The 61,197-nt window shown below is 38.5% G+C and overlaps 1 protein-coding gene and 1 pseudogene across 2 annotated transcripts; both read right to left on the minus strand.

Annotated features, from left to right (window-relative positions):
* LOC123816511 overlaps positions 1-243 on the minus strand; it is a 9,324-nt pseudogene extending 9,081 nt beyond the window's left edge.
* A 17,006-nt stretch (positions 244-17,249) lies between these two features.
* Positions 17,250-60,314, minus strand: LOC123816510 (calcium-activated chloride channel regulator 4-like). Of its 2 annotated transcripts, none has more exons than XM_045835513.1 (14): positions 60,129-60,314; positions 39,427-39,567; positions 39,137-39,284; positions 35,727-35,835; positions 34,133-34,310; positions 33,578-33,796; positions 31,380-31,604; positions 26,954-27,131; positions 25,392-25,498; positions 22,746-22,961; positions 21,879-22,146; positions 19,819-19,989; positions 18,438-18,671; positions 17,250-18,070 (listed from the first exon to the last, which is right to left on the minus strand). In XM_045835513.1, the coding sequence occupies exons 1-14, from the start codon at positions 60,285-60,287 to the stop codon at positions 17,679-17,681; spliced, it is 2,745 nt and encodes a 914-aa protein (XP_045691469.1). In that variant the 5' UTR covers positions 60,288-60,314; the 3' UTR covers positions 17,250-17,678. The 2 variants fall into 2 exon arrangements, with proteins under 2 accessions (XP_045691469.1, XP_045691470.1); XM_045835514.1 differs by lacking the exon at positions 60,129-60,314 and adding an exon at positions 49,901-50,068.
* Positions 60,315-61,197: the final 883 nt, after the last annotated feature.

Below are 61,197 nucleotides of genomic sequence, written 5' to 3' on the forward strand. Positions count from 1 at the left end.
GTTACATGACAAATGACATTTAGAAAAACATTTTTAAAATTTTACCTGGTTGAGTCCTTTGCAAATTGAAGTTCCACCATCAGCTACTTGAGGCAAATTTGCAGTGATATTTTGGTAAGCATTCTTATCAGCTATTTTTATAAGATTATTTTGGATTGTAGCCAAACTATCAAATGTGACCATCCCAACCAATGATCCCATTTCAATGATTTGAATCAGGTATAGTTCTCCTGCTTGATTCATTAGTAAGAGACAGTCTCTCTGTAAGAAAAAGATGTTTGAACAATTCCTGAGTCTTCTCAAACCTTGACATATTGGTGAAAGAATATTGTTTATGGGCCAGAGATCATGATAATAATTGATTACTGTATTTTAGAATTTAATGTCTTCATTTTACTAGAAATAAGTAACAGTAAAAAAAAATTTAGAAGTCAGGCATGTTCTACTTGGAAAAGCCTTAAAAATATACACCTTTTTTAAAAACATATTTTACTGATTATGCTATTACAGTTGTATCATTTTCCCCCTTCACTCCCCTCCACTCTGCCCACCCCCTCCCACCCACATTCCCCCCCTTTAGTTCATGTCCATGTGTCATAAGTTCTTTAGCTTCTACATTTCCCATACTATTCTTGCCCTCCCCCTGTCTATTTTCTACCTACCGTCTATGCTACTTATTCTCCATACCTTTTTTCCTTCTCTCCTCCTCCTACTCCCCTGTTGCTAGCCCTCCATGTGATCTCCATTTCTGTGGTTCTGTTCCTGTTCTAGTTGTTTGCTTAGTTTGCTTTTGTTTTATCTGTGGTTGTTAATAACTGTGAGTGTGATGTCTTTTTTTACTGTCCATATTTTTTATCTTCTTTTTCTTAGATAAGTCCCTTTAACATTTCATATAATAAGGGCTTGGTGATGATGAACTCCTTTAACTTGGCCTTATCTGAAAAGCACTTGATCTGCCCTTCCATTCCAAATGAAAGCTTAGCTGGATAGAGCAATCTTAAATGTAGTTCCTTGCCTTTCATGACTTGGAATACTTCTTTCCAGCCCCTTTTTGCCTGCAAGGTCTCTGTTGAGAAATCAGCTGACAGTCTGATGGGAACTCCTTTGTAGGTGACTGTCTCCTTATCTCTTGCTGCTTCTAGAATTCTCTTCTTCATTTTTACCTTGGCTAATGTAATTATGATGTGCCTTGGAGTGTTTCTCCTTGGGTCCAACTTCTTTGGGATTCTTTGAGCTTCCTGGACTTCCTGGAAGTCTATTTCCTTTGCCAGATTGGGGAAGTTCTCCTTCATTATTTGTTCAAATAAGTTTTCCACTTGTTGCTCTTCCTCTTCTCCTTCTGGTACCCCTATAATTTGGATGTTGGAATGTTTCAAGATGTCCTGGAGGTTCCTAAGCCTCTCCTCATTTTTTTTAAATTCTTATTTCTTCATTCTTTTCTGTTTGGTTCTTTCTTTCTTCCTTCTGGTCCATTCCATTGATTTGGAACCCAGTTTTCTTTCCATCACTATTGGTTCCCTCTGCATTTTTCTTCATTTCACTTATTGTAGCCTTCATTTGTTCATCTAATTTGCAGCCAAGTTCAACCAATTCTGTGAGCACCCTGATCACCAGTGCTTTGAACTGTGCATCTGATATGTTGGCTATTTCTTGGTCGCTTAAAAGTATTGGCTATGGGGCTTTGATTTGTACTGTTTGAGTTATTTTTTTGTCTGGTCGTGCCTGTTACATATTGAGGGGCGGAGCCTTAGGTGTTCACCAGGGCAGGGCAACCCAGTCACTGGGTTGTGATGGTGTATGTGGGGGTGGGGTCAGAGAGGGAACAATGGCTCCTGCTCTGCTCTCTCTAGGACTTCAGTCCCCTCTGCCACTCCCCACAAGCAGATTGGGCCCTTCTGATGCTTGCTTCTGGGCGAGTGGGCTTGTGGACATTCTAGGACCCTGTCCGTCTCCCCAAGGAGCTCTCCTGTGAGGCTGGGAGATTGTCCTGGCACCTCAACCCCCACAGGTGTTTTCAATTGGTGCTTTTAGGCTTTATTTCCTGGTGCTGTGTCCCTGGGTTGTGCAGTCCATGTCACTGCCTGGTTTTGCCTAGTTTATCTGCGTGCAAATGTGTGACTGTGGACAGCCAGCCCCCTCACTTGGTCTGCTCGTTGCCTCCCATGCCCAGGGTCTGCCACTGGTCCATCAGCTGCCCCTGTGTGTTTGGGGTCCGCCAACTGCCGCCTGCGCCCTATACACCCGCGCCTGCCAGCCACTGCTTTTTCCCTGCTGGGACCCCTTGGCCTCTCTTTGTAGGCCTCCGACTCCGCCCCTCTTACCGGTCTGAATGAATGGTTGTCAGACTCCCGTACAGTTCATTTCTCTCTGTTCTGGTTGCTTTTTTTTGTTTCTAAATTTTTGTTGTCCTTAGTTTTGGTTGTGTGAGGAGGCACAGTGTGTCTACCAAGCCTCCATCTTGGCCAGAAGTCAAAATCTATACCTTTTTATGTGACAGTTTTATATTCAGGAATTTCTGCTAAGGAAATATTTAAAAAATATACAAAAATGTTCACTGCAACATAATATTCAGTAATAATTTGAAAATTTCCAAAATGTTCCATAACAAGGAATTATTTGACTAAATTATGGTATGTGCATATGATATAATCATTAAAAATTATGTCATGGAATATTTTTTCCCATAGAAAGTGTTTAAGGTATAGTAAGTAAAAATTTCACATTATAAAACAGTATATTAAATGAAATCATATATTTTTTAAAATTTTATTTAAATTGTTGTTGCAGTAAAATTTTCTATCTTTTACTCCCATCCCAACCCATCCACCCAACCCTCCTCTCCTCCCTCCCATTGCCACCCACCCCTAGTTTTTACCCATGTGTTCTTATACTCATTCCTGTAAACCCTTCCCCTTTTCCCCTAAAATTCCCCCCAAATTCCCTCTCCTCTCCCCTCTGAACTCTGTCAGTCTGTTCTTTATTTCAGTGTCTTTGGTTATATTTTGCTTGTTTCTTTGTTTTGTTGTTTAGGTTCCTGTCAGAGGTGAGATCATATGGTATTTGTCTTTCACTGCCTGACTTATTTCGCTTAGCATAATACTTTCCAGTTGCATCCATGCTGTTGCAAAGGGTAAGAGCTCCTTCTTTCTCTCTGCTGCATAGAATTCCATTGTGTCAATGTACCATAGTTTTTTGATCCATTCATTTACTGATGGGCATCTAGGTTGCTTCCAACACTTGGCAATTGTAAATTGTGCTGCTATGAACATTGGGGTGCCTAGGTTCTTTTGAATTGGTGTCTCAGGATTCTTGGGGTATAGTCCCAGCAGTGGAATTGCTGGGTCAAAAGGCAGTTCTTTTTAGTTTTCTGAGTAAATTCCATACTGTTTTCCACAGTGGTTGTACCAGTCTGCAATCCCACCAACAGTGTACAAGGGTCCCCTTTTCACCACAACCTCTCCAACACTTGTTGGTTGCTTTGTTTATGATGGCCATTCTGACTGGTGTAAAGTGGTATCTCATTGTGGTTTTAATTTGCATCTCTCTGATAGGTAGTGATATTGAGCATCATTTCATGTGTTTCTGGATCCTCTGTATGTCCTCCTTGGAGAAGTGTCTGTTTAAGTCCTTTGCCCATTTTTTAATTGGGTTGCTTGTCTTCTTAGAGTGGAGTCATGTAAGATCTTTATATATTTTGGAGATTAAACCCTTGTCTGAAGTATCATTGGCAAATATGTTTTTCCATACAGTTGGTTCTCTTTTTATTTTGATACTGTTTTCTTTAGCTGTGCAGAAGCTTTTTATTTTGATGAGATCCCATTTGTTTATTTTTTCCTTTATGTTCCTTGTTCTGGGGGGTGTATCAGTAAAAATGTTGCTGCGTGAAATATCTGAGATTTTCCTGCCTATGTTTTCCTCTAGGACTTTAATGGTGGCATGGCTTATATTTAAGTCTTTTATCCACCTTGAATTTATTTTTCTGTATGGTGTAAGTTGGTGCTTGAGTTTCATTTTTTTTTTTTTTTGCATGTAGCTGTCCAGTTTTCCCAACACCATTTGTTGAAGAGACTGTTTTCACTCCATTTTATGTTGCTGCCCCCTTTGTCAAATATCAATTAACTGTAGAGACTTGGGCTTATTTCTGGGCTCTCTGTTCCGTTCCATTGGTCCATGTGCCTGTTTTTATGCCAGTACCAGGCTGTTTTGATTACAGTGGCCTTGTAATACAGTTTGGTATCAGGTATTGTGATCCCTCCTACTTTGCTTTTCTTTCTCAAAATTGCAGCAGCTATTCAGGGTCATTTATGATTCCATATAAATTTTTGAAGTGTTTGTTCTATGTCTGTGAAAGATGCTATTGGTACTTTAATAGGTATTGCATTGAATCTGTAAATTGCTTTGGGTAGTATGGACATTTTGATGATGTTAATTCTTCCAATCCATGAACATGGTATATGTTTCCATTTGTTTGTGTCTTCCTTAATTTCTTTCTTCAATGTTGTGTAGTTTTCTTTATACAGGTTTTTTACTTCCTTGGTTAGATTTATTCCTAGATAGTTTATTTTTCTTTTTGCTATGTCAAATGGGATTTTTTCCCCTGATTTCTGTTTCTGCTGTTTCATTGTTGGTATACAAAAATGCCTTTGATTTCTGGATATGGACTTTGTATCCCACAGTTTTCCAAATTCGTTTATTAGGTGAAGCAGTTTTTTAGCAGAGTCTATAGGATTTTCTATGTACACTATCATGTCATCTGCAAACAGTGACAGTTTTGCTTTCTCCTTTCCAATTTGGATGTCTTTTATTTCCTTTTCTTGTCTGATCACTGTGGCTAAAACTTCCAATACTATATTGAATAGAAGTGGTGAAAGTGGACAACCTTGTCCTGTTCCTGATCTTCGTGGAAAAGATTTTAGTTTTTGCCTGTTGAGTATGATGTTGGCTGTAGGTCTCTCACATATGGCCTATATTATGTTGAGGAATGCTCCCTCTATTCCCACTTTACTGAGTGTTTTTATCAAAAATGGGTGCTGTACCTTATCAAATGCTTTTTCTGCATCTATTGATATGATCATGTGATTTTTGTCTTTGCTTTTGTTTATGTGATGTATTACATTTATTGATTTGTGAATATTAAACCATCCTTGCATCCCTGGGATGAATCCCACTTGGTCATCGTGTATGATCTTTTTAATGTATTGTTGGATGCGGTTTGCCAATATTTTGTTGAGGATTTTAGCATCAATGTTGATAAGCGATATTGGCCTAAAGTTTTCTTTCTTTGTTGTGTCTTTATCTGGTTTTGGGATTAGGATGATGCTGGTTTCATAAAGAGTTTGGGAGTCTTCCATCATTCTGGATTTTTTGGAATAGTCTGTGAAGGATAGGAATTAGTTCTTTCTTAAATGCTTTGTAGAATTCACCGGTGAAACCATCTGGACCTGGACTTTTGTGTGTCAGGAGTTTTTTGATTACTGCTTCAATTTTATCTGCTGTTATTGGTTTGTTCAGGTTTTCTGCTTTTTTATTGAGTTTTGGGAAATTATATTTTTCTAGAAATTTGTCCATTTCACCTAGGTGTTCAAATTTCTTGGCATACACTTCTTCATAGTAATTTCTTACAATCCTTTGTATTTCTGTGGTGTCAGTTGTAAGCTCTCCTCTTTCATTTCTGATTGTGTTTATTTGGATCCTTTCTCTTTTTTTCTTGATGAGCCTGCTTAAAGGCTTGTGGATTTTGTTTATCTTTTTAAAGAACCAGTTCCTGGATTCATTGAACCTTAGAATTGTGCTTTTGGTCTCTATGTAATTTAATTCTGCTTTGATCTTGGTTATTTCCTTCGTTCTCCTTGCTCTGGGCTGTCTTTGCTGTTTTTTTTTTTTTTTTTGAGTTCTTGTAGATGTAGGGTTAGGTTGTTTGACTGAAATATTTCTATCTTTTTTAGGTAGGCCTGTATTGCTATGAACTTCCCTGTCAGGACTGCCTTTGCTGTGTCCCATAAGTTTTGGGTTGTTGTGAGTTCATTTTTGTTTGTTTCCAGAAACTTTTTGATTTCTTTCCTTATTTTATTCCTGACCCATTCATGGTTTAATAGCATGCTATTCAATCTCCATGATTTTGAGTGTTTTGGGTTTCTCCCCTTGGGGTTGTTTTCTAGTTTCAGTCACTTGTGGTCAGAGAAAATGCTTGGTATAATTTCAATTTTCTTAAATTTGTTGAGGCTTGCTTTGTGTCCTATCATGTGGTCTATCTTTGAAAATGTTTCATGTGCATTTGAAAAGAATGTGTATTTTGCTTCTTTGGGATGAAGGGCTCTATATAAATCAGTTAAGTCCATTTCCTCTAGGGCATTGTTCAATACCACAATATCTTTGTTGATGTTTTATTTGGAAGATCTGTCCATTTTTGACAGTGGGGTGTTGAAATCCCCTACTATAATTGTGTTGCTGTCAATATTCTTCTTAAATTCCTCTAAGATTTTCTTTATGTATTTGGGTGCTCCTATGTTGGGTGCATATATATTTACAATGTTTAAGTCTTCTTGGTGGATTCTTCCCTTCAGTATTATGAAGTGACCTTCTGGGTCTCTTTTTATGGCCCTTTTTTTGAAGTCTGTTTTGTCTGATATGAGTATTGCTACCCCAGCTTCTTTTTTCCTGTCCATTTGCTTGGAAAATTTGTTTTCAGCTCTTCACTTATAGTCTGTGTAGATCTTTTGTCCTGAGGTGGGTCTCTTGTAGGCAATATATGTGTGGGTCATGCTTTCTTATCCATTCAGCTATTCTATGTCTTTTGATCGGAGCCTTTAATCCATTTACATTTAAGGTTATTACTGATAGGTACTTATTCATAGCCTTTTATGTACGTGTGTTCCTCTCTCACTCTCTCTTTTCCTTTCTTTCCTTAAAGCCGTCCCTTTAGCATCTCTTGCAGAGCTGGTTTAGTGGAGGTATATTCTTTTAGACTTCTTTTGTGTGGGAAGCTTCTTATTTGGCCTTCTATCTTGATTGAGAGCCTTGCTGGGTAAAGTAGCCTTGGTTGCAGACCTCTGGTTCTCATTACTTGGAATATTTTCTTGCCAATCTCTTCTGGCTTGGAGTATTCCCATTGAGAAGTCAGCTGGTAACCTTATTGGGGCTCCCTTGTATGTTACTTCCTGGTCCTCCCTTGCTGCTTTTAAGATTCTCTCTTTGTCTTGGTATTTTGCCATTTTAATTATGATATGTCTTGACATGACCCTCTTTTGGTTCCTCTTGATTGGAACTCTCTGTGTTTCCTGGATTTGTGTGACTTTTTCTCTCAAATTAGGGAAGTTTTCCATCATTACTTTCTCAAATAGGTGTTCTATCACTTGCTCCTCTTCTTCTCCTTCTGGTATCTCTATTTTATGGATATTATTACATTTCATATTGTCTTGCATTTCTCTTAATCTCTCTTCATTGTTTCTGAGCCTCTTTTCCTTTTCTTGCTCTTTCTGGGTGTTTTCTTCTACTTTGTCCTCTAGCTCGCTAATCCGATCTTCTGCTTCATCGATCCTGCTTTTCATTCCTTCTACTTTGTTCTTCAGTTCAGAAATTGTATTCTTCATTTCCTTTTGGCCCTTGTTGAGAGTTTCTATTTCCTTTTTCATATTGATGTAGTTTTCAGTGAGTTCATTGTAGCTTCCCTGTAGTTTCTGGTAGCTCATTGTGAGCTCCTTGAGCTTCCTGACGATCATTGCTTTGAACTCAATATCTGATAGTTGAATTGCCTCTATTTCATTTAGCATTCTTTCTGAGGTTTCCTCCTTTCCTTTCATTTGGGGATTGTTTCTTTGTCTTCCCATTGTTTGTGAGACTCTTCTTGTTAGCCTCAGCTTCTTAAATTGATCAGTTCTGGTTCCCTGGGTTTGTGGTGTGACCTTCTGTAGTAGAATAGCAGTGAGTTTCAGTGGTGCAGTTTCCTTGATCTCCCGAGCTCACTGGTCTTGGGCTGTTATTTAAGTTGGCTTTGTGTTTGCCTTTGGGCTTTGATTGTTGTTGGGTCTTTCTTTGGTGGTTCCTTCCCACCAGCTGGTTAAATGAGGGTCACTCTGTCCACCACCTCTTGTATTTTGTTGTGCTGGTGAGGGCAGGTTGTGTTGAAGCTGGTTCTTCCTTGTGTATAAGGTTTTAAGAATTCTCTCTTGTTCTTGTTCAGTTGTTTGTACTGGATACTATCTCTACTGTTTAGTTGTATTTCCAGATAGGTCCTGGATTGAGGTTTGTGTGGTTACCACTCCCTCCTTCACCTTCTTCTGTTGTTATCTGTTAGTGGTTCCTTTGTTGTTGGGTTTCCTCTTCCAGTGGGTATCCTGGTGTTCACCACCTCCACCTACTCTTTTTTGTGATTGGTTGGAGGGGGAAGTCAAAATGGTTTAAGACAGCAAGAGAGTATTCTATGATATTTACAGTAGCAGCCAGTAGAGAAGAGATAGGAGATCCTTTGACTATGTATAGTGTTAACTGTGATCTTCCACCTAGCTAGCTGATTTTTAGAAAGGATGAAAAGAAGATAAGACTCTTGTTGGGGAAGGAAGGATTGTGAGTTGGATCTATAAAGCAGTGAGGTTGTGGGAGGTCAGATTCTGAGGTAAGGTGAGAGTAAAGGATAGTAAATAGGTGTAGCATGTGAGAGAATAGAGTTAACCACTACAGTAATAGAGTTCAGGAAACTTTGAAACGGGCTAAGATCTGGGAGGGGTGTTGTGAAGTAATTATAATTGCATGGAACAGCAATTATTTACAATAATATTAGGGCAACAATCATATGACAGAATCTATGAGATCTAGGTAACAAGAATAGGGAGTACAGAACCTCGAGTAGTGTGCTAATGGGACATAGGTGAGTTAAAGGACAGTAAATTAGCAATACACTATGAAAGAGATACCAGGGGAAAGCTGTCAGGTCATACAATATAACCAGCCTAGCAAAGCAGACTATACAAAAAGAAGAGGGATACAAAAATACTATTAAAAAAGATGTAAGAATACTGGAAAAATAATAATAATACAAATATGCAATAACTTGCAGGTTCTCTGTAATAGCAGAGTAAAATTTGTCTTACTGTCCCAGCTGTTGTGATGCCCTTTCTTTGGGTTCAACATTGGTCTTTTCACAGATCCAGGATTTTGTCTCACTTGTAGGTATTTAGAAAAAATTTTAAAAAATAAAAAAGGCAGATGAAGGAAGGAAGAAGAGATAAAATTGGAGGAAAGGATGGAGGAAGGAATAAAACAAGAAAGCAGGAATGAGAAGAAAAAGAAATTAAAAGAGAATAAAAACAATAAAAATTTAAAAAGTAAGAATTGTTAAAAAATAGAATAAAATTTAAAAGTCTCTTGGATTCAAAGTGGCCAAACCAGTTTTTCTGCTCTCCCTGGCTGTGCCAGGATGAGGGGTTATTGGTATGGCTTTTCTTCCTGGGTCAGCAGTGTGTGCACTGGCTCCTGCACTGTCTGGGAAGCTAATGTGGCTCTTCAGCCTTGTGCCCTGGGTGTGGGAATCAGGCCTTTCCCCAGGGTTACTGCTGTGGACTGGGGTGCGGAGATGCTCTCCCCTACCCCTCTGTGCGTGCCCTCAGCTGGGTGGCAGGGAGGCTGGAGCGATTGATCACTTTAGGAGAATTTCCCAAACAGTGTCTGTCTTTTCCCTCCTTCCTCTTGAGAAATTCCTCCAGTTCAAGCCTGCACACAATGGCTGCACACAATGGCTTCACACAATGGCCTGGCTTCTCCCACAGCCAAACTCTCCAGCCAGACCAGTGACTGTGGGGATCAGGGCCCGCTGCGCGACCCAGCCTCTCTGGTGTCCACAGCTTCCGAAGGTGCTCACAGCCCTTGTGTGTTTGCTAGCACCTGGATTCCTCCCAGTGCTGCTCAGACCTTGTTTGGCTGGGTAGGGAGCAGTTGTCCCGGCTCTCTCCCAAGGACTCTGTGGCAAACCCAGCATCGAGCACTGGGCCTGGGGCTGCAGCCCCCGGACCCCATGCTGGTCCCTGGGACCCTACCATGTTGCAGCACTCTTCTTAGGGTCCCGTTTTTTGGTTCCGCCACAATCCTTGGTCCCCTATTTTCACATATGCTGAAATATGTTGGTTGTTTGCTTCTCTATTCCATAGATTGGCCAGGATTTTCTCCCCTGAGCAGAGGGAAGCTGGATCTGCTCCTTCCTACTCCGAGGCCATCTTAGTCCCTATTCAGTGAATTTTTTTAAAGACTTGCAATATATTTTTGCCCAATTCATGATGGGTGATTCACATTGTGCTGAGTGTTCAGCAGTTTTTGACATGAAACAGCATGACTCCTCTGTCCCATCCTTCCTATTCACCTTTTGTTGCCCTGAGTCTTTCACCCCCTACACTCGATGAAAAAAATTCTCAAAAGGAAGTGTTTTGCCAGTGTGGAAGAGGTGAAAAAAATGGCAGAAACACCAAAAGATATCAAAATTGGTGAGTTCAAAGACTGTTTTCAGCAGTAGAAAAAAAAGTCTCTGTAGTTGTATTGCATCAAAGAGAGTACTGGAAGCTGACTAAAGTGTAAACATGTAAGTAGGAATACAGAAATTTTTGTAAGTAAATTTTTTTGGTTCCCAATCCTATATATGCACCACCACTTCTTTATCCACTTGTTTATTGATATGCACCTTGGTTGATTCCATATATTGACTTATAAATAACACTGCAGTGAACATAGGGGTACATATATTCTTTTGAATTAGTGTTTTGGGTTTCTTTGCATATATACACAGAAGTAGAATTGCTGGGTCATGAGGCAGTTCCATTTAAAAATATATATATTTTATTGATTATGCTATTACAATTGCCCTGATTTTCCCCTCTTCGCCCAACTCCACCATTCTCCCACTTCCTCAGGCAGTCCCCCACCATTGTTCATGTCCATGGGTCATGCATGTAAGTTCTTTGGCTACTCCATTTACTATACTGTACTTTACATCTCCATGGCTATTCTGTAACTACCTGTTTGTACTTCTTAACCCCTTCACCTCTTCACCCATTCTCCCCCTGACACCTTCCATCTGGCAACCATCTGGTAACTAACTTCTTTTCTCTTGATGCTTTTAAGAATCTCTATCTTTAACCATTGGCATTTTAATTATGATGTGTCTTGGAGTGGGTCTCTTTGCATCCATCTTGTCTGGGACTCTCTGTGCCTCCTGGACTTGCATGTCTATTTCCTTCACCACATTAGGGAAATTTTCTTTCATTATTCTTTCAGATAGATTTCCAATATCTTGCTCTTTCTTTTCTTCTTGTGGCACCCCATGAGGTGAATGTTGGACAACTTAAAGTTGTCACAGAGGCTGTTTAGACTATCCTCATTTTTTTTTTTTGATTCTTGTTTCTTCTTGTTGTTCTGCATGGTTGTTTTTTTCTTCCTCATGTTCCAAACCATTGATTTGATTCTTGGCTTCAACCAGACTACTGTTGTTTCCCTGTAAATTGTTCTTTATTTCATCTAGTGTGTCTTTTGTTTCTGACTGGGTTTTTTTTTATGCTACTGAGGTCCTCACTATGTTCCTTGAGCATCCTTATAACCAGTGGTTTGAACTCTGCATCTGATAGATTGCTTATCTCCACATCATTTAGCTCTTTTTCTGGAGTTTTGATCTGTTCTTTCATTTGGGCCATGTTTCTTTGTTTCCTTGTTTTGGCAGCCTCCCTGTGTTTGTTTCTATGTATTGGGCACAGCTACTTAGACTCTGTGTCCTGGTAGTGTGGGCTAATGTAGTAGGTGTCTTGTAGGGTCCAGTGGCATGCTTCCCCTATCACCCAAGCTGGGTACTTGAGGTGTGTCCTTCTTGTGAGCTGAATGTAGCCTCCTTTTGTATTGAGCCTTGGTTCCTGTTGGCAGATCAATGGGAGGGATTTACTCAGGCCAGTCAGCTGCAAGGACTGACTGTGACCACTCATCACAAACCTCTGCCATCTGTGGAGGATCAGCTGTGCAGGGACATTGTGGTGGTGCTCTGACATGGTCTGCAGCTGTCCACTGGGTGTACTGGTCCTGGGGTTTCCAGGATGGTACAGGTCAAGTTCAGTCCCCACCTGTGTTTTGCCTGGGGCACACTGCCTGAGCTATAAAGCAATCTGGAATGGCTGCTACTTGTTCTGTGCTTAGAGATTCCCAGGTGAAGCCAAGCTGTGACTCTAATTTGGCTGCCACTAGGGCTTAGTGAAGCCAGGTGTTGCTTGCTTGATAGGATTTAGGAGCCAAGACAAGCCATTCTTATGGAAAAGCAGCTTGGGTTGGGCCTGTAAATTGGGTGGGGTGGAGTCTCCTTGGATGTCCAAGGTGGGTCACACAATGTTAGCCAGGTTGATGGAGTCTCAGATATGGCACCAGCCTACTAGCTCTCTGGTATGTAAGGGTCAGCAAAGGGACAATGGCCTCTGATCACCTTGATGCCAGACACTTTAGTCCTTCCCTGTATACCACTGGTGCCCTTCAAACTACCGTCCTGGTGCTGGAGCTCAGTGGTAGCCAGTCTGAGTAGGTAAGTCTGTGTGTGTGTGTTTCCCTAGAGACTGCTTAGGACTTTAGCAGCTTCCTCTGCCCACTAAATCCCTGCTTATTTTTGCAGCCAGAAGTTGTGGGGACTTATGTTCCTGGCACTAGAATCCTGGTCTGTGGGGCCTGGTGTTGGTCTGGGACTCCTTGCTTCTGGGATATCCCTCCTAAATTTTTATCCACGTGATGTGGGGTCAGCCCATTTTGTGTCAGCACCCCTCTTACCAGTCTGGGTGGATGTGGTTTCTTCAATTCCAAAGTTGTCAGACTTTCATTCTACTGGATTTTGTAGTTGTCAGACTTCCATTCAAGTAGATTTCTGATGTTCCTGAGTAATGTTGGTTCTATATTTTAGTTGAATTTTGATGTCATTGTGTGAAAAGGTGAGCCATGTCTGCTTACATTACTGTATTGACCAGAAGCTCTGAGAATTTATTTTTAGAGTAACCAGTTAGTTAAAAATATAAATTAAGACTTAGCTATAAGAATGTCCATCTCAGAGAACATTTTTTAAAAGGGTGCAAAATTGGAAAGATTCTACATTTCTTTATATAAATTTTGTTACATTCATATATGATGCATGTATATATTCATTCACATTTCAATGTTAATGATAGAATGTTGAATTCAAATAGCTTGTATGTCATGGAATCAACAAAATACAACTACCCCCAATATGGATGCATCTCACATACATATCTGAGTAAATGAAGTCAGTTACAAAAATATGTTGTATATGATTGTATTCATATAGAGTACCTAAATAGCTAAAACAATCTATTCTATGAGAAGTCAATATAATGTTTATCTTTTGGGGAGATAGTGACTGAAAGAGAGCAGAAAGGGGATATCTGGGAGGCTGGTAATGTGTTTGCCCTGATAATGGTTCTGATTACATGAATATATTGGTGAAAACATCTAGCAAATGACAGAAGCCAAGGTTTGCATGTGCTATGCTCTAGGGAGGGGCAGGAAAAGATATAAATGAGGTGTTACATAATATAAATACTTTAAATAACTCTCCTTGGCCTGATTTTATGTTCTCATAGTAGAGAACATAAATAAAATAACCAGTTTATTATCCCTTATCTCTTCATTCAACAGTCAATAATTGAGAATTTACTACGTAGCACGATGAGTTTTAGTTCATAAAGTGAGAAAACCAGCAGGTCACTGCTGTCATGGAACTTATATTCCATAGGGAAAATAAACAATAAACATCCTAACAGTCCATTAAAAATTAAAACATATCAGGTAGTGTTAAAAGCTATAAGAGAATTTTGTAAAGAAAGATATTATGGTGAGTGAGTTGCTGCTTAAGGCTGGGTTGACAGGGATAGCTGAAGTGATATTTAAACAGATCTGAAAAAGAGTCAGCCATGAAAAATCAGGTAGAGGAGACAGAAACATCAAATAAAAAATGACTTCTGGCTTTGAAAGCAGGCAGCTGGGTGGGTCAGTGTGGCTGTTTGTGTAGGAGAGCAGGAAGAGTGGCAGGCTGACACAGCAGGGCAGGGAGGGGCTGCATTTCTCAAGTGTGAAATAAGTTTTTAGCTGCTTTGAATGAGTCAGGCCTTGATATTTTTGAAACTGATTTGAAAGATAAAAATAAAGCCTGTGCAGGTGTAAACAGGGCCGTAGAGGAAAATGGGATTGGAGAAGTATGCTAGGCGGAAGTAAATTCATACAAAATTTGAATCAACCTAAATAGAGGCTGAAGGCTAATTGGGAGTTTAATTAAGAGGACATGTTAAGCCAAACTTTGTTATTGCAATAAAAATGAGGATATAGTTCAAGATGCCCTTTCCTCACTAGATGGGATAACTCAGCATTCCTATCAAGAGGTATATTATTATATTCCTGTGATTTAAATTCATAAAGTAAGGTTGTTACTGGTACTTTTTTGGTGGTCCTTTTGCCAGCTCTGGGATTGATACCTTATGACTGATACTCTGGAGAAGACACATTTCATGCTTTCATTTAACAAATATTCACTGAGCAATATGATAGGCATTGGTAATATGATGATAGGAGATTGTCTCCTGCCCTCAGGAAGCTCACTATCTGGAGGGAGATAAGTAGAATAAATTAAAATGCAAAAGTTTGTGTTACCCCAGAGGTAAGAATGAGGTGATGTTGTTAGTATAGGTAGCTAGATATTAATAAAGGAAGGGAGCAAAGGGGATCAGATATTATTAAGCATAATAAACTTGGGATCTGAATTAGATAATAAACTTGCTTTACTGGAAAGTTATAGCTTCACACATTTCCCAGGGCATTCTCCATCCTTAGGACCTAATTACCCAAGGCAGGCAGGAAGGATCATTCCAGGGAGGAATAAAAACAGCAGGGGACACTCCTCTGCTGGGCACATGCCAAGTGGAAGTCAAGACAGTGCAGGGGGAGGTAATTTTACTTTAAGGCATGAGCAGTAGGAACTAAGATGGCTTCTACAGAAGCCTGTCCATCTAGCCTGGGGAAAGGATTGGATTGGATAAGGGACACAGAATCCCAGAAGGTCAGGGAAATAGATTGGTTAGGGGTGACCACATCAGAAGCCCATGAAAGATTGGGAAGTTGACTGGTTAGCTTGAAATGACACTTCTTCCCAATCCCAAGATAATACAACCCAAGCTTAACAAAGCTCTCTTCTGTCTTTCCCTCTCTTACACACGCTTACCACACTCATCCCATTTGCTCGTGTGTTTTCTCTCCATAGCAGCCATGTGGCCCTGGAGCCCAGGTCCAACCACCTTGGGCACACAGCCAGCCAGAGTATAGCTGGGAGCACAGACAGCTACCTGGATGAGGACAGAGACATAGACAGAGGCCCTATTTCTCAGGCTGATGAAGACAGGTCTGAACTTTTTCCATGGTGGGATGGATGGAGATGGAATAGTGGGAACCCGTGGGCAGTCCTTTGATTTTGCTTCTACAATGAGTCTTACCATATAACCTCAACCTCCCACATGTTAGTCTCTCAAAATGCGTTCCCTGTTACCCTCTTAAAGCACTCCATTTCCACCAGCAGCATAGTGCGAGGAATTTAATCCCGTCAGAGGGGGACTGGGAGAGTTAAGAAATACTTCCCATGGAAGTGACACCTCTTTTAAGAGCTGAAGGATGAGCATGAATCATCCATGTGACTACAGGACTTGAAAGTGGAGGGGTGGTGGCAAGAGGCTTTCCTGGAAATGAAAAGCACCTCACAGCCTAAGAATGAGAGATCCTGTGTCATAGTGAGAGAGGTTGGCTTAGTGGGCATGAGATCTATGCATTTGTACAGAACCCCATGCTTAGAGGGTCCCTATACTTGGATTAATACTTTGCTGTTGCCATCTTGAAATTCTTATTAATTTTGAACATGGAGTGTCATTTCAACACTGACTATGACAATGTAATCATTCAGTTATTTTTCTGAATCTTACTAATTCACTATTAACTACTAGATGCAGTCCTAGAAATAGATCTAAACCAATGCCTGACCTGGAGGGGAGAGCCCATTACTGAGACCCACATGAGCATTGGACTGAAGTATCTGGGAGGGTAATTATAACCAGGCTGGTAGGCTTTAGTAGAGCTGGGGTTGGGGGTGGGGTGGGAAGGACACAAGGAAAATCTAGCTGTTGTGAATTATCTCTATTGCCAACACCCAATTTTAGGCATTTATTTCCCTCTCAGTAAAAGGCCAGGTGTCCTACACTTACCCCTTTTCTTCATGTTCCCCAGGTTCACCTGTACATTCATAGCTACTAGCTATGTGCTACTAGCTACTAGCTTTAGTGGCTGAGTAGGTGCCAGCCCACTAAAGGAAATCATGTGCAAACAGACCTTCTACAGCTCTGTGTCCAAATGCCCTACTGCACAGCTTGTTTTCCAAAGATTGCTATGAGAGTACTCAACCACACCAGTAGTTGGGGGTCTCCTACTTATTTTTTCTTCCCTTGCTTCTTTACTACTTCCAATTTCAAACACAGGGCCCTTTTTGTCAATCCTGCTAATCATACCAAATTAATTATGTCAGGTCAAAAAGTCTGTTTTATGTTTACATGGTAAAAGTGACCCCAGGACTTGGTTTATATGGCTTTCATTTTTGTTTACTTCCAAACCTTTAAATAATTCCTGCTAAGGTTATAATAGATAAGGAAGCAAATGATGGATGCTGATCTTTTGCCTCTCAGGTTCCTCAGGGATTTGAATTATGGTGGTGAAACTCTCTGTGCAAAGTGAGGTGACCACTAATTGGAAGAGCAGGTAACCATATGCTGGTAATCTTGGACTCCTAAGTCCACCTACTGCATGAATGAAAATTCTCTGGGCACCATGCTCTGTGTTTCATTTTGTTTGCATCTTTAGGGTCTCTGTAGGCCTGGCCCTGGCTGACCATGTGAACCTGCTCTTCCCAACCTACATTCTCTCTTTAATTGATCTCATTCATTACTATGGTTGTGACTTATAGACTATGACTCAGTGATAATTAAACATTTTTAAAATTTTAGTTTTCTTTTTTATCTGAAATATATCTGATTATACTGAACTGGAGTAAGAGAGATAGGTTTGACAGGTGGTAGCTGATTTTTTTGCTAGTAGTTCCATGTCAATGAATTGCAGTGAACTTGACCTTGTTTATATTACACATAGTAGTGCATAACTGGAAACTTTGGATGAATGCAGTAACATTAAATTACACCTAAAACTTCTAAGACCAAATTCATTTTTATTCAAGTAGAGTTTATTTGCTTTCTTACACTTGTATTTGACTATTCACGTAATTTTTAACATTTTTATGAAATTTGAAGTACTACTGTAGACAGCTGTTCTACCAGATAATACACAACCTGATATTAATGTAAAAAAGGTTTTTATTCATCATTTTTTCTGATAAACAAAACAATGAGTCAATAAACTGATTAAATTTTAGTACTGACTTACAATTTTTCAAATACCCCTGGATGTTTGTACTTATTATCCCTTCTAGAACTGCTACAATTATTTGTATGACTTCATGATCACACAGGATAAATTTAAAATTCAGAAATATTCTTCACTTCTGTTGTTGATGTGTTGTAAAACCTTGTTCTAGGTCTGCTTGAATTTTTTTTCTTGTTTGAGATACAAATGGTGACACTTCAAATAATACTAACAATTACTACAGACCCAACCACTAACAACACCAAAGAAGAAATGTTAATTCCAGAATTAGGATGATTTTCATCAGGACTCGGATTTCCATTGGGGCCTGGATTTGGAGGAATGTCATCAGGGTTTGCCTGAGGAATAAACAAAGCTACTTGTGCAATGTTGGATACTTTTGATGTCAAATTGCTTTTATCCACACTTTGAATGGCAATGAATATGTGGGTTGCATTTTCTTCTGAGATATTTCCTGGTTTAAATGCAAAGTTTTCCTGGGAGTTGGCCTCATTTGGTGACAGCTCAGTAGTGTTTACTTGCAGGGCATCATCAAAATTGTCTCTTAGTTCCAGGATATTTCCACTTATTCTTATGATATACTGTTGAACTGAGAAAAAAAAAACATGTAAATGAAGTTTAGAAACTAGAGCACACCATGTTAAATTCCTTTTTGATTCACTTTCCTCAAAATATTGTTTAGTGAGGCCAAGTTTGTACTCATATCCAAAGGCTTACTAATGTTTCAATATAAGCAGAAGTATCATTTTTAAACTTTGCCATTGCTACCTTCTTTGTTTGAAAGTGAGACCAATTAAAATGTGTCATATTTGATTGATTGAAAAATATATGATTATAAAATTAATAGATGACTGAATTATCAATGAAAAATTGTTCTCTTCCCATCCACCCTTTTACCGCTGCTTTTGCATAAGCATCTTCCGCTTAGTCAATGCCACATAACACTTCATCCTTACCTTTTCCAACATCGAAATCATCTCCTGGTGCTGTCCATGTCAGCCTGATCACAGCCCCATCAAGTGTGGCCTCCAGGTCTGTGATTTGACTTGGTGGGTACATGTCAGGCAAAGGAGTTGCTGAAACATTTGAAACCACAAATGCACCTCCAGATGCTGTCCTGGTGAAACTCTCCAAGTTTGTTTGAATATCCTCATCAATTTCAGGTCTTGGTGGATTCTTTTCAATTTCCCCTGCATTAAAAGTTTCCTTGGTTACAACGAGCACAACCTATTAGTATTTTCAAATTAATTCCCATCCCATTAATTCCCATCCTCTGCTTTTATATATGTGTGTATAGTATATATACTACATATAATATGTAGGATATGGTGTATACTATATATATGGTATTATATATTAAATATAGTATATATAATATATACAAAGAATGAGGCAAATGTAAGTTTACAGTTATGAGTATGTGAAACAAATTTATTCTTGCAGTATTTATTAATTATTGTATTATTTCCCATATGAAGAGCTGTAACCCTACTTTAGCCCCTCCATATATGTATTCACATAACATTTTACTAAGTCTGGTAACAAAGTTATAAGCATCCCTTTGGTTGGAGAATTTGTTTTCTTTAGCATCCTGCCTAGGATATTATAGAATATAAATGGATACGGACCAAGCTTCCCTGAATGGGAATAATGTTATACAATTCAATATGTGCTTTTTTTTTTAAAAGAGGAGTTTCTTTATTTCTCATCTTCTCTTTAAGCTGGGAATAAGCCTGGGGAAATTACTACCCGCTCCCTTCTAAACACTTGTGCCAGTTTCTTCCTTCCTCCCTGTAGCAGGTGCTAAGGCACAAATACTTCAGGTTATATTCCAATTGTTAATAGAAAACCCCTAAAAGTCACAAGATAAGAGAAAAGACAAGGGAAAATTAACAAGAATTGCTTTCTTAATTGTTATCACCACTTTGCTCAATACATATTTTCTTTTGACTTAGTAAAAATATTCAAAATAAATGTTTACCCATTTATGTATTTTTTACGTAATCTGAAGGATAAATTTCACCACTGGTATATGCTTAGGTACATAACAAATTAGCCTATTTTCTTTACCCTTAGTTGGAAATCTGGCATGTTATTATTGCTACAGGTAGGAGCTCCAAATGAATACAATGGCTGACATTTATTGAATGCTTACTACATGACAGACATTGTACCACAGCATAGGTTAATTTGAAGGCAAACCCCAGTATGACTGAGACCTTCATTCCAGAAATGGGAAAAGCTATACTTTGAGTTGTAAAATGTTTGAAGTCTTAATCATGTCAACTCACGATTATTCCAGCCAGCACTGGGTTTCAGAGATCATGAGTTACTCACCATCCACTACCCAGCCTGGTATATATGCGGCTCTGTTTGGTGGATGCCTTAAGTTTCGTGTGACGGCGTTTGCTCCTCCATGAGCCCGTATTTTAAAGCTATATCTGCCATTTACTGAATAAGCTGTAAAATATCTGGAGTAGACGCCATCATTCTTGAAAGTATCAGCACCTTGTTATAGAAATGAAGGAGTAAATTATTAGTGTAAAGAAAGAGACATGTATTCATTTTTTAGAGTCAAGCACACGGCCTTTGTAAGCCTATTGCCTAGATTGGGCTCCCCATTTTGTGACTGACCCCTTGGGGAATATTTCCATTACACTCTATCAACCAGTATATTGTTAAATTGATATCCTTGAGTTATGATCTATAGATTTACATATAACACATGTATAAATTATATATTATTTTGTAATATACATGCTACACAAATATACACACTGATACTGATGTGTGCATAATAAATACCTTCACTTTATCAACTTATATGCAGGTTATTGTAGTACTCTTAGGATTTCTCAGCCAAGTGGTTGGTTTGCAGCTCTTACTTTATCTAAACACAATTATGTCATCTGTGTTCAAGTCAGAAGGCTCTCCACTAGAGAGAAAGTATATTAGCATAAGACTTAATTCTCACTATAATCACCTATAAATTACTTGTTTTGACATAATCTCTACTACTCCTTTTTTTTTATCCTCACTTCTTGCTCTTTGATCCATGAACTTCATGGTTCCTGATAGTGGAAAGACCCATCTTTTATTAGAATAAACTATTGGGGGACTTTAGGAGAACTGTATGTATCACAAGTATATTTCTTGGTATTACAAGTACTGAATTTATTGGTTAAATTGCAAACACAGTCCTCAGGGCATTAACATTCTAAGACAGAGGCTCTTGAAAAGAGGTCCTTGGACCCACAGCATCTGCACCTCCCTGGATTGTATTAGAAATGCAAATTTGTTAGACTTTCTAGAAAAAGGCCCAGCATGATGTGTTATAACAATTCTCCAGGTGGTTCCTTTGTTAGCTGAAGTTTAAAAGCCCTGCTTTAAGTCATTGACAATGACCAATATATCCTTAGGTAAAGGCATTCCAAATAGGCTGAGTAACCACCTGGTAAAATCTTGAGAAATTACAAGATACCTGTAAGTTTTAATGGCATGAAAGGGATAAGGGAAAAGGAAGAATTAGAGGAGAGTTGAGGAAAATACTGTCATATCAGGTGAAGTCACTGAGGTGAACCAAAGAATAATTTTACCTTCTAAGTTTTTCAAAGGGCCAACTCTTGCTGATGATAGGATTATTAATTGACTGAATTAATTACATTGTGCATGATACTGAAATTCTGTGATAATTTAGATGTCTATCAGACTGGTTTTTCCCTTACTCACTCACCTCTCAAAAGATGGTTCAGTTGCCAGAATAAACCAGAGTCTATGGAAAAGGTCTTCAAGCACCACTCATCCATAGAGACCATGGAGACAGCATGGCCAATGCTGTGTCTTGTTTCTTGCCAGTCAGACCTGGCAGGAAAGTGTATCTGATGCCCTTGTGGTGTCCCCTCTTCTCTTGTGGCAGTTCTCCCTGCCCTTGGGCCTCAGTTTCCAGGATTATATGTGTAGTTTGGAATTACTCTTGCCTGTCCTTGGTTCTTTGCTGGGGACCCAGGTTCTACCACTTAACCACTTATGGCTGTTGAGCTTCACTCTCTCTGGCCAAACTTGATGATGTGCCCCTAAGAAACACTTGTTCAGAATTCTTGATGCTGTCCTCAGTTGCTTGAATGAGACCTTTCTATTTGGTGATAGACATTGATAGTCTCGATGACAAACAATAATGTTGACAAATAACATGTACTGAGTGTTATTATGTACAAGACATTTGCTAATCCCTTTGTAGGTTTTACCCAGATAGAATTTCCTGCTGGTTCTGCTGATCATCTATAATCTGCATCATTTCTCTTGGTGTCTCTCACTCCCCCACACTGCCACTGTACCCATAGCATATTTTGAGTTATGAAAATATAAGCTTATTCTTTAAAAAAAACCCTGTAAGTTACCTGCACCATTATCCAAAAGTTCTAAAACTTCTGTTTTTCCACTATTTGATTCGATGAGTGCAGTCACATTGGCTCCAAGAATGGGTATATTCCCTTGTAGAATTTCCGCATAAACAATCATTGGGCTGGGGAAGCTGTTTGAGTCTTTATTCATTTTAGCATTCACTGTGATTGGAGGCACAGAAGAATTTGCAGCCCGAGAATTTACTGTTATAGTTAATGTTTCTGGGTTTGTTTTGGCTTGAATGCTGTAAGTCCAAACACCCACCTAAAAATTCAATGGAAATATAGTAAGTATCCAAGATCAAACTATTTTCTGCATGTCCATGATTCAACTCTAAAATAAATCTTAGAAATGTGATGCAGAATAAACAAGATTTTGAGATTTCTTTTGAGGTTTTTTTGAGGTAAAAAGATGAAAGTTGAGGTGATGTGGACAGGGCATCCTGGCTATTGTCATGCATGGTGTCCAAACCTTGTGAAATCTTAGCTGGGGAAAGTAAGTTTCAAAAAGTTTGTGGTGGTTTTGGTTTTATTTTTTGACCTCAGATTTCACAGATTCTATGATAGAGCTAATAAGGAATGACTACCTGCACACCAAGTTTCACAGACTCCCTGCATTGCCTCCTCAAGGTTATTCTTAGTTTACCTACATTTTTCCCTTGTTCCTTCCTTCTAATGTATAAGTTGCTTTCCTCCTCTTCTTGCCCCCATAATTTTCAGGACCATACCAGCATAGAAAGTACATTATATTTTATCTTAATTTTGAAGATGACACAAGTATTGGTACTCATATGTATGATATTAAATAATATATTTTAAGCTATGAAACAGATTTGTGTGGGAATCAAAAAGCTCAATGCTTACCTTTGCAGTTCCTGGAACACTGAGATAGGCCATTTTGGAGCCTTGGTCCACTGTGAAATTTCCCATTGATGTTCCAGTGGGATCCCAGAGAGAAATGATGGGATACTGTCCTTTCCACGTGATGAGGAAAAATGTGTCCTTTCCCACAGTGCTATCAATTATTACAGTTCCATTCATCCAAATATCATTGCTGAGTGTTAATCCCTTACTTTCAAGCTGTATAAATATATATTTAAAAATTAATGACTGGAGAGAAGAGTAATTTTATTCTTTATCGTTTTTAAAACACAGTTTTTAATTTTTGGCCTGGTGTGAGAACAAGCTTATATAGGCCATACCTCCTTAGGCTTGTGACTTGTCTGAAAGCTGACTGGGCTATGACAGTTATTAGGTAGGAGGTATGGAAACATAGGGTCTGAGGGAAGGACAGAGGATAATAAAAGCATTAGAACAGGAGAATATGTTTTACAGTTGGAGACATGGCCATATTATTTTTTCTCAAATGTTTCATAAACACCCACCTGAGCCTTTAGAATTAAAGGGTGCTAAAAGTCAAAGAAGAATTAGCTGTAGGATGTGAGTGTGTGTGTGTGTGTGTGTGTGTGTGTGTGTGTGTGTGTGTATGAATTGCCCTCAATTTACCCAACTTCTTGATGACCTAAAGGAAAAGACTTATTGATGGTGGCTACAATATTTGAGCAGAGACCCAGTAAGGCCAGGACTAGCAATTCCTGGGTCCAGCACTCAAGGATATTTTTTTCTGGTGTGAAATCCTCAAATAATTTTTTGCACATTTAAGAGTGAGTAACCCTTGACAATAAACAAGTCCAAGAGGAGTGCAAAGAGGGCAAAATGATGTTTATGAAGGTTTCAATCTTGAGAAGCAAACATTAGAACCTTTCTCTGAGAGGAGCCTCAAAGAAAGTTTCTCATGTCTTTGTGGATGGCTCTTCGTCAAGCACAGCAGACTTTATCTACTGACCAAGAAGGTGCTTTCCATAGATGTGTCATTTCAGAAAATGATGGGGAATTTCAGTTCTGCTCCAACCCAGTCTTTAGCCAAATATACCTCCATATCAGTGCTGAGAGAAGAGAGTGAATTCTACCATTGAAACGTCATTGCAGTGACAAAAACCCCAGTCCTGTGTTAGGTAGACATGTCTTTGAGTGGACAAAGTGTTATTATCCAGTTAAGTCTGAAAGTGAGTGACTTTTTTAGACTCTCCATCAGGAAAGTGTAGGAAAGTTAGAAGCCTTTGGCTACATAGTAGTAGGGAAAATAGCTGAGTAAAGAGTGAGATGCACCCTCTCCTGTGTATTCTGGCTGCCATTTTAAGTGAGGGGAACAAAACCTTTCTGCCCCTTCCCTACAGTGTATGAAGTATATCTAAAAAGCTTTGGGCACTTCCTCTTTGCAAATGTCTCTTCCATGGTGAGTTTCCACATCCTGCTCTTATATTTAAAATTTCTTTGGAATATTCCATTTTAATGTCCCACTGTCCACTAAAAATGACTAAATTCTAAACAGAACACAAAATAATATCCTCACAATCAATTTTTCCTCTTTACTTGTCAATTTTAGACAGTAGTAGCATTGTTTTGTAAGACAACCAGAGTGAAACCCTCAGAAATTAGTTTTATTCTCCTTCAGTTTATTCCCCCATACACTGCCAGGCTGGATCCCAAACCACTCTTTAATCTGTTTGCCATGTAAAGCTACAAACCAGATCTCTATATCAATCTTCTCATAGAATCCTAATCCTGCGTTTTATAATCTATGTGCTCTTCATTGTTGGAGACTAGTGGAAAATAGGTTTTTTTTAGGTGATCATGTCAAGTTTTAATGTAGGCAGTGATCTAAAAATGGGAAGATGGAAGGTAAGTCTTCACATATGGTGACATGACAGACTTGGTGGGAACTGATATGGATAAAAACAGAATTTTGGAAAAAACACTGTCAAGGAAATAGACTGTGTTGACATTTCACATGAGCCATGAATAAAGAATTGAAGCTTAGTCAGAGATTTTGAGTCTAAGTAACAGAAAATGAGGGTGTTATTTAAATCTGGATGAAAACAGAAGTTGAGTTCAGAGGAGAGGTGAATAAAATAGAAAGCCAGTGAAAAGAGTGGTCAAAGACATTAAGGCAACCCCTAAATTTTTAGATGTGTAATGATTATTCATTCTATTTCTTCAGATAAATTTCTTTCCAAGATACTTTTCTTCCAATTGCAAACCATGTTCTTGAATTAATTCATCTAATTTCAATTTATTTCACAGCAATGTAGGGTGTGAGAAATCTTAGAAGTATGGTAGTTTTTTAAGCATTCACAGAAAAGTGGATGCTATATTATAGGACAAAGTCTAGTTTTTAATGGAAAAATTTAACATTTTGATGTTATCCTGCAACCCAACACTATGTGAGAAGAAAAAGAAAAAATGTCTGCTATTTTACTACTTACTTCATTATTTTACTATTTAATTTGGCCATATCTAAAGAATAATTTGTATTTTATACTTAAGTTTTCGTTTAATTAACAAGTTACTTTGTGAAATATACAGAACTCAAAACTTGTAACAACCAAGGTAATTTTCTTGTTTATGACTAAATGCAAACACAAAAACCTGAGGAATAGGAACTCAGACCTGAAGAGACTTCTGGGAAGTGGCGGTGTTTCCAGATGCAAGGGTCCCAAAAGCATCAATGAGGCCATTGTTCACAGCGTTATCTGAGGCAAGAAAATGTCTTCCTCCTAAAATGTAAATACATTAAGTAGGCTGCTCTCTAATAAGTACTTACCACAACTTAGTAAGTTTAAGGTAATGGTAAATAAAACAATAGTTTTAGTATATATTATTAAAATATAACCAAACCAGATAGAGGTAAAGAATAACTCTAAAATATTAACTTGAAAGTATGATAATCAGAAAGTGTAAGCTACCTTTATACTTCACTTATAGAAATCTCAGGTGGTTGAAATGCATTAAATAATCATAGAATCTAAAGAAAAGATGTTATAATTCCATATATTAAAGCTCTCAGACTTCACACAGTCCCTTTGAAGAATTCCTCATTTTTACTTTATGATACAGTTCTTAACAGTGCTGGCTTTGAGATTTTCCAGCCACAGTGGGTCAGAATCAGAAAACTTGGATGGTTAAAGAGCTGCTATATCGAGGTAGCCTGACAACAGCTGGTAATGAGGGGAGAGAAACGCAGTAAGCAATGGAGACAAATCTCCAAAAGTAGTACTTTGGAGGGCTAATTGGGACAGAAATAAAGTTTACAAAGGCCATGAAAGCACTTTGAATCTATGGGAGTTTGTACAAGTAAGCATTTAAAAAGCAAGTGTATGTTTGGTAGCATTAGAAACCAACTCAATATACAGGGTGGGGCAAAAGTAGGTTTACAGTTGTCCATATGGAAAATAATGCAATAATTAATAAATAATAATACAGAAGTAAACTGTATGTTTCACGTACTCCTAAGTATTCCCAACTGTAAACCTACTTTTGCCCTGTAATAATTGATATCAAAAAGTTTTATATTGTGTATTCTCTACTATATTTAAGAAGGCACTGAAAACATGTAATCCATTTTTATCATTAGTGTTGGTATCTAAGATAATAGCTGCCAGAGTAAATGTTTATCTAGAACCTTTTTGTTATTTAGATCTGTTCAGCCTGAGCCTCTGTTAATCTTAATTTCCCCCCTACACCTGCAGCCTAAGTAAACTTTGGTCTCCAGGATTTCTTACTACCCCTCCATGTGCCTTGCATCGTCCTTGCAACATGACTTTTCTACTCATGACCTGATCATCTGTTCTACCCCTTTTCCTCCAGAGGAATTCAATGCCTTGTTCAAGGCCCAGCTCAGAGGTCACCTGGCCTCTCCTTTCATGCCTTCTTTCCCTGATTTATACAACCCTGGGAGAATTAATGGCTTCCTCTGCTCACATAGGGCTTGTCTCATAGATAGTCCCCCTGTTATGCAGGAATGTTATCTGATTATGCTATCTGATTAGCAGATTTATTAGTCACTCTAGTCTGCTGGACTCTGAGCACCTTGCAAACAGAGATCAGGTCTGGTTTAATTCTGGTCCCTAGCTCCTGGCACAGTGCCTTCAGAGCTCAAAAGAAGTTAAGTTGTCAGTCTCTACACTTACACACTGCTATTAAAGGACTGGCATATACAGGCCATATTTTACCTGTTATTTCGCTCATCTGTGTGACTGCTGCATCAGCATCTGGTCCCAAAGCAATCAAATGAATGATGGCTCCACTTTTTGACACTTCATCAACACAACTTTTTGCAGTGTTATCCTCCCCGTCGGTCAGCAGCACTATTTCAGACCCATCTGTTTGGGAGTACTTTTTTCCAATTACCTAATCAGAGCATAAATACAAAATATTCCTAGGTGAAATAGACTTACAGGAAATTAGAAAAAGATGTACAGAGAAAATAAATAAAAATGTGCAGAAAAAAGGGATAGCTTGTATTTTCAAATTATAGAATCTGCAATCAACAACCCCTAAGGGAAGTTAAACATGATTGTATTTTCTGTCCATCTGCTACAGAGAATATTTGCTCAAGTGAAGTTTCATGGGAGCGGGGCTTTGGAACACCCTACTTGGGTTAAATAACAATGACATCTCAGTCTGGGGAAGTCAGGTCAACCAGGCACTAAAAATGTAATTGCAGAGTAGCGTTAAATATTTCTCATTTCTTTGACCAGACCTTGTGTGACAAGCCTTCAGTATATAAAATCTGTTGCATAACAGCTAAATGTATTATGAAACCACTTGAATATTAAAAAAATCTTAATGGTTTCAAATTAGGGAACCCTCAGTATGCTTATAGAAAAAGGATATAGAAAGTTCTAAACAGGTCAAGGTTAAGAATCTTGTTATGTAACTTTTATTTTATATCTAAAAGTAACAAGCACAAAACTAGGTGTATTGGTGGTGCTCAGAGGATACATGAATTAGATGGAATTCTGTTTGTGCCTTGAACCCCTTTCCTAGAAAGCCAAACAGTTTACACTCATATTTCTGAATCTAGGCTCCTGTGAAAAAAGGATAAAGAGAATTTGTCACAGGATAGCAATTATATTTTATCTTCTCTGACAGGTTTAATTGGTAGTGGCTTCTTCGCATACCAGTTAGAGAAATTCAGTGCAGGCCAAGTGGAAAAACTGATGGATTTATCAGTGACATCCATGAGGTTGGAGTGGAGGTGTGTGGATTTGCAAAAAAGGGTTTGCTGTGTGAAAATCCCTAACAAACTGCGACTGAGAAATGGGAAATGCTTTTATATATTTACGGCATCACCATCACATTCTCCCTGCACATTTCATTGCAAAATCAAGATCCAAAGAATAAGCAGATTTCTCTTTTTTTCACCTTTTCCTTTCTTGTATTAGTTATTCACTAAGCACTTAATATGTGTTAGTCACTGTTTTGGCTGCTGGGGATTCAACAGGACTACATGGCTCCTGCATTCCTGGCAAGGATGGAATGAAATTTTAAAATATTTACTGAATCATCAGAGAAATGAAAATTAAAGCCACAATGAGATACCATCTCACACCTGTCAGAATGGCTGTCATCAATAAATCAAACAACAAGCGATGGTGAGGATATGGACAAAGGGGAACCCTTTTGTGCTATTGCAGGGAATGCAGACTGATGCAGCCACTGTGGAAAGCAGTATGGAGATACCCTAAAAAACTAAAAATGGATTTGCCTTTTGACCCAGCAGTCCCACTTATAGAAATATATCCAAAGGAACCCAAAATGCTGATTCAAAAGAATATAAGTACCCCTGTGTCCATTGCAGCATTATTTACAATTGTCAAGACATGGAAACAGCCCAAGCGTCCATCAATAGATGAGTGGACAAAATAACTATAGGACATTTGCACAATGGAATACCAGTCCACCATAAAAGAGAAGAAAATTTTACCTTTTGTGACAATATGGATGAACCTGGAGAACGTATGCTAAGTGAAATAGAGGAAGTCAGAGAAAGACAAATACCATATGATTTCACTCATATGTGGAATCTAATGAACAAACTGAACTAACCAGCGAAATAGCGACAGACTCATAGATGGAGAGCAGGATGACAGCTAGTGGGGAGGGGGAGGTAAGATGGTGGAGAAATGGAGCAAAAAAGAAAAAGGAATCATGGACATGGACAACAGTGGGGTGATTGCTGAGGGAAGTGGAATGTAAGAGGACTAAAAGGTAATATAAAAAATGCAATAAAGATTACATTAAAATATTTATGGAGATAGAGGTGACAGACTGAGGAGAGAAAAGACTAGTGGCAAAGAGAATATATTCTGTCATTTAAGAGTAACAACACAGTGTTATAGTGCTATATGGTGCTATACTGCTATTCTGAAGTACTTGCTAAGTGTTAAATGTATTTTATACAATGTGTAATTCAAGTTCAAGCTCCCAGTCTGTCCCTAGACCACTATCCTACTACCGTTCTTACTCCCTACAGTTTATTTTATACAGGGCAACCAGAGTCATCTTCTTAATACATGAATTGATGATCAGTCTCTGATACTTAAAACCCTTCAGTAACTTTTTGTTGTGCTTAAAATAAAATAAAAACCTCTTATATTTTTTAAGCTTTGAAATATCTAGACATTATCTACCTGCCAACTACATTTTGCACCCCCTCATTTGTCAAACTCCAGTGCCATTAGCTTTATAAATTTGTAGAATAATCCAGTTCTTTTCTTAAGGGACTTTGCACTTGCCTCTCTGCCCAAACTGACTGCCCTTTCTCATCCTTCAAATCATAGCTTAATGGTTACCCTTCAGAGAAGGTCTCAGTGGCCCCTCCACCTAAAGTAGGCAGTGCCCCTGCTTCCCCAGTTACTCTGTCTCATCACTCTGTTTGGTTTCCTTACAACACTGTCTTCACAACCTACCATTATTGTTTTTATTCACTTATTTATTTATGTATTTTCAATTCCTTTCTGAAATCACATGCACCACAAGAACAGAGAGGCTTTGCTTGGCACATAAGTATATGTTGAATAAACTATATGTTTGCCCCTTACTTCCTACTATAAATATATCTTGAATAAATTAAAACATGAAAAACCCTATGTGCTAGCTTTTATTACCCCATTTGACCAATGAGGTAAGCATGATTCTTCAAAGATGAAGAATCATGCTTCGTGCTGCAAGCCTAGTAAGTGATCATTGGAGTTTTCACCTAGGACTTCATGCTAGGAAGCTACACTAAAATGTTATACAATTTATAAGGGAGAGAGATTTAATAGTTGTGGGAACAGCAGGAAATGCTACAAGAAGCAGCGAGGATTTTGAAGAATTGGTAGAATCTTAGCTTGTGAAGATGGAAAGAAGAAACATCTTAGGGAGAGGAATTGCCTGGTTAAAGGCACGGAGGCTGTTAGTACGTGGTGGGCTTGGACCACAATGTGCGTGGAAAATTGGTTAGAGCATAGAGCACCAGAAAGGGAGCAATGAGAAAAAAGGCTGGAAAGAGAGATGAGAGCAGTTTTACTGAGGGGGTAAGAGACTTTTGAGTAACATCAGACTGAAGAATTCAGACTTAACCTTATTGCCTGTGAGGGGAGAGTAAAGATTTCTGAGCAGGAAAATGACACATTTACATTAATTATAAGCTCAAGATGAAAATTTGGAAAAAATAAGATTTATGATAATAGATGTCAATTATATATTTACTATGTAATATAATTGTTCTCATATCTGAATATATTCCATTTAATTCCCATAATTTCCTATGAGGTAGACATTCTTATGTGATCATATTCTGTAGATAAGGCATTGAGGTGCTAAAAGCGTTGCCTAAGATCACATAGCTGGGAAATAGCAGTCAGTACTGTGATGTCAGAACTCATGTTCTCACCTGTGTTCCTTACCCCATGACTAACAGTCCCTGCTACATCTGCCTTAATAGGTAAGCATCTTATTGTCATAATTGAATGTCACAGAAAGTAAAATGGAGATTGGCCCAAGGGGGAATCTTACCATATAACTTGTTTCATTGCCTTAAATGTTGATGACTTTTGCTGCCCAATCACAGCTATTTAACTAACATTTATTGACCACTGACTATTGTAAGGTCAAAAAAACAAAAAATCATATACACACACACACAACAAAGAAACAAACAAAAAAACAATGTCCCTGACTTCACTGGACTTACACTGAGTGGCATTTTTATAGTACTATATTCACCCATCAGTTTATTCACTGAGTCACTGACCCATTAAGCAAGTCAAGTGAATTAGTTATGCTAAAATTAGTGAGCAGGTATGGGCAGCAGGAATAATAGAAAAATGTCCCAATAATAAAAAAACAAACAGCGCTGGCTGATGTTGCTCAGGTCATGGGGCGTTGCACTGCAAAGTGAAAGGTGGCTGTTCTAATTCCCGGTCAGCACACAGGCCTGGGATGTGGATCAGAGGTAAGTTGGGGCACATAGGAGAGGCAACTGATGTTTTCTCTCACATCGATGCTTTTCTCCCTCTCTTTTCTCCCTCCCTTCCCCTCTCATTAAAAATAAATTAGTAAAATCTTTTAAAAAATTCAAACAAATTATAGAAGCAGTATGAATTTCACCTGAAATGCTGATTGAATTCCAGAGCAGATGGAAGTTCCCCCATCAGCTGCTGTAGGCAAGAGATTTGAGAGCATTTCTCTTTCCTTGGTGCTTATTATTTGGATCAGCTCTCTTTTAATGGAGGCACTACTATCAAAGTGCACCATCCCCACCCAGGTTCCATTTCCAATAATCTGCAGCAGGAACTTTGCAGCTTGATTCATTCGATTTAGGCGATCAGAACCCTGAATGAACAAGGCAAGAAAAACAACCAAGTGGTTTTGACAGGAAAATAGTAGCAGTTTACATAAAGTGAGTAAACAGAAGCTGTTAAGAATTTCATGTTATTAGTCATTTCTCTTATTGGTAATTGGTATTATTAAAGAAAGGAATTTTAAATTGATAACATTTTAAAAATATAGTTATGTGCATTATGAAAACATATAGTATATTAAGGAACACAGGCTTTTAACTAGCAGAGATTCTTGGCTACTTAGCTCTCAAACTGCAGGTGCAGGTTCAGGGGCTGGCTTGGAATTGCAGGGTGATGATTCACACCTTAGAGACTTCCTAAGTACTGCTCCAGTATGAAGATGAAACCACTTCCTAGGTCCCAGGTATCAAACCACACTATCAGGATTCCACCTAGAGACTAAAATTTCCCATCCATTGGAGACTAAACAATTTGAAAGTTAAAACCTTCTTGAGCTGCAGCTAAATTCTGAGAGGCCCCCATTCCTACCTCTTCTGCTCCTAACCTCTCCCTGCCATTTCTCCTCTAATGGATTAATCGGAATTGGTTCTCTGGTAACCCACTAAGACTCACATCCCTCTTACCTAGGTGCATGCCCAGATGTAAGTCTCTTCATACGTTTGTCTTTTTCCAGTTCCTCAGCACCAACTTATCTGTAGTACCTCCCCTTAACACATGCCCAAATTCCCTTCTGAACTCCCTAGATCCAGATCATAGTGAGAGACTTCTACATCCCCATCTTTGAGGGCTCTCTCTGTCACTTTGTTTTACCTTTAAACTTGCACTTGTCATTTCTCCCCAATGATATTTCTATGTGCTGGTGCTTAGCACTGATGCTCTTCTGAAACCCTGTGCTATTGTGGATTATTCTCTGCCCTTTTGAGTATCCACACAATCCCCCATTTGTCGAATATATTGTTTCTGATCTTCAGCATGCTCAGTTCTATCTCAAATGTGTCATCCTTCTGGATGCCTTATCACATTATGTCTGCTCTTTTTGTAGGCCATTTATTTCAGTAATTATATATTGAGCACCTATATGTGGTAGATCTCACTTGAGACAAAAGGGAGACAAAGATGAGAAAGGCATGGTTTCAGGTAGTAAAGGACTGGTTCCTAGAGGATATGGTTCCAAGTCCTAGAGGGGTGCCTCATCTAGTGGCAGACAAATGTGTAATTTCAATATATACACAGTAATAGAGGTTTGCACAGTTCATTGTGGGAGAGCAGCAGAGGGCCTTCAGCCCAGCCTGGAAGGCCAGTCCCTCTCCTGGAGGAGCTGGGTGCCTGTACCAAATCTTGAAGGAGTGTGAGTGAACCAAGTGATGTGGAAGGGAAGTTTTTGCAATGCAACTGTGAACACTTCAAGGGTATGGATCTCTATTGCTGGAGCCTAGAACCATGCCATTTACTGAATGACAGTGGAAGGAATGAGTGGCTAAATCTGACCATGTTTTCCTTATAGTGATGCTTTTTGTTGTATCTCTGATCATTAAGAGGTCCTTTAATAGATGATAAAGCAGACTGACTCTGAAAGGAGTTCAGCAATCCACTTTGTCCTCATGTCTGTCAAGTATTTCCAGTAGGTAAAGGGGGCAGAGGAGAAAACACTTCAATATTTCAATCTATGTTCCAATCTTCTAACTAAATCTTTACTAATGGGCCTAAAAGTCCTCCTATGTAAACCCTCCATTTTCTGGAAGAAAGAAAGAGACCCTCAGCTTCGGACTTTTAAACTCTATTGCCATCCTTTTTTCATTACAATAGTCACTGGCCATTCTGAGGTCCTGATCCCAGGACATGATGGGACTTATGCCACCATGCAGTTTAACAACCCAGGTGAAGGCAGTGTTCTGGGTGTTCTTAGGCATTTACTCCCTAAGTAGGCGGTGGGGGGACCCACCCCCTGCCCACTAGTAACTATATCTAGGAAAAATGGGCCCATGACTTACTGTATGAACTTACCCCCATGCTTCCAGATTTATCAAGAACTAGGCATACAGTTCTTTCTCTGGCCTGCAGCAGTGAGAAGACAGGTGGAGAGGGTGATCTCGTCATAGGTGTGGAGTTTTTTATGTCCTCAGAATTGCTGATTACCTCCCAGGTGCTTCTGTAACCACACTTTTCATTTTGTAGGCTTGGAGCTTCTCGGTTGTGGTTTTTTTCATTACAGAATTCAACAACCTTGAAGGTTAATAAAATGAAAATAATAAGTTTTATATAGAATGCATTTAAAATTTGACTGAAAAGTTGATAAAAATAAACACATCTGATCTGCAAATATGCTGTTTATTTAATGCAATATAATTCATTGAGGAATCAGATAATAAATAGTAAGGTGGATTTTCAATAATAGTAATAATAAGTAACACTAATTGAGTGCTTACTATGTGCCAGTCAATGTTCAAAGAATTCTATATCAAGACATCTAATTGTTCAGGTCACCTGCACAGATATTTTGCAAACAGGGTAACATGTACTTGGATTATAAATATACAATATGAAGTATGACATACTTACAGAATCAATACCTTGCATAAACATTATGGATGTCTTTTCAGTCTGATATTTATCAGGGAAGAATTGACAATCTTTTTCAAACAGTTTTGTCTTAGAATCAATTCTGCATCTATTAAGTATACAACTGTTTCCTTGACACTTATAAACTCTATTCATACCAGTAATACCTGTGGAACACCTGCAAATAGGTAACAGTTAGTCTTTGAGGCAATCTAACCATTAACATTTTTAAAAATCTTGTGTTTCTCTATTCACAAGGATCCTTACATCAAGATTTTTGTTTTTATTTGTCTGCAAAATTTAAGGATTTCTACTGGGGTTGTTTTCCAAGAAATTTCAGAGGGAAATTTTAAGTGGTATCTCCAGCATATGCAATGGCTGAGTTAACTTCTGAGATTAAAGTTGCTGCTGCCCTACTTACACAAATGGCTGGAGGGTCCCCTTTTCCTAACAGCTCTCCTGGTAGCCTTGTGGTAGTAAATGCCTCACAGGCATCTGGGCAAGGCAACTTGTGAAACCATTTACTCTTGGTACCACCTTAGCTTCTTCTTCATAGGTTATTTTCAAAGAAGATATTTCCAAAAGAATGTGATGTGACATAACTACAAGTGTTTTGATTAGTCAAGAAGCATTTTTATCCAAAGTGAAATACGGCCTGAAGGAAAGACTGAGGTACTGCCTAGGACAGTACAGAATGGTGGAGGCATTCTAGACATATGTTTTATTGCATGGAACTGCAATTATGTCCATGTTGCATGGATATAACAAACATGCTGGGATGTGAATACATCCCATCTTTTCCATGTGTTTCCAGTTGATATTTAAGAAACAGTGACTAGCTTTTTATACAGTGATTTAGGGAGGCTGCTACATATATGTTTGCTCCTACTACCCTAAAACTCAGTGAATATAATGTCATCTATATTAACAATCATGATGAATGTTCTGCAGTAGAAACTAGACATTCAGAGGGAACGTGATGTAAACAAATGTAATCAATGTAACACTCTTTAGAATCTGTGTCCTGAAACTGGTGCTATGAGCTGATAAAAGGCCTTCATTGAAATCATGTATCTTTGAGTTTGTGCATTTTTAATAAGTCCCCAGCTCCAGTGGGGCATCTAAGATTGATTAAATTGATGGCACACAATTTTAGATAGATTTCTCCTACCCATTCAGCTCTCTTGACCTCAGAACTGAAATGATTGCTTTTTATTAACTGTGACATTAGGTTGGTATTTTAAAGTAACTTTTATAAATCCTAAGAAATCCCTGTTGGGTCCTTGAAGCTGGTTGATTCCATTTACAGCTTCAGCGTAAATGAGTTGTGGCAGCCATAGTGGAGAGGTATGCCACCTTGGCTTCCAAATGTTCCTGGAGTTATCTGTATTTTAAATGGGCAACTAGTCCTTGGAGATACACTTTCTGAAAACAAAACAAAACAAAACAAAACAAAACAAAACAGAAAAGCATTGTTTTGTAATACAGCAGCTGTTATCTACATTGAGACAAAATGAATGGTATTTCAAATAAATCAAAGGAAAAGAGGAAGTTAACAGGCTGAAGTAATTTAAGAAAATTTAAATGGTCATGCCTTGTTGCTTCAATTTTTTTTGACGAAGCACTGTAGTAAGGTTTCTCTTCATTGTACTCATCAAACACTCCCCAGCGGAGATGGGCCCACTCATGGACAAACAGTCTACCTGTGGGAAAATATTCCAAACACATGACCAAAATTCAAGTGACAAAATTCATCCTTCACATATTTTAAGAAATGTCCTAGTTATATTTGGGTTTTAAGTAAGTGACAATATTTATTTATTTTTGTTTGTAAAAACATATAGCATTATGTTAAATTGTAATATTGTATATAGTATATTATCTTTTACTTCTACAACATGTGAAATCAACAAAACATTTATTATGTGTGTATGTATATTCTATGGATGAAATAGACTGGGCTTGGTTCTTGGGGGCAGGGGACAAAATGTCTTAGATATTCCAATAGTTTTTGGTTCTCCAAAGTTTACTCCTTTTTGGGAGCCACCCTGCCTGGTTTCAGAAGCTGTAACCCCCCATGGCTAAAGTTGACTGAGAGACCTTGGGACCCAAGCCACTAAGGGGACAAAGCTTATCTCCTTGGCAGGGGTGCTGCCTCTGCCCCCTTTTAGTTCACCCTGCTTGGCCCCGGGCAGATGACTGATTAGCCAAAGATGGGTAAGATTCCTCAAAGGAGGGATGACCTAAGACAGGTATGGTCATGAAGGGGCCCTCAGGGAAGGACTTGGGGGGCTACAGAAAAAGGGGGTGATGGACCCTCACCCCTCAGCTTTGACACAGCCTGAGTCTTCATTCTGTCTGCAAGAAGTCTCCTAATCTCTTGGCTGCCTTTCTTCCCCTGCCTGATTTAAGCCTGAAGCAATGCTGGAGGGTGGTGCAGCCCTGGGCAGGAATAGGCGGTTGGTAGGAATCAGGGCTAAGAAAGAATGTCTAAAATCCTGTGAAACCTGCTTTGTTTAGAATGCCCTCAATTTTGTCATAAGGATTCAAGCATGAAATGAGTTTGTTTCCCAAAGTTTTATAGCCCTTTAGCTAACTGACCCTGACTCAGAATAAGCCTTCATAGTTTTTTGTACTTATCTATTGTTTGATCATTACTGCCTGACAATGATTGATGTGTTTTAGCTGTATTCCTGTGCAAACTGAACCCAATAAAAGCCCTTTGAGGAAAAGGCTCCTAGTCCTTCTCCTTTGAGAAATCAGGCACCTTTCCTCCCCAAGCAGATCATGTCTTGGTAGACTTATTCTCATGTGTGGTGGATGGGGGGGGCCCTCCAGGTGGAGCCCCCCCTCCCACAACTCCTACTAACAACATGAACAGATATATAAAGTTTGAGGTACTAAAATTTCAACGAAATGTTAAAAATGTCTATAGTTATTTCCCAGGGGAATCAATAATGAAAAAAAAAACATAGAAAACACTGGTACAAATCATATATAATGTTGAGGATAGCTAAATGAAGTGGTTAGTTTATAACACTTAGGACTTACAAGCATTAATTATATGAAAATAATTATAAATTATATACTTAACACTATACTAGGTACTAGGAAATATAAAATGAATAGGATATATTCTTTTATTAAGATGAACTTATAGGGGATTAGAATGAAAACATTTTTTTTTCTACAAATTTCAGGGTAAATGGAAAAATAAAGGTAAACCCACAGCTTGATGGAAGAAAAACCAAGTAGAATTTTGTTTTATTAGTATTAGCAAAGCTTCAAGGAAATAGACATGGAGAAGGGGAAGTTGGAAGTATCAGGTATGTTGTTGTCTCAGTTCCCGCTAGCCCTGTGCTCATTCTGACAGCATTCCACTCTGTGTGTGTCTACTTTTCCTGTCCACTGTGATGGCAGTCCCCAGCAAACCAAGCTAATGCCTGGATGGTTCAAATATACTTCCAGGTAATTGTTGTTGTTGTTATCATTTTATTACTTCTTGCATATATTTTGAGCACTATGTTCTTAATCTTACTTTTCAAGAGCCATGTTGTTGTTAGAACACTGTTTTTTTAGAACGTGAGTTTTTCACAAACACATGTTTAACATTACAGGAGAACCTCTGTCTAAGAGTGAGGGGGAAACTGTCAGTTATGGAATAGGGCTGAGGGGAGGGGTACGAGCAAAGAGCAAGAGCTCAAGTGGGGGTGTTATCTTTAAAAACTGGAGAAAATCCTCTTCCAGATTAGGTGAAGGCTGGCATGAGTTTAGAAGTAGAGAAGAAAAAGGTAGGGGTTCTGTGTTCTTAATGAAGGCATCTGTTGATTGATGATATTGAATGAAGTGACTGGAGATCTTGAAAAATATGGTAGAAGTTTTAAAACAGTTGCTGAGGAAGGAGAAAGGGAATTTGGAAGAGGCAAGTACAATATTGCTGAGTAGCTGTGGGGGCTTCACTAGTTTGAAAAAAGTGCTTTTGTAATGATACCAATTAATTTTGTAATTTTCTTTCACAGTCTTGGAAACATTAACAGGGGCAAATGGAAACTAGCTGGAAATTCAGCAGAGAGGATTTGGCAAGTTGAGTGAAACATAAGGATACAAATGTTGAGGAACTTGAGCTATTTATGCTTTGCTGGACATGCCAGGTAGGGACAAAATTAAAGCTACAAGGGAGCAGAAGATTAGAGGTGCCGAGGAGAAGAAACATGGTCAGACTAAAGTATGGGGGAGAATCAAGATTGGGATGGGATGAGATGATGGAGCTTTCAAGACTGGGGCGGGGATCAAGTTCAGGTAGAGCTGGAGCTAACTGAGTGACAGAAATGAGAGACTTAGTGAATGCTCATTGAATGGACAATGGAAGAAGGAGAGATAATCTTGGGGTTTGTGGATTCAGGCATGTTTTCCTGTTTAGCAACATGTGAAATAATGTGCTTTAGTTCATTTGAACCAATGATCTTAACTTTTGGATTGAACTAGATGAAATTGCCATTTTTTATAGGTGCAAGTGATCACGAATAGATGAGCACATCTGGTTCAACCAAAGAAGTTAAATGATAATATCAGCAACTACAGCCCAGGAGTGTTTTCTCTTGGCCGGGAACTGTCATCTAGGCTTTTTCTCAGCTTTTCATGCATTTACCTTCCATCAAGGTGGCATGTGATTGATTAACATCCAGCTGTGGAGAAGTGGAAAATTAAGATCTGAAAAGTATGGTTTGTAAGAATAAGACTTTTGTTGTTCTGTGTTCAAATCTCTGTAGACACTCTACTGAGTACAGTTATGTGGATTATCTAATTTAACATTGACAACGATTCTATAAAGTAGTAACACCTCTATTCACCATTTCACAGGAAATAAGCTCAAAAAGGCTAGCTCACTTGTTGAATGTCACACAGAGCCAGTAAGTAGGGGAGCTCTAAGGCTTGTACACTTAACCTGGGTACACAGCTGCTTTTTGGAATCATTACAAACTATATGTTGACCTAAATTCCTACCTGTTGGTCCATATTCACTTTGTTTTTTTCCAAGTACAAAGTCAGGGGTGAGATGAATGTTTTTTCCTTTTTCTCCGCAAGCTGTGAACTGCTTGGTGTATGGTTCATCTCTACCTGGTAGGATAGGTGGTGCGACCAAAACATCAGCCTGAGAATGTTTAAAAAGATGTTGAAAACATTAGGAGTATAAAAAGATAACATTTAGATTGGAAAACTCTGAAACAATTTGCAGCACAGTGGAGAAGAACCAGAAAATATAACATTTTAAGAAAAGTTTTTTTGACTCTTACATGTTCATAGTTTTCGTATTTTGGTATCTTGTAAAGAGAGTTTTCCTTCCAAGTCTCAGGAATTAATATTGATACATGTTTGAAATGAAGTCTTTTCCCCGTGGCTTCAAACAGGTAAGTGGAAGCTGTGGTCACCATGTCCTGTTACAAAATGAAAAAATACATGAGGATGGTCAAGTGAGAGTGAGCTAAATGTGCAGAGGTTCATCACAGGCATTTACCAGATTGAGAGTGGGCAGAACAAACAACTCACTAGTGAGCAAAGTCTCTGCTTCAGAATTCTAACTCTACCACCTTTCAATCCAAAATTATAGCTTAGTCTTGCACATTTAAAGGTTTTGAGTATAATTCTTCATCAAAAGGCAAATGTTTCTATTTGGTATCAGGAGAAATTGCATAATATGATAAAGAGCACAGGCTTGAAAATCACTTAGTTGGTCCAATGATGGCATTAGCACTTTCTGGCCAATAGATCTTGGCCAATTTATATAACACCCTGAAGCTTAGTTTCCTCATCTCTTAAATGAACTATTGCTGCCTCTCTTTAAAGTTGGTGTGAACTGGAAATGAGTTATAAAGTGCTCTATACATAGACAGTCATAAAACTGGTTGATAGCATTACTCTTCATAAATCATAAATCTAGTAGAGAACAGTCTTAACTGATGCATGCTTAGAACACTGTGTAGGCATGGGTCATAGGAGAGGTTTTGCATTACATACCCATTCCCCCAGTGGAAGCAGCTCTGTTGGATTGGAGCCTGGGAGTGGGATGATAGAAAAATTTGTAGTAAAGGTAGAGATTTTTGATCATGGACAGAACTTGTTGCTTTCCTTTCAAGGTGAAAACAATGTTATCCCATATTGTTCTGTATTCTGAACTCCAAAATACAATGATTAATAAGAGAAATAGTCCCACCCTAGGTCTTACTATCTAATGGGAGAAATAAATGGAGGAATGGGTTTGATGGTAATTTAATCTGTATGATCAAACCCAGTGAATAATTGAGAGATCCTAGGAGCTAGAAGATGTTGTTAACATCTTCCTCTTGCTGGCAACATCCCAGTCTATATTGCTGTTTTCTTCAAGGCAGGCTCTTATCGTCCATGATACTTCCTGGCCTAGCATAAGCCCAGAATAGGACTCTCCTTCTTCAGGAATTCCAGGACTCTCTTTTCTTTTCTGCTGAAGGCAGGCCAGTGTGCTGACTCATATGTACTGAAGAGAACAGAGCCATTAATTCAGAGAACTGAAGGCCTGGATGACCAGCTGAGAGCCAGGAAAAGGGCTTTGAGAACATTCATGGTAGGTTGCAGGTTACTTCATCACCGGCCTAAAGCAGATGAAAGAATTTTCATGTGTTCCCTAAGGATGTTTTCCCTTTCCTTTTTGTTTTGGTAAGTTCAAGTCTTAATGAGTTGTTTCCTTCTGCTTGAAGTGATGGCTCTCTCTGCGCCTATGAGCTAAAAATGTATGTGCTGGTTGAACTCACCAAGAAGAAAAGAAAGAGGAATGAAATAAAATCAGAAGTGAAACAGGAAATGTTACAAGTGATACCAGAGAAAACAAAGGATTATGACACTATTGCGAAGAATTATATGCCAACAAATTGGACAACCTGGAAGAAATGGAAACAGTCCCTAAAAACATACAATATGCCAAGACTAAATCATGAAGTAATAGAAAATCTGAACTGACCAATCACTAGTAAGGAGATTGAATTAGTAATCAACCCCTCCCCCACAAAAAAGTCCAGGACCATATAGCTTCAATGGTGAATTATACCAAACATTCAAAGAAGAATTAATATCAGTTCTTTTCAAACTTTCCCAAAATAGAAGAGGAAGGAACACTTCTAAACTCATTTTATGAAGGACAACAATATCTTGATACCAAACAGATAAGGATGCCCCAAGAAAACAAAATTACAGTCCAAAATCCCTAATGAACATAGATGCAAAAATTCTAGAAAAACTATTAGCAAACTTAATTTAATGATACTTTAAAATGATGATACACCATGATCAAGTGGGATTTATTGCACAGATGCAAGAATAGTTTACCATTTGCAAATCAAACAACATGATACATCGCATTAGCAAAATAAAGGCTAAAAATCATATGATCATCTCATTAGAAGCAGAAAAAGCATTTGACAAAATTCAGCACTCTTTTGTAGTAAAACTCTCAACAAAAGTGGATATAGAAGGAACATACCTCAATAATTTAAGGCCATTTATGAAAAGCCCACTGCTAATATCAAGCAAGCTCTCAACACCCTTTTCCTGACTCATCATACTCAGTGATGAAAACATGAAAACTTTTTCTCTATGGTCAGGATCAAGACAAGGATGCCCACTCTTGCCACTTTCATTCAGCATGGTATTGGAAGCCCAAGCCAGAGCAACTAGTCCAGAATAAAAATAAAAGGCATTGAAATCACAAAGGCAGAAGTAAAACTGTCACTATTGGAAGATGGCATGATATTATATATGAAAACCCTAAAGATTCCCACCCCCAAAACTGTTGGAGCTTATAAAGGAGTTCAGTGAAGTTGCAGGGTACATAATCAGTATAAAATATATGGCATATTTCTGATAGTAGAAAACTGTCAGAAAGAGGAAATCAGACAACAATCCCATTTACAATTCAAAAAATTAAAATATTTAGGAATAATTTTAAGTAAGGAGGTAAAATTACTGTACACTTAAAACATAGGACATTGGACTTCCTGCCAAGATGGAGGCATAGGTGGATGCAGTGTACCTCCACACACAACCAAGATAGGGACAACAACAATTTAGAAATAAAATAACATCCAGAAATGACAGAAAATTGATCTGAATGGAAGTCGGACAACCAAGAAGTTGAATTAGACCTGTGCATCCAGACCGGTAGGAGGGGCAGAGACGAGCAGCCAGGCTCGGTCGCGGTGCGATGTGGAGAGCAGAGAGCAGTGGGACTGGTGCATCACACACCTGGGGGTGGGTCAGCCTTCTGGGGTATGCAGGACCCTGAGTGCACAGGTGGCAGCTGGCAGACCCAGTGAAGTGGCGATAGTAAAGCAAGGCAGGGCGCACAACCCAGGATCACAGTGCTGGGAAATAGAGCCTTGGGACACTGACTGAGGACATCTGTGGGAAATGAGGCGCAGGGAGAGACACCCATCCTCATGGGGGAGGTCTTTGGAGGGTCCCACGGCATGCACTAGCCCACCCGCACGGGAATTGGCACCAGAGGGGCCCAGTTTGCTTGGGGGAAGCAGCAGAGGGGACTGAGGTCCCACGGAGAATGGAGCAAGCACCATTGTTCCCTCTCGACCCCGCCTCCACATACAACATCACAACCCAGTGACTGGGGTGCCTTGTCCTGGTAAACACCTGAGGCTCCGCCCCTTACTGTAACAGGTGCAACCAGACCAAAAAAAAAAAAAAAGATGGCTCAAACAGAAGAACAAAATAAAGCCCCAGAACCCATCCTTTTAAGCGACCGAGAGACAGCTAACCTATCAGATGCACAGTTCAAAACACTGGTGATCAGGATGCTCACAGAATTGGTTGATTTTGGTCACAAATTAGATGAACATATGCAGGCAATAATAAGAGAAATGAAGGAAAATGCACAGGAAACCAATAGTGATGGGAAGGAAACTGGGACTCAAAACAAGAGAGTGGATCAGAAGGAAGAAAGAAACAACCAAACAGGAAAGAATGGGGAAATAAGAATTCTTATTTCCCCATTATGGGGAGTGGGAGGAGGAGAGAGGGGGAAAAGGTACAGAGAAAACTAACATAGATGGTAGGTAGAAAATAGACAGGGGGAGGGCAAGAATAGTGTGGGAAATGTAGAAGCTAAAGAACTTATGACACATGGACATGAACTAAAGAGGGGGAATGTGGGTGGGAGGGGGTGGGCAGAGTGTAGGGGAGTGAAGGAGGGAAATGGGACAACTGTAATAGCATAATCAATAAAATATATTTTTAAAAATATATAGGACATTAATGAAATAAATTAAAGAAGATAGAAATGAATGGAAAGATATTTCATATTCATGGATTAAAGAATTAATGTTGAAATGTTCAGACTTCTGGTCAAGAAGGAGGTGTACATAAATACATTTTTCGTCCTTATCAAACCACATAAAGAACTACAACGAGACCTCAGAACAAATAACAACCAGAACCATGAAAAAATCAAGGTGTATGGAAGTCTGACAACCAAGGATTTAAAGAAGCCACATGTTTCCATATGGGTAAAAGTTGGAGAGATTCATAGATAGGTGGAGAGGCATGGAGATGCCGTGTGGCACAGGGGGCAGGGGTAGCAGAACAGGAGGTCCCACATTCATGTGTGGTCAATAAAAATGGGGAGGGATACCTCAGGAATAAGGAATCCTAGCCCTAGGATTCCACACAGGAATCCTAGGTGAGACCACACAGTCCAGGGGTCTGGTGCCAGGAAGATTAATCCCCATAATTTCTGGTAATAAGAACTACGGTGGGGTGTTGGGACAGCAGAAGAACCTGCAGGATTTTCAGGAGATTCTGCCTAAAGGGCCTGCATGGACTTAGAACCTATGCTTCCCCCTCAACCCTACCCCAGGATTCAGCACCAGGGAAACAGCTGGAAGGGCACTAGTTGCATACAGGGAGTAAGTGAAGTGACTAGAAATAGAGCAAGTGGTGGGCAAACGTCCAGAAGCCAGGCAGTGGCATCATCCCCTGTTCAAGCCCTCCCCCCACACAGAGCCACAAAGTGGTGAAGTGGGTTTCCCCATCCTGGTGATTACCTAAGGCCCTGCCCCACACAACTTACAAGTGCCTTTTCCACAGTAGGCCATGCTACTAAGACAGGGAGTCAAAGCAGCTCTACCTAATACACAGAAACAAACACAGGGAGGCTGTCAAATTGAGGACACAAAGATATATGGCACAAATGAAAGAACAGAACAAAACCCTAGAAAAAGGACTAAATGAAATAGAGATAACCAACCTATTAGATGCAGGGTTCAAAACACTGGTGATCAGGATGCTCAGAAACTCATTAAGTAAGGCAACATGAGAAAAACACAGGATGAAATGAAGGCTACACTAAGTGAAATAAAGAAAAATCTACAGGGAACTAAGAGTGGAGGGGATGAAGCCAGGACTCAAATCAATGATTTGGAATCTAAGGAAGGAATACACATTCAACCAGAGCAGCAAGAAGAAACAACAATTCAAAAAAACCCAAGGGCAGTATATAGGGTTTCAGGGACATCTCCAAACATGCCAATATCTGAATCATAGGGATGGCAGGAGAAGAAGAAGAGCAAGAAATTGAAAGCTTATTTGAAAAACTAACAAAAGAAAACTTTCCTAATTTGGTGAAGGAAATAGATGTACAAGTCCAACAAACAAAATGAGTCCCAAACAAGTTGGACCCAAAGAGGACCACACCAAGATACATCATAATAAAAATGCCAAAGGTGAAAGATAAAGAGAATCTTAAAAGCAGCAAGAGAAACACAGAGAGTTACCTGAATAGGAGTTCCCATAAGTTTATCAGCTGATTTCTCAAAAGAAACTTTGCAGGCAAGAAGTGACTGGCAAGAAGTATTCAAAGTGATGAAAAGCAAGGAACTACAATGTAGATTACTCTATCTAGCAAAGCTATCATTTAGAATAGATGGACAGATAAAGTGCTTGCCAGACAAGATAAAGTTAAAGGAGTTCCTCATCAAACCATTAGTATATGAAATGTTAAAGGGACTTATTTAAGAAAAAGGAGATCAAAACTATAAACATTAAAATGGCAACAAATTCACAATTATCAAGAACTGTACCTAAAAAACAAAGCAAACAAGAAGAACAGGAACAGAATCATAGATGTGGAGATCACATGGAGGGTTATCAGCTGGGAGAGGGAAGAGGAGAGTGGGGGGAAAGATGCAGGGATTAAGAAGCATAATTGGTAGGCAAAAAGGAGACAGGGATGTTAAGAATAGAATAGGAAATGGGGAAGCCAGAAAAGTTGTATGCATGGCCCATAGACATGAAATAAAGGGGGGTGTGTGTTGCTGGAGAGAAGGAGGGCACCGAGCAGAGGAGGGCAAAGGGAAAAAACTGGGACATCTGTAATAGCATAATCAATAAAATAGTTTTTAAAAATGTTCATACTAGCCAAGATAATCTACAGATTCAATTCAATTCCCATCAAAATGCCAATCGCCTTTTGCACAGAAACAGAATAAACAAACAATCCTAAAATTTGTATGATCCTGGGTGGTCAAAGCAATTTCAAGGAAGAAGAACAAAGCAGGAGATGTTATGTTCCTTGATTTCAAAATATGCTACACATTAGTAGTAATCAAAGGAGTATGATACTGGCATAAAAACAGCCCATAGCTCAATGGAACAGAAATAAAAGTCCAGAAATAAACCACATATGTCATCAAGTAATTTATGACAATGTTGGGCAAGGACCATCTCTTCAAGAAACAGCATTGGGAAAACTAGATGGACCCATGCAGAAGAACGATACTGGACGCTTTCTTACACTGTATACAAAAACTAACTCAAATGCATTACAGACTTGAATGTAGGACCTGAAACTATAAAACTCCTGGAATAAAACATAAGTTCCCTGATTTGGTCTTGGCAGTGATTTTGGGGAGATTTGACACCAAAAGCAAAGATGATAGCAAAACAACAACAACAACAACAACAACAACAACAACAACAAACTGATTAAAAAGTGGGCAGAGGATCTGAAAAGACTTTTTTTTTCCAAAGAAGACATAGAAATGGCCAATAGGTACATAAAAAGGTGCATAACATCACTAGCCTTCAGGGAAATGGAAAACAGGACCACAAAGAGTTATCATTTCACACCCGTTAGGATGACTATTATCAAGAAATAATAAATGTTGACAAGGATATGGAGAAAAGGAAACCCTTATGCACATTTGGTGGGAATGTGAATTGGTGCAGTCAGTATGGAAACCAGTATGGAGGTTCCTGAAAAGTTAAAAATAGAACTAGCATTTGATATAGCAATTCCAGTACCAGGTATTTATTCAAAGGAAATGAAAACACTAATTTGGAAAGATACATGTACCCTCATGTTCATTGCAGCATTATTTACAATGGCCAAGACATGGAAGCAACCTAAGAGTCCATAGATGGATAACTAGATGATGAGAAGTGGTATGTTTAAACAGTGGAATATTATTGAGCCATAAAAAGAAGGACATCCTGCCATTTTTAACAACATGAATGGACCTTGAAGGCATTCTGCTAAGTTAAAAAGCTCAGATGGAGAAGGAGAAATACTGTACAATCTCACTTATATATGGAACCAAGAATAAAGAAAAAGAAAAAAAAATCCAAAACTATATTATGGTGATGGACATTAACTAGACTTATTTTATTGATTCTAATATTCACAAACATCAAATCATTACACTGTACACATGAAGCTAATATAATATGTCAATTATATCTCAAAAATTTTAAAAGGTATATATGGTGGCTTGAATTATGGTACCAACTGGAAATGTAGGGTTGCCATATACAGTTGTGTGGGTTATACATTGTATAACTCCAAGGTACTTCATTTACTTTGGAGTCTCCATGTCCCTTTGGACAGTCTTGGGTGGTGGTATGTTCTTGGTCATGGAGCTATTTCATCAACCCTGTAGCAGATGACTGTGATCTCTTGGGGCATACTAACTTGGCTAATAATTGTTCCTGCTGGTTTTTCAAGCAGAAGTCCTATAATATTCATTCTAAATTATTTCTAAGAATTCCCACAACATTCTAGTTGGGGCAAAGAAGATTAAAATATGAATGTTTCTAAAAGTAAGTACTCTGAAATTAAAAAGACACATGAATACTGAAATAAAGACAGTTGCCAGTGGGAGAAAGGCTCTTCCTTTGCTCCAGGCTGCAGTCATAAAACCTCTTAAGACTTAAATTCCTTTCCACTTAAAAATCTTAAACCATCTAATTTGTGTGTAGAGGATGTCCAACTAAAGGAATAAATGTGTTAAACTAAAAAAAAAAAGAAAGAAAGTTGACAATGGACATCTCAGACCATAAATTATTAATCGATTTATCATAATAATATTTTTGTGGTCAGATAGTATCCCAGGAGTAAAGTTTTGTTCACATGTCGGTTCACCAGTTACAAAATAAGAGAGTGATCTTTGTCACCTTGCACAAGTCATAACTCAAACTCTGGCCTGTAAGTAAGTGTTCAAAGCCCATGTGCTAGCTCCACTCTGACTGTGCTATTTAGGGAACCTTTGAAAAATCATTTAATTTCTCCAAATCTCAGTTTTCTTTTCTGGATAATGTGGATGATAGTATTTTACATGGTTGTTTGATATTGTAATGGAAGGACTTTCTAGCAGGCTGAGAGAATGTCAGGAAACCTTGTGTAAGCTGGGAATGTCTACTAACAATTGAACTTGTAGTTATGCTTTCAGTAGAAGACCATTTTAGCAATCTTTTTACCCCTATGGTTAATTCTTCCAAATATTGATTTCTGAAGTTCAGTGTATTTGAAACTAATCAACAGTCCCTGGAAACTGAGAAGCTCTCATTCAGAATCAGCTGTATTAACTGCTGTTTAAGATTTGTTCTTTAGAAAAGGGATCTTTACCTTCCCTTGGCATTCAAAAGGTATCAATAAGTGAACATCGCTATGCTGCAGGAGTTTACACAGAATGAGTGATAAATGGCAACCACATAATCACTGCTCACAATTCAGGTCATCCCTATCTGCTTGTGCTAGATAACAGCGCCCATATGGAAGACTAAAACAGTGAGCCTAAGGCCACAATAGTGGAGGAACTGAATGTAAGGACATAGTAGATGTTGATGACAGGGCCAGGGGAAATGAAGACTGTAACACCAAACTTTATTACCAGGAATGTTACAGTTGAAAGAAACTTTAGAAATGCAGTCCTTGGTTCAGTTCTGGAGCCTCTCTCTCCACTGTCTGCACTACCTAAAGAACTCATTTGTTCTCATGGTGTTAAATCTCATCTACACACTGATGACTCCCCAGTGTTTATCCCTACCCAGATTTGCCTTCTGAATTCTGATTCCTATCTCCATTTGTGAGGATACCTAATAAGCATCTCAAATTCAAAATGTCCCAATCTTCCTCCTGATATCTCAGCTGCCAAATAATCACTTAAGTCTTCCCTTTCCCAGTTGATGATAATTCCCTCTTTCCAAGTGGAGAGGCCAAAACCCTTGGAGTCTTCTTTGATGGCTATCTTTCTCTGCTACTTTCACCTATTCCACATACATCTAAACCATCAACAAATTTGTCTGTGATAGCTTCAGAATATGTTCAGAATCTCAGGGATGATCTCTACTGCAATATCCGTCTTCCTAGTTACTATCACTTCTCATCAACAACAGCTTCCTACCAGGTACCCCTCTACACCTCTATGCTGTGCAGAACTGACACAGGATGGGTGACAAGTGGAAGCCCTCTACCGAGTTTCCTCACCACTACAGTCAATGTGATTCTAGAACAGGCATGAGAGAGCACACCTCTCTTCTGCTGAGAATCCTTCCATAGACCCTGTCTGACTCAGGGTACAAGCCTAAGTCTTTCCACTGACCTGGGTTTCTGCTACCTCTCCCACTTCAGCTCTCCCACCCTTCCACCTTCTCATTTACAGCCATTACCCTGGTTCCAACAAGAAAGCTATCGCCTCCTGCTGCTGCACCCTCTATTCCTTCCCCCAGATTTTCAGTGGGCTCTTCCCTCACTCATCTTAGGTCTCTGCTTAGAGGACACATCACCAATAAGGCTTTCACTGACCACCCTACCTCTAGCCCAGCCCCAACAACACTGTGTACCCTCTTTTGCTGATTTATTTGACTCCATAGCAACTTCCTACCCACTGTCCTGCTATACACTTACATGTTTTTATTACCTGTATCTGAAAAGAATGTACACTGCATGAGGGAAGAATCTTTTCATTCCCTGTTGTCTTGAAATAAGCATTCAACAGTTGTTCAAACAACAGGTAAGTCCAAGCCCTGGCCAGGTAGCTCAGATGGTTAGAGCATTGTCCCAGTATGCCAAAATTCTGGGTTTGATCCCCTGTCAGGGCACATACAAGAATAACCAATGAATGCATATATAAGTGGAACAACAAATCTCTCTCACCCCCCTCACCTCCAAAGTCAATAAATTAAAAAAAAAAAGAAAGACAAGTTCAATTGCTCATTTATAGACGAACAAACTTGGGATCAGTGAAACCCTGCGCCTTGTATTTGATTTTACATTGAAAACGGGAGAATCTCCTATAAAGCCTCCAGTTTTCATTGTCCATGCCAGCATTGTCCTCACTGCACTGTCTGCTTGTAAACTTTCTGGAGCATTCAGAAATTTCCATAGTAATTATTAACTACTAACTTTTTTCCTTCTCTATAATTCCAACAGAAGAAAATCCCAATTTTTCTTACCTTTATTTGTTCAACCAGTATTTCATTCTCTGGCACACCAGGGTCTATAGCAATAACCATGTCTTCATACCCATTGTTATTCAGCTGAACAAGGGAAGCATTGGACCCCTACAGCAGGCATAGGACTAAGAGGAGGACAGAGCTTCTGAATAACACCATTGTTCCTCTCAAGGTGTTCCTGGTCCCAGTGTTGGTTTGTTCAAGAGGCTAGTCTATCACCTTCTCTCTCTCCATGTATATATATCCACACTGTTAACTCAATAGGTGTGGCTGCTTATGGGATAAGATTGCATAAAGGTTAAGAGTTACATAGTCATTTTGTTGTACTGTAAAAGTGATCAGAAACATAAAAATGATCAGAACTTGTTATAAAATACACATTTTTGACTTGGGAAGATTTTTATGTGCTTTCTAATTTTGGTTAATTTCCTAAATATGGACATATGCTTTGTATTTTTTGTAGAGTGCAATGTGAAAATTAATAAAATTTTATGATTCAATGAATACAAACAGTAATGCTAATGTCCTTTTTCAGTTTTACGAAGCAATTTAATTATTGTTTAGATTATCAAGGGTATAAATAATGGAAGAGAATATAAGATTATTAAATATAAATAACATCAAATTAAGTAAAATGTCTTTGAAATATAAACTAAAAAGTTTAAATACTTTGATAAATTAAGGAAAACTTGGCAAAGTTATTAGAGTAAAAATTTTAAAACTCCTGCCCAGTAAAGAATGAATAGAATCTGCTTTAATATAAGCATATGAAAAGAGTCTGGTAGAATGATAACTATAATTTTTAAGAAAAGAGGCTAATAGTGTGCTGGTTCCTATTAAAGCAGAGTGAATAACACTAACAGTCAATATTTATTTAGTGCTAACCAGCACAGAGATTCTCTCACTTAATCCTCACCATAGCTCTCCAAGGTTAAACGTGAATATTATTTTCATCCAGTATGCAGAACTGAGACACACAGACTTTCAGTAACTTGCCAAGATCACATAAGTAGGAAATGACAGAGTCAGGGTCTGTGCCAAGCATTCCTACCTCAGAATGCATGGATTTAATTACTTTATAACAAGGTAATATTGTTCTCCAAGGCAAATACTATAACAAGATTTTTTTTTTTAAAGGAGGAAGGGCGTCAGTTTAGGAGTTGTGATGATGAATTAAGTATGTCTAGTCCTAAAACAAAAATAGCCAGTACTCATCAGAAACTCCAAAGAGAACTGAAAGTATAACAGCAGAAAATGTCTTTAAGTTAAAAGTTTAGATAGGAGGAGACTTGTGTTGCACTTTTGGGCAAGGAACATCCCCAACATAGAGGCTTTGTCATATGTACCCAGACTCTGCCCTTTGAGGCAGCATCCTGCACACCCTCCTTCCATTGCTTCAGGGATATTATGTGATAATTATGTCACCATGGATAGTTGGCTAATTATTTAAAAAAAGAGAACAAAGGGAGTTACACACTGAGTTTAATAAACTGGGGAGCATAAGCCTGTTTGCTTCCCCAGAAAGCAACAACTTCACATCCCAGGGGATTACAGCATTTCTCCACCAAGGAGATTTACACTCCTCCCACCTCCCCTCTGGTCTGAGACTGTTGGAGGCAGCACAATGGCAGGAGCTTGTCCAGGGAGGCCTGTCAGTGTAACCAGGGGTTGTGAACCTATCAAAGGCTTGCAGAAACTTGGGAACTTGATTGGTTATTTTGGAAAAGGACCTGGTCTGTGCCAAATCCAAGCTAATATAATATCAGAGGAACAAAAAACACTCTCTTTTTCTTCTGACATGCATTCACTGTGTTCATGCACACATTCTTTGTCACCAGGCCATGTGGGCCCGCAGCAGATGATGTGGGCTCTGAAGGATTAAGCTTTAATATGAACCAGAAACTCTGGACACTGGCTTTTCTTTTGGCCTTGTTTTGGCCAAGACACAGTTGGATGCTTTCCCAAGTTAAGATGGAGGGAGATGGTACATTGGAAATAAGGGCAGATTTCTACCCAAAAAAACCTTGCCATACCATGATCTCCTGTGCATGGGTAATTGGAATGCTTTCCTCACAATTCCATGGAAGACCCTGATTTCCACTGGCAACAATTGTACATGCACAGAATTAATATGTTGTACAAGATATAGGGTGGAGCTATTGGCCCTGGCAACCCCAGGGAAACCATGATTTTCTGGAAGGGAGAGGGGACTGTATTTAAGAAACCTCTTCTAGGCAGTCTTGTTCTGGTTCTCTCACTGACCTCTCTTCCATTTATCTCTTTCTCTCCCTGAGCTCTGGATTGGGGCTTCAGACATGCTCCTATCCCATAGAGTTGGTGCTCAGGAAATTGTTATTGACTCATGGATGAATCAGTGAGTGATTATCATTTTAACCTAAAATAACAACATATCACAATCCTGAAACAGAAGCTTGTCCAAGACCTTTGAAATGTTGGAGAGAAGTGGGGGACTCAGATCTCCTCTAGTGTTTCGGGCAGTGCCTAGACTATTTTGAGGGGATGCTATTAATCCTTCAATTTTATTGGGAAACTCTTGATTTTAAGGTTGGAAGGGAGATCCTTCCATGTTGCCAGAGGACTTAGGGAAAGCTCCCTTCAAGCAGGGGGCACATGCAGCTCCCTGAAAAAAGACAAATATTTATCACGTTTGTCCTCTGCTTTGTCCTGGTGGCACAGAAAGGAGTGATGCTTCATGAACTTCTGTGAGAAAGTTCCTTCTTGGAGTTAAAGACAAATGTCTGCCCTCGACTAAATTTCATCACTTTTTCTTGGTGTGTTTTGAATCCACTTCATAGAGAGGGGAGTGGGCAGCCTCTCTGGTGCCCTCAGCCATTGCCATCTGTAACTAGCTTGTCTCTTGACAATTCCCAATTGGTTGGGTCAGCTACAAGGGCCACCATTTCCATCAACCCAACCTCAGGTAGACATTCTGGGTGGAGGCTGGCTGGTCACAAGTTAGGAAGGGCTGTGCTAAGAGTGCCTGAACTGAATTCTGCTCAGGCTAAGAGGCTCACTCAAGGTACTTAAAAGGGTTGTGCTTCCTTATCTAGAACTGGGACAAGAAGGACCTTTGAAAAAACACAGTCATTATCCAAAATATCCAACCTGTGATTTGAAAGATACTGCTGTTATGAAAATACCACATTTTTTCAAGTGAACTGATTTAAAGATTAAGAAAATCATAGAATGGGTACATGAACATGGCAAGAACCCTTAAGCTGGTATGTAAAGGCATGAGGTTAAGAAATGTAGTATAGGGTAGTTTGTATAAAATTATCTCATTTATTCAAATAGTGAATACAAATTTTATAATATAGAATAGTTATAACATAAGCATTTCCTTATTGTTGAACATTTATAGGTATTTAGTTTCCAGCTCCGGGATTACAATGTAAGAAAAAGTTTTCTTCCTATACCTTCACTAGCCCCATAAATTACACATCTAAAATTATTTTTGCTGCTTTTGATTACTGTTGTTAGCAGTACTCATTTCATTAAGATCTTCTGTCAGTCATTGCTTTGACTACTTTTAGATTTATAATGTAGCTCTTTTTTCTAGCTTCTCAAGTTGATTGCTAGCTAGTTTATTTTTATTTATTTTATGGTTATTTAGGAATAAATACTAAAACAAGTACATTGATTAGATTCTTCACCATGTCTCACGAGTTTTAAATACATTGTATTCCACTTTAGACATTCTATTTTGCTCCACTGATGTACTTGACATTTATTGCTACATAGTTTAGTATTTTAATTTTAATTTTGATTTCCTTTCTAATTGTACATCAGATTGGGTAAATTTGGAACATTCAATACTAAGGGTATTTTGTTAAGTCCTCCCAGTGTCCTTAAATATCATACAATAATTTCATGTTTGGTTGGATTAATTTTTACTTTACTTTTTAATAAACTGTCTAGATTGATGTATGCAATATTTATGAATTGATAAATATAATTTAAATTGATAAATAGAATCACTATGAATTGGTTCTGTATGAAACTTTTATTATGTAGAAAACTCTTTATTCAATTTTAAAATGCAGTTTCTGCTAGGTGTAGTTATCAGATCATAATCCCAAAAGGAAAATAGTTGACACAGTTTATTTGATAATTCATTCTAGTGGGTGACAGTTTCCATTAGAGAGTATTAATAGTTTGGGTGAGCATTTAGGATCTTAGGTGAATTTCCCTTTACTGTATTAATAATTTCCCATCCTAATCTCTTTCTGTCTCAAACAGGCATCTTACTTCTGTGATAAGGAATGGTGGTGTACACAGTTGAATGAGTAACAGACAACACTCTTTTCCAAGAGGCATAAAAGAAACAGATTGGTCTGATTGTTACCAGACAAGGACCAGCTCAGATTGTGTCTGTCTCAGATTGGTCTGAAGTGTGTGGGTTCTTGGCTTGAGTCCAGGTGATTATGAGAGAACGCTTATTAAAGCTGGGCACAGTGAAAAAAAGGAAGGACTTGGGGTAGAAGAAGCAACAGGGAGAGGCTAGGCAGTGCTCTGCTTTGACTCCCTAGAAACGTTATTGGAAGGAAGTGAGCCGAGGTGGGGCTGCTGTTAGCTCACTGGGAAGTGGGAGAAAACGGGGCCTTGGAGACAGAATCTGCGGTAAACCTGGAATGAGCTGCCAGTGCTTGCTGCTCCCCTAGTTGCAAATCTCACAGGGACTCTTAGAGTTGAGGAGGAAGTAAAAAGTTCATGCCTGATGAGGGGCATGGACATGCACAGATATCCTTTATTTTGAGGGTTTGTCTCTGTTCTGTGGGTGAGAATATTAGGGCAGGGTTTCAGCAGAATATTCATCAGATTTCTACATGCATTTTTAATATGCTGATGCATCAAAATGGGCATATGGGGGTAGCCTGGGATTATTCTTTGGTAGCTTTACTGTTTTACTTTAATCTTGGGTCTGTCTGGCTCTAATGGGGTTTTAGTCATTTGTTCCTCTAACGTCATCTGTCCTTGGGTTTAGCTGGCACAAATGGCATTAATTAGGTCTCTGTTCTCTATTTTCCCCAACCTGGGTGATCTAAGCTATTCATTCTCTGGTTAGGGAGGAGAGGTATAAATCATTTTCACTCAAGTGTCCTTGGTTACGGGAGATAAGACCTTGTGATCCACTGTTAGTTGTTCCAATTACTGGGCCATGTTTAATTTTTTTCTCCCAGTTTCCTCATTCCACTTGCCCAGGAATTTCCTTGCTTCTCACTGTCCTGCCTCACTTTCCCACATTAATTTATCAACAAGAGGAGATGTACCTTGTATTTTTCACAGGGAGAATGAATACACCAAGTCAATAAAATGGGATATAAATTTTATGTTCTTTTTCCTTTTTAGGATTCCATCCCTAATTCTTCTCTTCTCTGAGAATGTAACTGAACAATACTGACTTCTCCAGGGAGAATCAGATTTCTGATTACTATAACAACACAGAGGTCCCTTGTCATGGGACTTAAAAAGAGTTATTAAAAATGTATTGATTTTAGATACAGAGAAACAGAGAGAGAGGCAGAGATGTGGGGTTAGGGGGAAAAGAGAGAGACATGGATTTGTTGTTCCACTTACTTATGCATTCATTGGTTGATTCTTATAAGTGTCCTGACCAGGGCTTGAAGCCACAACCTTGGTGTGTTGGGACAACCCTCTAACTACCTAAGGCACTTGGCCAGGCCTCTGTCATGGGACCTTTAAGTCATGGATCAGTAACATGCTAAGAAAGTAATAACAGCTGGTTTCTTATGAGAAGATTTGGGTTATTATTATTGAGATGGGAACGTGGTCTATGATTTTACAGAAGGAACGATATCTGGAATATTTTCATTTAAAAAAATGAAAAGAGCTTCTTTTTAAATTGCAAAGGAACACTGGATTTCTATTATGAGTTATTTATGATTAACACAGAACCTGGGGTATGAATTGGTTGAAATTCATTGTGTGAGACTTAGTTTCTTCTTCTTTCTCTTTTTGATCTTCCTGTCCATGGCTTGTTTATTCTGTTCTCGATTCCTTGTGTTAAGTACACATGTGTAAGGTTCCTCCTGTCCTGCCTTATGGAGGTAGATCTGGAAACTAGTTTCTCTTTCCTTACTACTAGTGACTAGTTCCCAATTTGCATGAGGTTGTAATTCCCTCTGTTCCTACTCAGATAAGTGTCTGCTTTGCAGACTATGTTTGGGGGGTGTGGTGGAGGGAGTATCTTTTTGAGTTCTAGACTGGGAGAGAAGCATTCGAAATCCCAGTTGTGGCTTCAGGTCAAGTGATTTTATTAGTCCAACTTCACTACTGACATAGCCAATATTGTGATGATCTGTTTGACCCTTCTCTCTATTTCCAAATCAATCCAAAGTCTGAAAGGGAAATGGTTGTTTTGTCACTTGGAAACTCAATCCATTAAGTAAGGAACAATGTAAAATCACATTTTTTATGTTCATGGGACATCCCACCATTAAGGGGCTCTTACTGACACTCCTTTCTACTTAGGGCCCCACTTTCCCGCCCCCGCCCTCATTCTCTGCTTGTCACCCCCTTCTTCCAGGATTGTTGAATTCCTGGAACTCCAAACAGGTTCTCTGTATTCTATGAAGTACTTCAGCTCTCTCCTGCTTCTACTTCCAAACTTGCACATTCAAACCCATTAGGAAGAGGGATTTATGATTAGAAAGAGCTATATAGTCTTACATAAATAAAGGAAAGCTACCTTTTCATAGGTTTCCCATATGGGGATGGGCATTTGAAGGTGATTCAGTTTTCTTTCACCCCCAAGGAGGAACTGTGCCCTGTTCAATCTCTATACATTATAAACCCTCAATTTTTAAGGAGCAGGATGACAGCCAAGGGGGTGAGGTTTTGGAGTAGAGGGATTGAACAAAAAGAAAAAGAACTCATGGACATGGACAACAGGATGGGGATTACTGGAGGGAGGAGGTGTAAGGGGACTAAAATGGTTTTGGAAAAAATACAGTAAAGATTAAATTTTTAAAAATCTCATAAACAGGCCATTTGGCAATCCTCTTACAGATTTCTTAGGCAACAGTTCTGGCTCCAATTCATCTTGCACATCACCATGTTATCTTATACACAACACCACCTTTCCCTTCTCTAGTTCTCCAAGAGACTCAGATTGGCATAATCCTTTACTTACTATTCAGGATACATTGCAATCTAGTCAATTTATCATTTCCAGTTTTCTCTCCCAATACTACCTATAATAAATCTTCCCCTCTAATCAGTGAGGTCCACCCAGATTTTGTGAAAAATTATTTTTACTTTTGACTCTTATGCCCTTGACCATACTCATTTTTCAAATTCCTGCTAATTCTTCAATACTAACATAAATTTTACTCCTTCATGAAAGTTTTTCTGATGAACTCTGCCTGTTATTTCTCATGTCTAAAATTCTGTTCCCTTTGTCCCATAACAGGAAATTTCTGTACAGGAAACCCTCCAGACTTCAGGATTTAGGAGCTGAGGTTTCAAATATCCACACAATAGAATTTTAGTGCTAGAAGGTACCTGAGAGACCATCTAGTTCGACTCCTGAGGTTTTAGATGAGAACACGTGTCTTAGGAATGTAAGTGAGATAGTGGCAAATCTTGAACCAGAGATATCTGACTTGTAGTCCGGTTTGACCACTTCTCATGGGTTCTTCCTCACGAACACTGAACCAGCCCTTTTCCTGTCCCTGGTTGTTGTTTCTCCCTGGCTGTAAGCAAGGACTTGCAGATTCATCTCTGCACGGTTATCTTTATAATCCATTATTAACATAGAACCTGGGTATGAATGGGTTGAAACTGTGTGAGACTCAATTTCTTCTTCTTTCTCTTTTTGATCTTCCTGTCCATAGCATAATATATATATTATCCAATATGTAGAATCCATATATATATATATACATACACATAAAAAACACATATATGTATGAATAGATATATGCCTATAATGATTAGGGAGAGCTGATATATATGTATGTGTATGCATAAATTATTATATAAGTTTTAGGTGTACATTATAATTGAACATAAGTGTACACAACAAAGTGGTCACCTAAAAAGTCTTAATTACTGTACATGACCAGACAATTGGCCCCTCCTCCCTTTAGCCCACCCTTCAATACCTTCCCCCTGGTAGCCACTGATCTATTCTCTGTATGTATTCACTATATTTATGAGTTTATTTTTGTTTTGTTTTGTTCATTTCTTGTTTTTTTTTCAATTTTATATATGAGCAAAAATATATAGTGTTTTCCTTTCTCTTTCATATTTCACTTAGTATTATTCTCTCAATATCCATCCATGCTGCCACAAAAGGCAAGATTTTATTCCTTTAAAAAGTTTTTTAAATGATTTTTGTGATTTATTTGTAGAGAGAAGGGAAGGGAGGGACAAAGATAGAGAGAAAAACACCAATGTGAGAGAGAAACATTGATTGGCTGCCTTTTGTACACTCCCAACCGGGGAACGAATCTACAACCCAGGCATGTGGCCTGACCAGGAATTGAACCAGTTGCTTTTCACTTTTAAAAAGATGCCCAGCTGAGCCACAGCATTCAAGGTAAGCTTTTATTCCTACTAATGCTTAGTAGTGTTCCATACATATATTGCATCTTCTTTATCCACTCACCCATCAGTGCACACTTAGGCTGCTGCTTCCATACTGGGCTAATGTAGATATGCTGCTGTGAACATAAGTATGCCAGTGTCTTTTCAAGTTAGTGCTTTTTTTTCTGATAAATACCCAAAAGTAGAATAGATGGATCATATGGCAGTTCTATTCTTAATGTTTTAAGGAATCCCCATAGTGTTTTCCGTAGTGGCTGAAACAACTTACAGTCCCACCAGCAGTTTATAAGTGTTCCCTTTTTCCCACATCCTTTCCAACACTCCTTATTTCTTGTCTTTCTGATAATAGCCATTCTGACAGGTGTGAAGTGATATCTCATTGTGGTTTTCATTTGCATTTCCCTAATAATTTATGATTATTAATTATAATCATAATTATCCCTGTGCCTCTTGGTCATCTGTAGGTCTTCTTTGGAAAAATATCTATTTAGACTCTCTGTCCATTTTTAAGCGAGTTGTCTGTTTTGTTACTCTTGTTGAGTTGTATGAGTTTTTAATATATTTTAGATATTAACCCATTATCCAATGTATGATTTGCAAATATCTTTTCCTATTCAGTAAGTTACCTTTTTTTTTTAATCTTCACCAAAGACATGCTTATTGATTTCAGAGAGACAGGGAGAAAGGGAGAGAGGGAGAAGGAACAACATCTGTGTGAGACAGAAACATTGATAGATTGCCTCTCAAATGTGCCCTGATGAGAGACTGAACCCACAACCCAGGTATGTGTCCTGACTGGGAATCAAACCCCAAACATTTCACTTTAGGGGACAATACTCCAACCACCTGAGCCACACTGGCCAGGGTCATTGGGTTGCCTTTTTGTTTTGATGATGGTTTCCTTCATTGAGCAGAAGTGTTTTAATTTAATATAGTCCCATTTGTTTATTTTTGCTTTTGTTTTCTTTGTATTTGGAGTTGGAGTCACAAAAAACTTTAGCCCAAAAAACTGTTAGAACTAATAAACAATAAATGAATTCAGTAAAGTTGCAGGATACAAAATCAATAAGCAGAAATCTGTGGTGTTGCTATACACTAATAACAAACTATCAAAAATAGAAATAGAAAAAATACTATTATTGCATGAAAAGAATAAAATACCTAGAAGTAAATTTAACGAAAGATGTGAAAGGCCTGTACATTGAAAACTGTTAAGTCACTTATGAAATAAATTGAAGAAGATGTAAATAAATGCAAAGACATTCCATGCTTATGATGGCAGACAAGTTATTTGAACATTATGAAAGTAACTTTATAAAGATAAAATTTGAAAATATACTCCACTAGCTCTAAGGTCTTTCTGTTAGTTTAGCAAGTTGAAAAAACTATTAGTAATTCGGCCTTTAAATAATTCATTAGAGGAATGACTAATACTGTTAATATATAATAAATCATGCTTAAACTAAGCAACTATTAATTTTGACAGTTTAGAAACTTACTCTGTAAATTATAAATACTGTCAAAGCAATTTTGGAAAGTTGTAATTGTGAGTGTGTATAAGTGACTAGACAATCAATGTGAGTTGAAAATATGTATTGAAATAAAAATAAATAGATAATAAAATTTTCTTTCTTACCTTTATATTTTGAATGAGTTTTCCATCTTCTGATACACTGGGGTTAATTGCGATGACAATGCCATCATATCCATTATTATTCAAAGTTACCTTTGAACTTTTCACTCCAGGCAAGAGATATAAAGCTAGGAACAGAATAACAGTCAGATTGTGCACCATTTTGGCACATTACAATAAACCTTTTGGAAATGTAAGGAGAGTATTTATGTATCTGCTTAACTTGGGAATTTGAATCTAGATTAAAATATTTGCATAAATATAATAAATTACTAAAATATCTTGATGAACTTCCTTATCTTACTCATTCTGAAGATTTAGTTGTTAAATAACCATGGGGATTATGATGAACACACATTATTCTTTCTAAAACAACTTAGGTGTCAAGTACTCATTGAATGGAGCAGCTCTTTTCAGACTGAGTGGTCATTATCCTCATTGCAGAGGCCCCTCAACTTCCTCTTCCTCCTCAATCTGTTTACAGAAAAGCCCTCTAGGGGAGAATAAAGAATTGAAATGAAAATCACCAAGTAAGAGCAGATGAAAAGAGCCTGTTGAAAAAACAAAACAAAATGAATAAAGGAAATGGAGTGGGAGTGGCAGTGCATTATACAGATTCTGGTCTTCCTTTAGAGAGAAGCAATACAAGCCCAGTGTTCAGGGTCAGCTACGGGTCAGGGGGAAAATGGCTTTTCTGGTTACCTTTTGTGAGGACTACTTGTGTATTCCAGTTTTCAAATAGCATTGGATGTTTTAAGTCCTTGTGTAACTTGGAAAAATATGCTGCAATTAAAAATTCTCTTTTGGATTGAACAAAATCTGCGAATATTTCTTACTTGAAATAGTTGTACACATAGCATTATGAACTGGCTTTGGAATCAGATGAATCTAAATCTGACCCTTGCCTTGGTCTCTTCACAGTCACGTGATTCTTAGTAAGAGTTGTGTGGCTCTTTTTAGGTCTAGTTTTTCTTCTGTGATATTGGGATAATAAAGGATGTTTAAATGAGATAATGGATGGAAAGCACTTCATACAAGACTCCTGGCACCTAATATACACTCACTAAATATC

This window comes from Phyllostomus hastatus, unplaced genomic scaffold, assembly GCF_019186645.2.
Source record: "Phyllostomus hastatus isolate PE091 unplaced genomic scaffold, TTU_PhHast_1.1 phas_contig_209, whole genome shotgun sequence".
Classification (NCBI taxonomy): domain Eukaryota; kingdom Metazoa; phylum Chordata; class Mammalia; order Chiroptera; family Phyllostomidae; genus Phyllostomus; species Phyllostomus hastatus.

Coding starts and splice junctions, on each gene's coding strand:
- LOC123816510 (XM_045835513.1), bottom strand. CDS start 60,287: ATGGTGCACAATCTGACTGTTATTCTGTTCCTAGCTTTATATCTCTTG. Junction 35,836..39,136: donor AAGTGAATATGGACCAACAG/GTAGGAATTTAG, acceptor ATTTTCCCACAG/GTAGACTGTTTGTCCATGAG. Junction 31,605..33,577: donor ATAAATCTGGAAGCATGGGG/GTAAGTTCATAC, acceptor TTGTTCATTCAG/GGTTCTGATCGCCTAAATCG.